Source organism: Toxorhynchites rutilus, chromosome 2 (assembly GCF_029784135.1).
Source record: "Toxorhynchites rutilus septentrionalis strain SRP chromosome 2, ASM2978413v1, whole genome shotgun sequence".
Lineage (NCBI taxonomy): Eukaryota > Metazoa > Arthropoda > Insecta > Diptera > Culicidae > Toxorhynchites > Toxorhynchites rutilus.
The window spans coordinates 252,477,407-252,549,495 of record NC_073745.1 but is presented as its reverse complement, the minus strand read 5'-3'; the positions used below and the strand labels follow the sequence as shown (position 1 = coordinate 252,549,495).

Below are 72,089 nucleotides of genomic sequence, written 5' to 3'. Positions count from 1 at the left end.
ATATTTTAAATATATTGTTTTATTTTCTTCTCCTACGTGAATACCTACCTATCTGCCTGAAAAATGGATTAGTTTACTGTTTACTCTTTATGAATATGTTGATGGTTCTGAAAAGAACCTTTGGTGTTGTGTTTTGTTATCACTCGATATTCCCATCTTGTTCGGTTAAACCTTCCTGTTTAGCTATTGCGTTTGACACTCGCCACAGCTTTCACAGTTGGAAAATTTCTTCCCATCCAGCTTGTGACATATTGTACAGTAAATTACTTTCAATGGCACGTCGCATTACCACCACTCAGTGTCGGTAATTTTGGAGGTAATTTTAACCTGTAATTGAACATTTGCGATGACAGTGGTACAGTGTCGACTTTCAATGTGGGGTCATAATTTGGAACCCGGAACTCTATGTTTACAAAAATGTCTAACTAAATATATCGCATTACAGGTCCGTCCAATTAGCTAAATGTCGAGATAAGTGTAAATTACTGTACTTTCAATCTAGAAGCCATTTAAGAATTGGTGAAAATCAATAAGCTCAGAACAACTGCCAAATTCACATACTCATCATATCCTGGCAAACAAATTGTGAAAAAATCAATTTGTGTTTTATTATTATTTTGGATATTGTTTTAGAAAGCATTGAACTGTATTTCCTAAACTTTTTTTGGGAGGTTTAATGGCCCTGAAAAGCGCCTTGTTTTATGGAATGGTTCCAATTTAGAAAACTTAGTACTCGTGGTTTTGAAAAAAAAAAACCATTTCGAACGCCCTCGATGCCGCCTTGTTCTGGAACTTTTTCTTCTGCTACCAGCTGCCGTTTTGCGATTGCGTTTGCCACTCGCCACTCGCTGTAACTGCCTGTTGTCTTGATGTCCACCGAATGTGTTCTGATCCGAATGCAGTTTTTCTTATCGTCTCGAGCAGCTTTGCCAGCTAACTCGATCACTTCGGCGGCCGAAACTAAACACGGCTCGAGCGGGATTTTGCCTTTCCCTTCACTTTTCCTCCTTTACCATGTCCAGACATGGCTGCTTGGGTTGGTTTGTTGATGTGTTGTGATGCGAACTGATGTGGTGTACGGTTTGAATGAGAATGATCGTTACGGCAGCGGAGCGGGGATTTTTAAGCTGACTGGCTGGCTCGAGAATTACGCATGTGTGAGACTGCGACCAATGTTTCGTTCATATTTTTTCCTTTTTCCTTTCCAATCGTGCTTCATTCTCTTTCGCTGCTGCTCTGGTTGCCCGTTTTGGTCGGTACGATTTGAGGAGCACAAAATGGACCAATCAAAAATGGGCACATAGTGCATTTGGACAATACTTGATATTTTACAATTATTCAATTATTTATCTCAAGAAAAATGAAATGTTATTCGTTATGATAGATGCGTAGATATATTTCCTATCAATTGATGCAAAAACCTTTGCGATCTATTGAGAAATGCTCGAGTTATAAGCGTTCCAAATCTTGCATTTTTTCCTACTTGTTCAGTGCCTGGATTTCCATGTCACCCCCTATATCTTCCGGTTAGACGTAGTCCTACGTCAAAAATCAAGAATCAAGTTTGTAAAAAAACGCAAAAACACAACACCAAAGGTTCTTTTCAGAACCCCCAACATGTTCATAAAGAGTAAACAGTAAACTAATCCATTTTTCAGATAGATAGGTAGGAATTCACGTAGGAGAAGAAAATAAAACAATATATTTAAAATATATATTTAGCAAAAGCTGTCCCCTTTGTCCTACGTCACTCCGGTTATGTCACCGACATTACCCACCCGTCTTTTTTCAAAACCCAATCAATATGGATATCAAATGAAAAGGTCTGATTAGTAGAACATATTAGATCAAGAAAAACCCATGTTCAAAATGGCCAATTGCTATTATTTATACAACTACCGTATAGAGCGATTCCACCCCAAATCAGCCGGTTGCTGACCCGACCCTCTACGATTTTTTTAAAACATGGTACAAATGATGGAAACTATGTGAGATTACATTTTTTTTTATATGACCAATTTAAATTACGACTGATTTTTTAAAAGGGCTTAATACAAATGATTGATCTTTCTTTTAAATAATTGTAACTCAGAAACCAAATGTCTGATTAAAATATTAGGTTGACAAACTTATTGGAAAATCTATAGACCGTTTGAGAAAAAATCACTCAAAATCAAAATCAAAATCAAAAAATCACAAAATCAATTAATTTTAAATCTTTTCTTCCAGAGCTTCGCATTATTTCGTCGTCACTACTTCCCTCGCTTTCAGATTTACTATTACGCCGTCCGGTGAACATTTTGAGGAAGAGAAAAACACATGTGCGTCTAAGAAAAACAAAAATTGGGATAAACAGAGGCCTATCCGAGTTGCGCAATTATTATTCTCATTCTCAGAAAAAAAACTTGCAGCTTGCCTCTTCTTTTTGCTTTTTATCTACCAAGCGTAAAGAACAATGAAAACGAAACACGTAGAAAGTCGAAGTTGCCAAATGCTTATTTTCACACAAAAGTGACATATGTTATTGGTATATGTTATCGCAATCGATTGAACAGAACACTCGACAGTCTCGAATAAAAGTTTAATTATTCATCGTCATTGGCAACACTGTATAATTTGCTGAGAAATTATTTTCATAAGTTTTCTAATCAACAGTCAGTTGATTTCATTCGGATTCAACAGAAAAGTAGTCCTGAATCAAACCCGAACTTATTATTATCGTTGCCCGCTTATTCCTCTAGTGCACTGACAGTTGAATTTGGGCCCCTCAAGAAACTCGACCAATCTTGACCAAATAGACCCCTTTTCCAGAATTAAGTGATACCTCAGACCCCTAAAGCCAAATTTTTTAAACACAAATCTATTCCTAGTTATTGTTTTATACATACAAAATTCTTGCTAATTCAAAGATTTTGCGGTTGGTTAACCTGTTATAACGCTGAATCAACTGTATTGCCACCCACAGAAAATATTGTTTTTGCTTTATTGCTTGTTTGCTTTTTTCAATATTTTGCTTAACCAAAGACTTCTAAAAGTATCTGGCAATATTTCAATTTTTTAGGGCTGCTATAAAAGTACGATATTAATTTGGGAGTCATTTTTATGTAAAAAAAACGCGATTTCAGAACGCCGACAAAAAATTCGGTTTAAATTCGTTCAACATGCAACAAGTTGATAAGTTTTTTACTGTAAGCGTTCTATTTAGTTCATACACTTTCTGTAAATAAAAAATATGTATATGATGAAAAAATCAAGTTTGATATTTTTTCTTTGTAATTCTATACAAAAAAAAATTCGTTGCACTAGAAATATTGTATCAATTTTTGTATAACAAAAAGCATAATAAAATGAACTTACAAGGCAGCGGCCACCAATTTTTGACGTGAAACTACGTCTTTTAGAGAGGGTGCCAAATCAGAAAACAGGTCACGTTTTTATGAAATAGAGTTAACGTTAATAACTATTTTTACTCTGAACGAATTCTCATGATTTTCATACCAATCGAATCGGAAATTCTCTAAGATTTGTTTGATATGCTATATATTACAATTCGCTAATCTCTAAACGATTTAAATTAATGAAAACTGGTAGAATTTCCTTTTTCCTATACATTTGTTTCGCCGATTTGTGTGCTAACCCTACCCGTATTTCGAATGCTTATAACTCGAACACTTCTCAATAGATCGGAAAGATGTTTGAATCAATTAATAGAAAATATTTCTACGCGTCTATCACAATTAATAAAATGTTATTTTTCATTAGATGAACAATTAAATAACTGTAAAATGTCAAGCGTTATCCAAACGCCCTAACTGCCAAGTTTATTTGGACCGATTTACGTTTTCCCCAACACAGACTTCAAAATCAATGTACCTATGGAAATCCGCTTTGCAAATATACATGTAAGTCGGTGGTATTTCTGTTCCCCGAGCTGTGTTTCCCTAACACGGACTTCAAAACAATGTGCCTGGGAAATCCGCTTTGCAAAAACATGCAAGTCGGGGGCATTTTTTGGTGTTGAGTACTTTTGTAATCGCTTGTCGTTGTGCAGACCGGAATATGTTTCCCTAAAATGTACTTTTAAACTGAGAAGCCTTGGAAAATCGTCATTTCAGATACTGGAGGTGAATGAACTTTTGCGGTTCAAGAATTGCATAAACATGAGATGTGCAATGATTCCAAGGAGAAATGTAATGGTATCGTTTGATAATTCTTTCTTTCACATATTTTGGTAGGCATCATATCAAACGTAAAAGGACGATCATCAAATTTACTTGTAACGAAGAACATAATCTATTACAATGCATGAATTTTCGCTTAGTAAGCGATCGATCGTGAGTTCAAAACTCAGGGCCCTCATTGACCATCTTTGTGTTGTTACAGAATAGCTACGTCCATGCAACAATCATCAGCGATGGAGATCGATCCACGGTCGAAATAAGATCGATTCATCCATACAACTGCTCTGCCCTGCAGACACATCGGGCTACTGTTCTATAAATAACTCAACAATGATCAATCAACTGTCTCCGCTGTCCGGTCTAACTGGATAATGGAAGAACAGATAGAAAACTCTTACGCCTAAATGGCTATTGTGTGAATGTACCATATGTAATGGTATAGAAGGAATACTGGCGAATGGCAACTGTGTAATGTGCTAATTATAGATATGATAACCATGTGACATGTACACGATTAAAATTCGGCTCTGTTACAGCTAAAATGCTAATGAGCCTTAAATAAATAAATGGGATAAAAAAAAAAATGCATGAATTGATTTTACATGACAACTGCTCCAACTTTTTACTTCAAATCAAATATGTTGAATTCAATTGAATTCGAAAATTGTTTCATTCAATCGATAATTTATTCAATACTATACAAATATAAGAGATAAGGGTAGTCCCACGTCACCCTGCATTTATATCCCATCCATTTTTTTACAAGGGCGGGAATGAAACCACAGTTGCGAGTGAGCAGATCTCATTTATGCCTAATGCTGATTTCAATTACATATACACACACAGCTCGATATAAGAAGAGGAAGCCCTCTGTATCAAAGTGTGCTACAACAAAAAATGCATAGGGGAAATTTTTGTGCTAGTGCGGATATGGAAGAGTATCCAGAATTTTGAATAGTGGTAAACAAGAGGATTGCATAATATAATTGCGTAGTACTACGTCGGAAATGCGGTCGTGTTCTAGATACAACCCCTTACAATTTTTCAACTGTATCAATAGTTTTTTTTATCGAAGACAACGTGTTCTTCCTCATGTAAGAATTATGTTCTCTGAAGTTTGAGTTGATTTCTTGCCTAGTTTCCACGGCCTTATAAAGGGTTAAGCCAGGGTTACCAGGTGTATTGAACAGAAATCTGGATGTTGGAAAATCAAAAGTCTGGATTTGTATGGATTTTTTGCCACTTTGAGAAGCCCTGATCTAAGAGATAGTCTCCCTCATCATCAACGGATGGAGGCTAGCTTTTAACTTAACAGTTCTGAATTCGTACCACCTACGATATTGTGCAACTTGCTCAATGCTAATGCTAAATTATTTTGATAAAAATGGCGTTTATGGGGATTCTCGAACAAACGATTCATTTATTCCTCACACGAGCGATAAACTCCTACGCTCCATATACCTGTCGATATCCCCTCCACTATGTGTCCGTATCGAAAAACATGTCATACTTTTTTTATTTCAAAAAACATTGAAAATACTTTATTTTTTGTAAAACAAAGCCGATTATTTAGAAAAAAACAGTATATTGAATTGCAAAAATCTGATTCTAGTTCTGGGGAACAGGAGTTTCCAAAGATACAGGAAAACCTGTTTTTGTGCGCTTTTTTTGTGCGGCTTTCTGTTCTTGTGCGGTTTTTTGTGCGATTTTTTGTGCGGTATGTGAAATGAAGCATATTTCGTTCATTTAGTTTTTTTCAATCGTTTATATGCATTTCAGTGCGAAAAAAGTATATTTTCGTCTAAATTATCCACTTCTCAAATCATTCCCATCGCTCCATCAAATGCTCTAAGTTGCGCATGACATGATTTCTAAAGGCGGCATTCCATCTATTCAACATGCTACATGGTACAAGTCAATGGTAAACAACAATGGATATGATACTTGCGCAATTTTTTTATTTTGTTTCCACCTCAGCCACTACACAGCAGTATGCGAACGCTCACTGCTCCAACATATATGTTCTGATGTTTTTGTTTTTATTATTAAATATTCTGTTGTTCCATTATTGTGGTGAATAATGATAATCGTCAATAAATGACGTCGTTGGTCCAATATTGTCGTGTTACACACGGCGCACCGATCCGCAGGCCATTGGATAAGGCCAACTTTGCTCGACAAGATCAATTATGTCGTAAAAAGAGACTCTCCAATAAGCAAGAACTATTGACTTGTAGCATGTAACATGTTGAATAGATGAAATTCCGCCTTAACAGCAACAAGTTTCGACATGCAACTAAAAGCACAACCAGCCACACGTAACCGAAAAGGAAAACTGTCCCATCGCAAAGCAGGGACACAAACGGAAATGGAACGGTGAACGGCGTGGATTTGAGTTATTTTCTTGGGGAAACTTTTTTTAGTGACGAACACGATTTTTAACGCTACTGGTGAAGTTTCGCACGATTTTTTTATGCGGTCCCTATCCCCCGCACAAAAAAAGGTTTGCCTGTGCAATTGAAGAAGCCTAATAAATAGAACATTTTTGATGAAAAAACATGGTTCATTTCATTTCGATTTACATAGTACAAGCAGAAAACCTGCCCAACTATTTCCAAGTGTTAACAATTTTTTCCTACTATTTCCAACAAAACATAGTGGAAGGAGTTGTCCTTGAACTAGAAATCAGTTGTTATTCAATGAACTTCAATTGTATATGACAATCGTAAACTCGGACTGATGTTTACAAACGATTTTACCGCTGTTTATAATCCGGATAATACAAACTACTAGACGCATGTTTGTTCGAAAACAAAACAAACTTCTCGGTGGCAAACCAATTGCAAGTGGTGGCACGCGTTAGAGTATTTGTGTGAAATAGTCAAGAGCTCAGAATATGTATTTTGTATACATGCTCACGGTACAAGCAGCTGGTATGTATATTGTGTATAAAATCGGGATAAACAATTTATATTTTGTTATAAATTATAAAGCTGTTTATCAAATAGCTTGGGAAAGCCCTCGGAAGAGCACCGAGAGCAGCATCCCTCCGTCCGTCAGATCCGCACTTGGTTGGCTGGCTATCATAAACATTTACAATATAAGTGGTATTGCATATTATCATCTAAGAGAATGGGTGTGTACCCTGTAGTCGAGATTTGGATCCGATGTTCTGGAATATCCGACGAGAGTGAGGGTCGACGAGACTGATTCATGTTTGCTTATTCTGATATTCAACCGTGTTTTGTATATAACCCTGAGATAAACTATGGCAAATCCGTCGTCGGCGGTCAGTAGCCATACCACAACAAGTTTACGTTCGATGAAACACTGTTTACTAACAAATATTGAATGATTTTCATTCAATAAAACATTGATTTTGCAGTATTCCGTAAACGAGTTTTGTTGTGTCCAAACATTAACCACTGGAGAAATTGAGGTAGGTCGTGTTGTTTTGGAAAGTATAGCAATCATTGTTATGATTGTGGGTTGTTTGTAATGGATAGTGTCAGAAAAATTACACTCAATCTCTCTATTTATTCGAACTTCGTTCATCAAAACGAAGAGATTGAATGTGCCTTTTATATTTGAATTTAGCATTTGAATTTGCATGATTAGGTACAACAAACATATCAGTTATAAAAAAAAAACTATGAAAGAGAAAACATACATTCACATTAAAAAAAATTGGAAGATATTCTTAATACCTTTTTTTCTTTATTTCCAATATAATAATTCAACACTTGCCGTCACCATCCTATTTTCAGCTTGCTTAAACTCATTACAAATTAAACCAGAACCAGCGGCAAATGATATATGGACGGCCATAAATACTGAAATTCGAACAATGCGTTGATAGGTTTTTATTTCGGTTCCAGCAGGAATTACTCAGCCCGAGACTTCGTAACCATAACCACGTTGCCGACACATTTTCCCGACACCGTTCGAACCGTATCGATTCCCGGAACCAGCGCACACGCCCAGCATGCGCTTTATCGAAGTGTAAAAATAGTGCTAATCTGGTCTGGGTTTTCTCAGCCAACAAACGATTAACCAGAGGCCTCTACAAAGTGATAATCGGAGATGGTGTGTTTTGCGTTTTTTGAATATGGTTAAGTCTAAATTACCCGAAGCACATTGGAAGCAACGAGCAGAATGATATCATTACCAGAGACTCCCACGACCGTGTATGCGTATTCAACTCATCTGTTCACCACACCACGAGGATTGGGTGGATATTATTTACCCTGGAAGCCGCAGCCGCAGCTTCACTTGTGTGATCGAAAAAGCATTTTTTTCCGATTGGTGTCATGAGGGAGGAAATTTGAGCGAAAGATCAAAGCGCCAGAAACGATTTATTTTCGTTCTCACCAACGAGGTGTTGGAATCCGTGATCCGTGATCTTTGTGCGGCCTGGGTGATTGGGTGCGGAAAACCTCACACATTAGGATGAGTGTAAACATGGAAATTTTTTGTTCGGTTTTTTGCGATATATTTTCACCCTAAATAATTTCAATGATTTTGCGTCAGCTGGTTCCCGTTTTCCCGATTACCAATATCAATGACACATTTCAATATGAAACTATGTCAATTGTTGATTTGACTGTTGGAAACAATTGAATCGTTTGTTTGAGAGACCCCATGAACACCATTTTTATCAAAAAAAGGTTTTGAGTCTTTGAGGGTACCTACATCGACTATCAAAATTTCAGAACAAGTCAGTTCTACGAACCCCCTCAAATTGGGGTTGCAAATATTCGTTTGTTTGAGAAACCCCATAAGTCTATGTTTCCTATTATCACCTTGGGTAACACTGCGATAGATATACAATTTCGTTCATTGTTTACATCCGAGTCGTAAGAAGCATGCACAACTCAATATAATCGGAATGCCTTCTTGATTTGGATTGTGACCCAGACCTGACTGCGAAATGTGAGCGTGGTGTTCGGCGGACAACAAAAAACAAAGGAGCAGTCTTATGAAGGGTCAATGGAAAGTCTTATGAAGAGTCAATGGAAAGGCACACAAATATAGGAAGCGAAAGGATGTTTCAGCTGTGACATTACTCAAACGATTTGAGAGGCAAATCATCTCTCGGAAACCCCAAGCTGAAAACAGGAATTTACATTGTAAAACAACACGTTTGGTCGTCTCCTGTAAAAGTATCCCACCATATCATTGTCGAGAAAACTACTAAAAACTACGCGAGAAAACATCTATTTCGTTCGAAAGCAGTGGCCGGAGAACCTCAAATGACCGAAAAATCCACTTCTTCGTGGATTTATCCAGTTTTCTTACTCGAAAAACTTCAAGGACTTGGTGGTGGAATAGTCACGTGACGACAATAAATCCTATATCTTCCTTCACAACGTATTTTTGTATTCCTTATGCATTAAGAGTAAAACAAATAATACTTATCCGACCACCCTACCCTTTTTAATGCAGAACATAACTTAAAAACAGCCCCATTCTTACATGGTATGAGCATTATGATCATTAAAGTACATAAAATAAGTAAAAAAAAAATTTGTGAGTTTAACGGTTTAATTGTGATTAAACATAACAATGTACTAAAAGCTAGAAAATAATTAGGCAAGTAGCAGTTAGCAGTTATCACACCTCTCCTTCATTAGTCTAGGGCATTGATAAGACTAAAATAAAATCGTGGGACATATGATGAAGTCGCTAGTTGTGGATGATGGAAATCCAAGGTGCCCCACGATTTTATTTTAGTCTTATCAATGCCCCTAGACTAATGAAGGAGAGGTGTGATAACTGCTAACTGCTTCTTGCCTAATTATTTTCTAGCTTTTAGTACATTGTTATGTTTAATCACAATTAAACCGTTTAACTGAAAAAGTTTTTTTTTTCACTTATTTTATTTTCTAGTTTTTAGTATATTATTTGTTTCATTAGAATATTTCTCTACAATAAAATCATTGTACTGTATTCTATCAGTCAAATAATTTCATTTGATACCGATATTGAGTGGATTGCAGAAAATACATAGCGTGTTCTCCAAGTCAAATTCGTTTGATACACATCTCAATCATCCTTTTTTTTTGAGATGAAATTGGATTTTTCAAGATAAGCAGTTTTAAAATGACAGCAGAGATAAAGGTGTTTTATAAATTCGGTCAGTTCTTATTGGTCAAATTTCTAATAATTTGGGACAACCCTACACAGACATATAAACAGTTCAAGCTAAATAAAATCGTTTAATAAAGTAATTTGCTATTTTGTGATTGCGGCCATCTTGGATTTTGATTTTAAATGATCTGCTGTGATCTACTATTCAAGCCCTTTCATTTGATACCCATAATAATAGGGTTTTGAGAAAATATGTAGTCCGCCATTCTGTAGTTGAAGCCATTTTGGATTTGCATTTTTCATAAATTACTGTCAAGCCCTCTCATTTGATACCCATAATAAAAGGGTTTTGAGAAAATATGTAGTCCGCCATTTTGTAGTGGCAATCATTTTGGATTTGCATTTTTCATGAATAACTGTGTTCTACTAGTCAAGCCCTTTCATTTGATACCCATATTAACGTGGTTTTGACATAATATATAGTCCGCCATTTTGTAGTAGCAGCCATTTTGGATTTGCATTTTTCATGAATAACCGTGTTCTACTAGTCAAGCCCTTTCATTTGATACCCATATTAATGAGGTTTTGAGAAAATATGTAGTCCGCCATTTTGTAGTGGCAGCCATCTTGGATTTACATTTTTCCTAAATAACCGTTTTCTACTAGTCAAGCCCTTTCATTTGATACCCATATTAACGGGGTTTTGACATAATATGTAGTCCGTCATTTGGTAGTGGCAACAATCTTGGATTTGCATTTTCCATAAATAGCCGTAGTCTACTAGTCAAGCCCTTTCATTTGATACCCATATTAATGAGGTTTTGAGAAAATATAGAGTCCGTCATTTTGTAGTGGCAGCCATCTTGGATTTGTATTTTTCATAAATAACAGCCATCTTGGATTTGCATGTTTCATAAATAACCGTGTTCTACTAGTGAAGCCCTTTCATTTTATACCCATATTAACGGGGTTTTGACATAATATGTAGTCCGCCATTTGGTAGTGGCAGCCATCTTGGATTTGCATTTTTCATAAATAACAGTCATCTTGGATTTGCATTTTTCATAAATAACAGCCATCTTGGATTTGCATTTTTCATAAATAACCGTGTTCTACTAGTGAAGCCCTTTCATTTGATACCCATATTAATGAGGTTTTGAGAAAATATGTAGTCCGCCATTTGGTAGTGGCAGCCATCTTGGATTTGCATTTTTCATAAATAACAGCCATCTTGGATTTGCATTTATCATAAATAACTGTGTTCTACTAGTCAAGCACTTTCATTTCATACCCATATTGATAGGGTTTTGGAAAACCCATATCGATGAGGTTTTGAGAAAATATGTGATCCGCCATTTTGTAGCGGCCGCCATCTTGAATTTTCAAGATCATGATATACGCAGTTTTATAATGACTACAGAGATAAAGGTGTGTTCCAAATTTTAGATCAATCGGTCAACAGGAAGGGGGTCAAATTTCTATTAATGTTGGACAGCACTACAGACAAACACGTTACAAACATACAAACATACAAACATACAAACAGATTACAGGGCAAGTTTGTTTGATAATTAGGGCGTCCACCAACTTTGAAGCGTTATATTGTGAGCTTAACCTGTTATATTGTTGAAGTAGTGGTCCCAAATAATATGTTTTGGGTCTGATAATCTAACCTCATACCAACAATTTGGAGGACCAGGTAAAACATTTTGAAAAAAACATTTTTTTCTCGTTTTCTCGCAAGTTCGTGAAATGGACTTATGGGGTTTCTCAAATAAATTCAAACAAGTGATATTGTGCTTTCAGCAGTATAAACAGACAGACCCCCAAATATTTTGGTTTTGGTTCCAGTTAGCTTCTAGACAGTCTACTTTCGGCGATTTGATTTCCGTAGTCTGTAGGAAAAGAATAAACAGATTTTTCACAAATGAATTCACTTTTCCGTACATATTTAATATCGCTTCTCTGTTAACTCACAAACCGAAATATTTCCGGTTTTTGTTTCCCTTTTCCACTTTTCATCAGTATTCATTGCCATAGGGTGGTTTAAATATTAGAGAATAGCATGTAGAAGTGGTTCTCATTAACATAAATTTGAAATTCATAATGTAGCTGTACTAATCAACCACCTGTCCATCATTGCCACTGTCCGTCTTACCCGCATCTCCCCCACATGTACTCATGAGCACAAAACAAATGATTGCTCCCGGTTTACTCGAGGTTGGTATTACAGGTTGGACTCGATTATATACAGACTCGATTATATATGATTCGAATATATATGATTCGAATATATATGATTCGATTATATACAATTTTAAACTCGATTATATGGATTATTCTGCCAAAACGAATCAAGCGCCAAAAACATTATTTTGAGATATTTCAATTTGAAGTTTGGACTCCCACTAATTGACTGTGTCGGATCAAATCTATCATTTTACCGCTCACGTGCTATAAACAGGATGTCAAACATACTACTTTTCATGCTGTAAGCACACATCGTCGTCAATTTTTTATTCAGAACCTTTAGAAATATAAAAAAAACAAAATTATATTTCTGCTTGACACGTAAAACTTCGTTCTCTTTGCAGCCAGAGAGAACCAAGTACATGTCAGTTATTAACATAATATCATTACATAACACATTAGTATTTTGCAACGGCTCTTGACTAATTTCATGAATGGTATATATTTTGACTGATATTTGCTGTTTTATACAAAATAATATCTTAATGAATGAAAACAAAATGATTAAGGAATGCATTACACTTGGTTCGCTGAGGTTGGACACAATTTCGAAAAATGCAGATCAGCGCTTTTACGCTTCATGGCAGCCCTTAGGCTGTCTTACTTACCAGATACCGACGACATTTGATTCTAGGAGCTTTCCGAAATAAAAAGCTGTTGCAGATTCGGTTCTACCTTCTTGGAGAAAACGATCACTATCGTCCGATGCCATATTGTGGATTTATGGTTCGAATGCAATTCCGTTTTTTTTACATTTTGAATATGACTTATTTAAAGCGAAAATGGAACGTGTCAACGTTAAAGTGAAAGCCAATTGGCTATTGCGAGTACAGTGAAGTAACAATCGTGTTTTTGGTAGATTTTAGTTGAAGATTCACCAGGAGTTATTTGTAATGACATGCAAAGAAATTAAAAAAGATAGAAGTTGGGTGTCAAAGAACAAATTGTAGAGCGGTTAGAGAGCTTCAATTTAGTTGATGGAAACGTTCAAGTTTATTACGTATTTTTTGGAAAAAATAAGCGTAATACCTTAAAAATATCAAACTTTGAAGTTTTTTACTTCTAAAAGTTTACTTAAATTCACTAATTTGGAAGTTTCACACCTGTATCCTGTATAATATTTTATTATCTTTCAAATGGAAGCAACAGAATTGTCCTACGTAGCGTAGTTTTTGAATTAGAGCCAGTTTAGGCAAACAGAGCCCGAAACAGAGAAAAAGTTCAATAACTCTGTCATTGTTGGAATTCGAACATATGCATAGAAAGATCTTTATCATCAAATATAATCCTCTATCACCTCCTGATAGAATAAGACCACTAAGTTTACAACCAATTACAGTGTCGGGCAAGACATTAAGACCACTGCTCAAGCAAAAAAAGAAAGTGACAAAACATTGAGAAAAAATAATCCAATTCAGTGCTTCAATCAATTTATAATAACTTGTTAGCATTGTTCGAAGAAATTTATAACATCTGTAGTAAAAACAATAGACATTTATTTAAAAAAATGCGTTTTAAGCATAGAGTAATGCGGGGCAAAGGTGCGCATTGGCCATTTTGAAGCAAACGAGCATAAAATTTCGACAATAGTGTAGTCGTTTGATACGTTATTATACCAGTAGCTCACACATATGAAAAAAAAGATACACTTCATGAAAGTGGCAAAAAGTTATGAGGTAAAAAGAGTTTTGCGATGTTTTGATCTAATTTTTCCAGTTTCGGAGATGACGATTTACTTACCTAAAATAACTGGAAAGTTCGAAACTACACTGTCAACGAAACCTTCATTCTATAGTAGATGATAGTACGTATTCGTTTTTGTGAAAAAGTTCAAGAGTTTTTTTTTTAAATTCGATTAGTTCGAAAATTGCTTGTGGGGCAAAGGTGTGCCGTGGCTGTGGGGTAAAAGCTCGCACTAGCGTTTTGCTCTGAAAAAAAAATTTAAAATGTATTCAACAAAATTTTTAACGGGACCCACAAGAAGAAAACTGATTTGAAGAAATGCACTCCCGAAATACTCAAATGGCCCGACAGAGGCTTCGGGAGGGAGTCTCGAAGTGTCGGATTGCGGCAGACCTCGGTATTTCAGAATCAGGTCTGAGGAAGAGGCTCATATCAAAAAGTGATTTATGATTTGAATCTTATTTTATTGAGATTTATACTTCTGCAGGAATGTGTCAGCGAGCACCTAGTGCGGTTCAGATAGGTATTTATGAGTGAGCAGTATGAGGATCTGCAGGCCACTAGACAAAGTTTTCTATGGTATGACTCTCAAAGATTTACGGCGCATGGCGTTCGATTTCTCGGAAGCCAACAACCTCCAGCATGAATTCAACGAAGTTGCAAAGCTAGCAGGAAGAGATTGGGCTTCTAGTTTCATGTGGAACTATCGTCTGTCTTTTCGAACCCCACAACAGCGCAACGAAGCAACAGCGCTCCAAGGTAAAGCCGCGGAATCCTCAGAACCTAAATTCAAGATGAGGAATAAAAATAAACAATTGCTTGAAAATAATTCAAAATGAATTTGAAATGAAAAATGTTATTATTTTCACCATGCATTCAATTCAATAACGGTTATGTTTCGTTTATGTTTATATTTCCACAATGAACTTCAAATCAAGATTGTTTTTTTTTCAACAATGAGTTTCAAATCAATCAAGTGAAAGTAACTATGTATTTATGAACTTGATCTATATAAATAAAAATGATTTGGTGTCCGTTCCTCCCGATTTAACTCAAGAACGGAGTCACGGATTTAAACAGTCAGTATCAGGATTGATGCGTCTTAGTCCGCATCAGGTTTATATGTCAAAAAAGAAATTATATACCGCGAGTATAGATTACGGACATAAAAATAATTTCTGTGGGAACTTGAGTGTTCGAAATGATTTATATCAAAATATCAATTGTGGATGGGACGAAGTTCGCTGGGTCAGCTAGTTTGTTAATAAAAACGAATTCTGTCTCAAATGTTGGACATTTTCGGACATCTTATATTGTCAGTCTCCTTCCTCCCAAAAATTTCCACTTGGTGTTATTTACGCCACGTCGGAAAGTGCTCCGGCTGCACCCTACGCCAATCTACACTATCGACCGCTGAACGTACCACACCTATTCACACGCGAGGGATCTCACGCGACTATTGTGCAATGAAGCCCGATTTACAAACACATATAAAAACACAAAGAAAGTCAAAAGTAAACATCAGGAAACAATCGAAATAGCTAACTCCTTAAAACTACATTGAAACTACTTCTTAAAATTAGTGAATTTATATACAATTTATCTTATTATCTATCTTATTTGCTATACTAAGACTAGAATGGTGAGAAATACGTGAAATAGTAAATAAGTTTGATTATTAACCTATGAATGAACTTAAACTTCAAAATAGCAATGTAAAATCTATAAACTCTAGTGTTGATACTAGCATACCGCCATCTTTTCTGCATTTCGGAAAAATAGGTGAGAAAATAACTTAAAAGTAAAGCATAATCCTAAACGTAATTTATGATATATTCCTACAACTATATATATAGACAAACAAGTTCTTTTGTACCGAAACCGCTCACAAAATCACAAAACGCACATTTATATACAAGGTTAATCCAGCGAAAAACACTAAAAGTAAATTTGAAATTATAATTAATTAGCCTAGCTTAACTATCTAACTATCTTAACTAATTTATACACAGGAATTTTATAACTTCTGTTCATTGAAATAAACCACCTAGAGATAGAAGTTCATCGAATTTTGTTTCATTGTCGCTGTGATCAACATCTTATAAAATTCTTTTACATCAACCCCGAGATGTCGAAGAAATCAACCAACTCTGGACGGGTAAGCGTCGCATTACCTACGACGGATGACGTAGCCTCAGGTAACGCAGGTGTCGTTGAAACGTTAGCAACCAAAAACTCCGTCAGCATAGTTCCCCCTCCTAGCGGAACGCAGGTAAATTCTAAAGTAATTAAGGCTCAATTGGTACCTCCAGGCCAGAATACCGGAACCAAACCGAAAGTGCTAAGTTCCATTGTTATTGGTTGAAGCTCAAAGTCAGCTCCGTCAGTGTCCGACACGAGGCGAAACCCCATACGCGTTGTCCGAAAGAAACAAGATTTTCATTGTCGATTATGTAATGAGCGGGATAACGATAAGATGGTACAGTGTGATGGTTGTGAACAGTGGTTCCACTACGAATGTGTGGAAGTTACAGATGATGTTGCGAACGTTACCTGGATCTGTCCCATCTGCAATACAGCGAAGGATTCAGGGCCAGTAGTGACTAATCCCCCCACTAGTATCAACACAGAGCAGAGCATTCATAACACTCCAGAAGAGCAGCTGCAAGGACAAACCGAGCCGGCTAAAAAGGATGTGCCCTTGGAATGTCCAAAAAGTAAGGCATGTTCAGGCAGGAGTGAAGCAAAGAGATTGAGAGAGTTGGAGCTTCAAAAACTCAATGACGAGTTTCAATTGGAGAAAAAGTATGTGATCCTGAAGGATTGCGTTAACGATACGTCAACTGTCGTCAGTGATTTGGAAAAAATGTCTAAGATTCAGCAATGGGTCGAAGAAACCGAACGCCATGGTGAAGAGGACGATTCCGGTTTAGTGGAAGAGGAGACGAATGGACATGCATCGAACAACGCGAAGCAGTCACAGGAGCACCCCGCTCCAAATCTCACTCAGCCCAATATCCGATCATCGATTCCTCTGGGTCAACAGGATCAACCGTCGCAGCGTACACACACGCACCACCTTAGTACCACTGGAAATCGACCATCGATCACTCCTTCGATGAATCCAGGCACATTGGTAGATGGCAACGATTTCATTCCCGCACAGCGTTCAACTCCAGTTCATCGATCATCTCTGGCTGCACCACCCGCAGCGACAGTTAATGACGAAACGGTGTGTGTATTGAATCGAAGTCAGCTTGCCGCACGCCAAGCTGTTTCCAAGGACTTACCAGAGTTCAGTGGGAATCCAGAAGACTGGCCACTGTTCTTTTCGATGTTTAACTCATCAACCCAAATGTGTGGGTTCTCGAACGAAGAGAACATGCTACGCCTGCGGAAATGCTTGAAGGGAAAGGCGCTGGAGGCAGTGAGGTGTCGACTACTCCATCCAACTAACGTAGCCGGGGTGATGTCGACGCTGAAGATGCTCTACGGGAGACCGGAGGCTATTGTTCAAGCAATAATTCGAAAGGTTCGCTCACTACCTCCACCGAACATGGAGAAACTGGAAACAGTTGTGAATTTCGCGCTCACGGTAGAAAATCTCGTTGCTACGATTCAGGCATGTGAAGTTGGCGACTTTGTGTACAATTCATCACTCAGGTACGAGCTGGTAGAACGGCTCCCATCGTCACTCAAAATGGACTGGGCAAGATATTCTCGTGGGAAACAGAGTCCAACGCTCATCGATTTCAGCGCGTGGCTATATACAACCTCGGAAGATGCCAGCGCCGTCATGATCAGTAGCAGTAGCGAGCAGCGTGTTCGGGGAGGCAAGAAGGATGGCTTTCTGAATTTTCATTCTGAGGAGGGATCCCCCAGTACAAGATCTACCGAAGCTTCGTTCAAAACGAAATCATCCGGTGTAGTCATTAGGGATCAATGTACAGTTTGCAAAGGTACTTGCCCCTCTGTAGCAAAGTGCAAGAGATTCCAGGAATTTTGCTACGATTCCAAGTGGGCAACCATCAAGGAGTGCAAGTTGTGCCGGAAATGCTTGCGAAAACATAATTGGTCTTGTAAACAGTCCAAACCGTGTGGAATGAACGGATGCGAATTCCTGCATCATCCGCTGCTTCATAACACGCAAAATCATGAAATCTCATGAAGTATAGCGTCGAAGCCAACACCTCCTAGTACCGCACAAACAGAAACGAGGAAAACCGATCAAAGTTGCAATGTTCACCAAGGTCAGTCGGACATACTATTCAGAATTGTTCCTGTCATGCTGTATGGACCAAAGAAGACGATACGCACATACGCGTTCGTTGATGATGGGTCCGAGCTCACGCTAATAGAGCAGAGTCTGTCCGATGAGTTGGGTGTGCAAGGACCGACAAAATCGTTATGCTTGAAGTGGACCGGCGGTACGTAGAAAATGGAGAAAGAGTCGCAGAAGATAAACCTGCAGATATCAGGCGTGCATAGTTCGAAAAAATATGATCTGTCTGGTGTCGACACTATGTCCTCTTTGCAAATTCGTCCTCAAACATTACTGCTTGCGGAGATCCAGATAAAGTACCCATATCTGGCAAAATTACCTCTCGAGTCGTACTACGATGTCAGTCCTCGTATCCTTATCGGTCTGGACCATGCTAGACTGGGACATGCCATCAAAAGTCGAGAAGGAGGCGACAACGAGCCAATCGCTGTCAAAACAAGGTTAGGGTGGATGCTCTTTGGTAATTGTACCGCCAAAGAAAAGGCTGAGCAGTACGTGAACTACCACAGCGTACAAACGTGCGAGTGCAACCGGCATCCAGACGATGACCTACATAAGATGGTGAAAACGTACTTCTCACTCGACAGTCTTGGACTCATAAAACCAGACAAATTGCTGGTGTCACATCAAGACCAACGAGCACAAATGCTCCTGGATACGCTTACTCGACGTATAGCTGACCGATATGAATCCGGGCTCCTCTGGAAGTATGATGACGTCCGACTTCCGGATAGTGAATCGATGGCGCTGAAGCGGTGGAGGTGTCTAGACAATCGTATGAGGAAGGATCCTGTTCTAGCCGAGATGGTAAGGGCAAAAATTGATGACCACGTTAGCAAAGGCTACGTAAGGAAGTTAACCGTTGAAGAGTTGCAATCGCCAAGCCCTCGTGTGTGGTACCTTCCGATTTTCCCGGTCGTCAACCCAAACAAACCGGGTAAGATTAGGCTCGTTTGGGACGCAGCAGCCACCGTCCACGGATTGTCCCTCAATAGTTTCTTGCTGAAAGGTCCTGACCAGCTGACATCTCTTTTATCCGTGTTGGTGCAGTTCCGAGAGTTTCGGATAGCAGTGTGTGGTGACATCCGCGAGATGTTTCACCAGGTGATGATGAGAATTGAGAACCAGCACTGCTTACGCTTCTTCTGGAAAGACAATGATCATGCTACGGAGCCGAACATCTACGTAGTACAGGTGATGACCTTCGGTGCCTGCTGCTCGCCGAGTACCGCACAATACGTAAAGAACAGAAATGCCAAGAGCTTCGAACGAGATCATCCCGAAGCTGTCGACGCTATAGTCAACCGACATTATGTGGACGATATGCTTGTGAGCGTGGAGTCTGTGGAGAAAGGAATCCAGCTTGTACAGGACGTCAAAAAGATCCACGCAGCAGCTGGGTTCGAAATGCGGAACTGGATATCTAATTCTAGTAGCGTTCTGGCAGCGGTTAGTGAGGAAATAACGAATGAGAAGAACCTTGATATCGGAGACGAATGCGTAACCGAAAAAGTCCTTGGTATGTGGTGGGATACTTCGAAAGACTGCTTCACCTATAAGGTATCCGCACGATATGATAGAGAACTCATCTCAGGACACCGTCGACCAACGAAAAGAGAAGTGTTACGCACCCTAATGATGGTTTTCGATCCATTGGGACTCATTGCACACGTTATGATGTTCCTGAAAGTTTTACTGCAGGCGATCTGGAGAACGTCTGTTGGGATGATCCGATCGAGGACTTGCAGTACGACAAGTGGCTGTCTTGGTTGGCAATTTTTCCGCAGATAACAACCGTTGAAATACCACGCTGCTACCGAGTGCTAACACCCGCAGAAGCCGGTACCGATGTACAATTGCATACATTCGTTTATGCAAGTGAGAACGGCTTTGCTGCGGCGGTATATTTACGATTCGAGAATGGCGATACTGTTGAATGTTCGCTAGTAAGTGCCAAAACAAGAGTTTCTCCACTCAAATTTTTATCGATTCCTCGATCCGAATTGCAAGCGGCAGTTATAGGCGTGCGGCTTGCAGATACTATTTCAAAATCGCTCTCAATCCACGTTACGCAGCGGACGTTCTGGACAGATTCCAAAGACGTACTCTGTTGGCTCCGTTCGGATCACAGACGATACACTCAGTTCGTTGCATTTCGGGTCAGCGAGATACTCGAAACGACAGAGATATTCGAGTGGCGATGGGTTCCGACAAAACACAACGTAGCTGATAAAGGAACGAAGTGGAAGCGAGCGCCTAACTTGGCTAGAAACAGTCGCTGGTTCCGTGGACCGGAGTTCCTTTTGCTCAAAAAAGAAAACTGGCCTGAGAATCCATTTCCTGGAAGAACCACCAATGAGGAGCTTCGACCGCATCTCCTCGTTCATACTCGACCCAGGGGTTCGCCAATTTGTCCCCAGAATTATTCCAAATGGATCATTCTTCTACGCGTAACGGCCTATGTGATGCGCTACATTCGCAACCTAAAACTTAGTTGCTACGGAAAACAACGAGTACTCGGGCCACTGCAACGACAAGACTTTATAGACGCGGAAAACCATCTGTTTCGCTGTGCTCAGTCCGCCGTTTTCGCAGAGGAAATAGCTATCTTCGAGAAGAACCGTTTGCTGAAGAGTTCAGCTAAAAGCATTCCCAGATCTAGTCTGCTCTACCAGTGGTGTGCCTTTCTGGATGAGAATGAAGTTCTTAGAGTTAAAGGCCGAACGATGGCCTGTGCGTTCGTCGATCGAGATGCATTTGAACCGGTGATACTTCCCCGCGACCATCCTGTAACCCGCCTCGTCATCTCCGCCATACATGAGCGATTCAACCATCAGAATCACGAGACAGCGATGAACGAAATACTCCAACGCTACCGTATTCCTCATCTGAAGACAACATACCGAAAAATGCGGAAAGACTGCCAACAGTGTAAGATCCTTCTCGCAAAACCACAACCTCCAGAAATGGGCAATCTTCCTCCTGCTCGTCTAGCTGCCTTCGCTCGTCCATTCACTCACACGGGTGTGGACTATTTCGGTCCAATATTGGTGTCGATTGGAAGACGAACCGAGAAACGGTGGGGGGTTCTCGCCACCTGCTTAACCACTCGTGCCATTCACCTGCAGATCGCTCATACACTGACCACTGATTCCTGCATAATTGCCATTCGCAACATCATGGCTAGGAGGGGTATTCCGGCGGCGATCTACAGCGACCGTGGAACTAATTTCCGAGCTGCAAGCAAAGAGTTGCAGAGTGCAATAGAAAACCTTGATCACGATGCACTATTGAAGGAGTTCACCTCGAGTCACACCGAGTGGTTTTTCAACCCTCCTGTCACGCCCCACATGGGTGGAGCGTGGGAGCGTCTGATCCGGAGTGTCAAGCAGAACCTTGGTCGATTAAAGTCTAGCAGGCTGTTGACACACGAAGTACTGGAAAACGCATTGCTGGAAATCGAAAATATTATCAATTCTCGTCCTCTGACCAACATTCCAATTGATGGCGACGATTCGCCGGTGTTGACGCCCAACCACTTCCTAGTGGGGTCAGCTAATGGCCTGAGATCTTGGGTTCCTCTGAATGACAGCCCTGTCTTGCTTAGGAACAGCTGGAAGCAATCACAATTTCTAGCGGACTTATTCTGGAAGCAGTGGGTTCGCGACTATCTGCCTACGATAACTCGTAGGACCAAATGGCTCACACCAGTAAAACCGATTACAGTTGGAGATGTGGTAATCATCGTTGATCCAAAGTTTCCTCGAAATTGCTGGCCGAAAGGCCGAGTGATTGCTATGTGTCAGGCCCCAGACGGTCAGGTAAGATGGGCCACTGTGCAGACTGCTTCAGGTGGCATCTACGAGCGGCCTGCGGTGTCCTTAGCAGTAGTCGACGTAGGCGCTGAGACGAACACGCTTCAGAAGTAGTCTTCGCGTATTCCGGGGGGGAGTGTTATTTACGCCACGTCGGAAAGTGCTCCGGCTGCACCCTACGCCAATCTACACTATCGACCGCTGAACGTACCACACCTATTCACACGCGAGGGATCTCACGCGACTATTGTGCAATGAAGCCCGATTTACAAACACATATAAAAACACAAAGAAAGTCAAAAGTAAACATCAGGAGACAATCGAAATAGCTAACTCCTTAAAACTACATTGAAACTACTTCTTAAAATTAGTGAATTTATATACAATTTATCTTATTATCTATCTTATTTGCTATACTAAGACTAGAATGGTGAGAAATACGTGAAATAGTAAATAAGTTTGATTATTAACCTATGAATGAACTTAAACTTCAAAATAGCAATGTAAAATCTATAAACTCTAGTGTTGATACTAGCATACCGCCATCTTTTCTGCATTTCGGAAAAATAGGTGAGAAAATAACTTAAAAGTAAAGCATAATCCTAAACGTAATTTATGATATATTCCTACAACTATATATATAGACAAACAAGTTCTTTTGTACCGAAACCGCTCACAAAATCACAAAACGCACATTTATATACAAGGTTAATCCAGCGAAAAACACTAAAAGTAAATTTGAAATTATAATTAATTAGCCTAGCTTAACTATCTAACTATCTTAACTAATTTATACACAGGAATTTTATAACTTCTGTTCATTGAAATAAACCACCTAGAGATAGAAGTTCATCGAATTTTGTTTCATTGTCGCTGTGATCAACACGTGGTATGTTCGACTATAACACCTACTCTTCTCCACCCATAAAAAACACAGAACACCCCCCTCCTGCCTACTGGACGGTGCCTACACTCTCTAGTAATGATGCTTCTCCCGCTTCTGATGATAAAGTATTTATTTTTGGTATAAGTTATCTCAGAAGTTCAATTCAATAACTTCTATTCAATAACTTCTAATTCAATTCATTTGTCTTTTTGTATTAAAATAGGTATTTGTCCAATTACAAACACAGCTCGAAAAATGCTTGTACTACGTTTCGAAGATAATATATATAGTTACAATTTGGTAAGCAAACGGAATTTTTTTTGCTTTCATTTCAAGAGTTATTGGACGACAAACAACACTTAGGTGCGCACCTTTGCCCCGCATTACTCTACTTAAGAACTAAAATTCAAATCTTCGCTCTGCGACAAACATTTTGAAAGAAGGCCCGTTCGATAGTTCGAATTGACTATTTACAAACATCCAGGATAAAAAAACACACCTAACACTCGAACCTTATGATTTAATTCGTTGAGATTTTAAGTAAGAAAGTGTAATATGTGAATGTCCTTATCAGATGCAATATTTCAACTATATTTCACTATTGGAGACAAATTGGATGTATCAGAGAATTCCGAAGAGAGAATTGTCGAAGTTTGCCAAGATAATCATAATGTGGTAGCACATTACTCACGTGGACGACGAAATACACTTTTAGTGATAACCTTACCATGAATAGGTAGATTGAGAGAATGTTTTCAAAATCATCTTTTCCTACTTTTGAAGTAACATAACGGTATTACGATTTTCTTTCTGGGCGTATTTGGACTCATACCATTACAAAAACTACGTACTGAAGCAGTGTAGTATGATTGTTGGAAACGCTGAGATAAAGGAAGGTAAAAGGACGCCACATCTGATGGAAAGCCGAAAAAAATCAAAGTCTCTTTGTTCAACTGATTCTCCGAAAACTCGTGAAAAAAATCCTTGTTACTAAGAAGGTGATTCATCTACATATCAACTAGTGACAACAAATATCTATGTTAGCAGTAAGTCGTGATTCTTGATACTAAATCGGATCTCGTTCAATTTATATTATACGAAATTTGTCGATATAGAAAAAGGACATTATTAGCTGGGATAGGAATCCCGAATTACTGTGCAACATAATCAACAAATTTTTATTAGTTATTTTTGTAAATTTAGAAAAAAATGTTATGTTAGTTATAATTTTTACAATGAATTTTTCGTTTGAGTTTTTCTATACCTTCCTCTAACCTCTAAGGAACTCATACTCGAGCTTCCTAGATGTAATCACCTTTTTTTCAACAGATCAGTACAACACACAAAGGTAAGAAGACAAACCATAACAATCGATACTATTGGATCCCAGTGAAATGATATTCTTTTTAGAGATCCAAAAAAAGTGCAGAGATTATCAACAACATTATATACAAATCATTATTGTGAAAAAGGAGAGATAAGACTACTGTTTACATATCAGCGAATGATCTGTAAGGTTAAAGCCGACTGAAATAAATCAAATAATAATAATAATTACTACTGTTTACATTTTTATGTTGAAACATTTATTTTAGATTTGATATGTACTGTGTACTCATGAACAACAAAAGTTGATAGCGTATTCGTACTTTATATAAATAATTGCGCGCTACTTTTGATGCGAATCAGTTCTGTTAATTATAGGTATTTATGCTATAAGGTTAGCAGGCACATTTTAACAAGACGAATAGTACAGCAGGTTTAAGTTAATATTGAAGCGAAGAACGAAATATAAAATGGAAGTGATCAATCTGGCAAGGAGACTACAGAGGAATTAGAATCATCCCAACCGCAACCAAACCCACAACCCACATGTAAGTGGTACGAACCGCAAGCGAACGACGACAGATCGACCAATCGTTGTCATCATTTGTCTTTTTCAGTCTAGCGGGGGGTTTCGCTGATTGATCTTCCCTATAACGTTCGTTCTGCCCTCTGCGAAATACGACTGTCGAGCATTTGGTAGTCATCACCTTACCTCACATCACACCACACTTTTGAAACTCCGCCCATTTTCCAACACATTTTTGCTTCCATACGAACACACAACGCTTCTTGATGGCGCATGCGTTCACATTGTGCTTGGGATGAGAGATATTCCGCTGCTGTTGCCTTTTCCTCCCTCGTGTTGTGCTCTTGGGATCACGCTGAGCGCATATTGGGACTGGGTCGTGTTCTGGAAGCTGAGCATGTGATTTACATGACTCTCATATAAATGAGAATTGTTATAGCTTTGATAGTTTCAGATTGAATCAATACGATTTAGCATTTATAATTTCTCAGCATGGATGTGATAGTTACAGTGAAGAAATAATAAATACTAGCGATATATTTATTATTTCTTCAAGTCACTTTTCCATACCGTTCTGAATCATATTTCGGACGCTCAAGGCATATGATGCAGAAAACAGGTCTAAACTTTATGCAGAGATATTATTTGGTTGATATTTTTAATAAATTAGTTCAATATGCTTTTAAGCTTTCTACTTTGGTACCTATTTGATTGAAAACAAAAACATCGAATACAATGCTTTTCAAATGAAGCGAATAAAAATCAAACTTCGGACACTAAATCAAATTCCGGACAGACTGAGTTTAAATTTCGGACACTTTATTTTGTAATTTTTTGAACGAAAATTACATTACACTTAATTATATTTTATAATCAACTGCGAAACACTTACCAAGCCATCACAGTAAACTGTTAACGATGATGAGAACTGATGGAACACGGGAGAAATTTAAATATAGGGCCTGATCACGAACGTTACTTCACGGTGAAAACGATATGAAGTCCATACAAATTGCATACAATTCATTTCGTTTTCACCGTGAAGTGACGTTCGTGATCAGGACCATTGATGAACGGGTAAATTCTACGTGCTCACGCTAAGCAAACGTCAAACACAAACGATAGTGAGTAGTGTTGTTAGATTTTTGCCGATTGTGTTATAATTCAAATGTAATTCTCATATGAAATGATAGTGAAACCAAGGGATTACTCTAAAGAAGCAATTGTGATATTAATTTTATAGTTATATCATCAGTGCACTAAGCATTTCAAGATATTAGAACAAAGTGTCCGAAAAATGATATTAACGAAATATGATTCAGAGCGGTATTCGCTTGCTAGTTTTATATGCTGGATGTTGTGATAATACCTTTTAACCGATTTGGTTTTTTTATATCACTGATTGGAAGTATTATTTACCGGTTTCTTCATTATCCAAAGAGTATTATAAAAAAGTAAGTTAATATCAAGTCATGTACACTACAGAGCCGATACGGCTCGACAAGGCCCACCAATTGGATCATCACAGCGGGACCAGCATAAATCTAACTGCCAGCCTAGTTTGGAATTGATCCTTGATAAGCCATGCTAGAGAAAACGAAAAAAATCCCTAGGAAAACTTTTGCTGTATATCCTCTATATCTGTGTCCGATGTGCGAGGTCCAAATTTTAGTAAAGTACCTTTTTTAACAACAGACCCCGTTCGATTTTGGCATTTTGGTTTCGTTTTGGGACGATTCGATTTTGGCACATGGCACATTTTGGTGGTCAACTGATTGCGGAGTATTACTGGAACATGTTCCGGTAATATAATGGGCATGATCAAAGTAGTACTTAGAACCGTACTATGCCCCCCATGTGATTCCTTTAATTACTCGGGATTCAAAAATTAGCCCATTGGTGGTCATAGCTTGTGTCTAGGTCGTCATAGGCCAGATGCGGACCTGTTGCCGGTTTCGTTACGAATACTCCTGGGTGGCTGTTCTATTATTGAACCTCTGACAACTTGGAATCCAACAAGTAGTGACTACTTAGTAGTCAATTGGTGAACATAATGGTGCAAACGACATTTCTGGCCTCATCTGCATGTGTTCCCAACCGCTTAGCAATCCGTTGTTTTCCCCCTTTGTATCATTGGAATGTTACTTTCTAAAGGTGAAACTCCATCGAGCACGTTGTTTGGTCGTGCGAGCTGTATCTTGTCGCCAGATCGAATTTAGTAGTCACCCTTCGGGCCCGAGGAAGGCAGCCCATGGTGCCGGTGAGAGACGTGTTGGCTCGGTTAGACCTAGATTACATGTCCCAAATATATGTATTCCTTAAAGCTATCGATCTTCGTGTGTGATTGTCCTTATACCCTTAGTTTTTCCTTTTCCTTTGTGAGAGATCGGATCCCTTCTTAAGAATAAGATGAAATGTAAATACATATTAGATATAAGATAGGTTTAAGAATTGAGTGTGATGAGTGTGATTGAGAGTGTGAGTGTGATCATTGTCAACATATCCTTATATCCCCTCCTTTTCCTGAAGAAAATATGTCACCCTTCTAAACTCGAGTCGACCGCGAGTAATCGGTTTCCTATATTATTAACATTAGAATTAAGGAAAAATGTATATAAGTTAAACACGGAACCACCCTAGCGGACCCAACCACTATCGGAACCACTCCAACATCTAACAGCGGAACAACGTGGTCAGCGATATCGGACACGCGTGTACTGCCAGCGCGATTTACTGGAACCAGCAAAAATACAGCCGCGGTATTTGACACCGCCAACGTGCCATCGTTGTCTGGTGCTAAGTAATCAGTTTTGGCAGGGCAGTTAGGTTTCGAAAATAATAAAGATGATTATTACAGTTTAGACCTTCAATCAGTGCGGTTTGAATTGATCCGTTCTCCATCCTTAGTATTTAGTTAGTTTTTTTAAAAATCCTTCCAAACATATGTAAAACTTAAGTGGCGCAGTCGGCGCGGATTCGAGAAAGTGCTTTCTATCGTTGTTAAACTTCCGCGAACGAATATCGTGCGAATAGTGTAGAGAACCTTTCAAAAATCCGCTGAACCAACGTTTGATAATCACGCGTTTATTTAGTGATAGTTAATAAATTAAAAATAAATATCGAATCAAAAATATCAATCAAGTGAAATAATTAACAAAAAATAAAATAACCTAAAGAAATTAATCAAGTGAAGATAAGAAAAAAGAAGATATCGTGACGTCCGAGGAAAAACAAAACGGTAAGTCATATAGATTTAAGATAAACCAAAGTGAACAAGAAAGTGAAAATTCAATTACTTGAAATAAAAAGTTCTATTATTTTCTGCTGAAATTTTGTCCGACATGGAAAATTTACAGCATCAAGTTGCTAGTCTCCAACTAGTGTTAGCCGAGCGAGACGAGCAAATTGCTCAGTTACAAGTCGAAGCTCAAGGTGCAGCACAAGCTGTACAATCTGCCCAGGCTGAGTCAGCAGCCCTTAGGCAAAACGCGCAGCAGCGCGCTGAACAATGTGTTTCTTTAGAAAATCAAATGAGAGGCACTCGTGATAGAGTGAGAACCCCAGCAGAAAGTGTGTTAGAGAAACTTAAAACACCAAACATCTTGAGAGATCTTCCTCATTTTGACGGAAATCCAATTAAGCTACATCAGTTCCTCAGAGCCATTGATAATATTATTCCGGTTATTGAAGAGGCTAGAGGGTCACCTATGTATCAAGTTTGGATACAATGCATTAGGTCTAAAATCACAGGAGATGCAGACACCATACTAGAGTTGTATGGAACTGAACTCTCTTGGCAGGAAATTAAGAGCAACCTAATAACCCACTACAATGACAAAAGGGACGAAGTCTCTTTAACCCGCGATTTATTTAAGCTCACACAAGTGGGAACAGTGGAGGAATTCTACGGGAAAGTTTCCCATATAATATCTCTCCTACTAAACCACTTAGGATTAAGTGAAACGAATGTACACGTAAGAAATGCGAAGAAAAAATTCTATCAGGAGATAGGTTTGAAAGTCTTCCTGGCAGGGTTAAAAGAGCCCCTAGGCCCAATTATTCGGGCTCAAGCTCCAGAAACGATGAAGGAGGCTTTAAGACTTTGCACAGAAGAAAGTAACTATAGCTATGTTAGAAATCCCTTCAAGTCACATGCTCCTACCATTCCACCCAAACCACAACATAATTTCCCTCAACAACATAAACCACAATTCCCACCTACATTCAGATATCCACCTCCAAGACCAACACAAAATTATTACCCCACAGCAAAACCACCACCATTCCCTAATCGATACCAACATACATTCAAACCTCAACCTTTCAGAGCGCAACCGAACCCAATCAAACCATCACCACATCCAAATCAATTCAATCCCCACAAAAATCAATCATCCCAAAACCTAAATGCATTTGCACCAAGGTACACTCCCCAACCTAAACCTGAGCCTATGGAGGTTGACCCATCCATAAGGTCAAGAAGAATTAACTACATGAATAGGCCAAATTTCCACATGGGAAATGATCAATTCGAGTACGATCGTTATTCCTCATATGACGATAGCAACTACTATTATCCAGAGAACTGCTATCAAAATTATGAAGAGCAATGGAATGCTACCTCAGCAGAAAACGACACGGAAACACACGAACCAACAGCTCAATGCGAGCCCGAAACAAATCGTACAGATCCACAAGCTACTGATGATTTAAATTTTCAGATAGCGAGCGTCCCAGCGGACAAAACATAAATAATTTTATCCCGTACATTACATTAAATACGAATAAAGGAAAATTGAAATTTTTGATTGACTCCGGCAGCAACCGCAATTATCTCTCTGACAAACATGTAAATTTACCAAATTGTAGATTCACAACCCCCACAACTGTACGAAACGTGAATGGTTTACACTCCATCAATAGATTCGTAGAGTTCAATCCTTTCCCACAAATTCCTAAAACCTCTAATCAAATTTTCTTAATCTTCGATTTTCATCCCTTTTTTGACGGCCTTATAGGCTACGAGACATTGAAAAATCTCCAAGCCAACATAATCACGTCAAAAAATGAACTAGCCTTCCCAAATGGAACTATTCTAATGAAACGAAAATATCCCGACGTCAAGTCACTGTGTTTAAACGCAAACGAGACGCAACAATTAAATTTCCCCACAAGAGCGCAAGGTGAATTTTTCATAGAAAACGACATAACTATTGGCTCAAATATTTTCATCCTCTCTGGGTTATACTCAGCACAGGACGGATACACACAAGTAATGGTTTCAAATTTTTCCGATGAACCCCAAAAAGTTAATCTGACTTCTGATATTCTGGAACCTGAAATTAACAATTTCGAAACTGGAACATTCGAGACTCCAGATAGTGATTTATGCTTGCAAAATAAGCTATTTGACCAGCTCAGAATTGATCATCTCAATGCTGACGAAAGGTCAAAACTTCTAAACATAATCTCCCAAAACAGCGACATATTCTTCATAGAGGGTAATAAGCTTTCGTTTACAAATGCAATCAAGCATACAATTAAAACAAAGGACGAAATGCCAATCCATACAAAGTCTTACCGATATCCTTATTGCCATAGGGAGGAGGTAAAACGTCAAATTTCTAAACTTTTAGACCAAGGAATTATTCGCCATTCGAATAGTCCCTGGGTATCTCCTGTTTGGATCGTACCCAAGAAATTGGATGCGTCCGGCAAAAAGAAATGGCGACTAGTCATTGACTATCGCAAATTAAACGAGGTAACGATAGATGATCGTTATCCAATTCCAAACATTACGGATATCCTAGATAAACTAGGAAGATGTATGTATTTCACCACTTTAGATCTCGCATCTGGATTTCACCAGGTCGAGGTAGATGAGAAAGACATTCCTAAAACAGCGTTTAGTGTTGAGAATGGACACTACGAATTTTTACGAATGCCTTTCGGCCTAAAGAACGCCCCATCAACCTTTCAACGTGTGATGGACAATGTTCTTCGTGAGCATATCGGTAACATCTGTTTAGTGTATATGGACGATATTATTGTATTTTCCACGAGCCTAACAGAACATATCGATAATCTTTCTAAAATTTTCAGGACCTTGAAAAAACACAATCTTAAGGTACAATTGGATAAGAGCGAGTTCCTACAAAAGGAAGTTGCCTTCTTAGGCCATATTGTCACTCCAGATGGTGTGAAACCGAATCCTGATAAAATAAAAATTATTCAAGAGTGGCCTTTACCGTCTAACGAAAAGGAGCTGCGTGGTTTTCTAGGAATTCTAGGATACTATCGCAAATTTATAAGGGACTTTGCGAAAATCGCTAAACCCCTGACTTATGCTCTAAGGAAAGGTGAAGGAATCACCCATTCCAAAGATTTTGTAGAAGCATTCGAGAAATGCAAAATTATTCTAACAGGGAGCAACATTCTTCAATATCCCGATTTTTCCAAACAATTTATTTTGACCACAGACGCCTCAAATTTTGCAATTGGCGCTGTGCTTTCACAAGGCACTGTCGGAAGCGATAAGCCAATAGCATTCGCTTCCCGTACTCTTAACAAGTCAGAAGAGAAATACTCAGCTATCGAAAAGGAATTATTAGCTGTAGTATGGGCTTGCAAATACTTCCGCCCCTATTTATATGGGAGAAAGTTCATTCTATACACTGATCACAAGCCACTGACTTATGGATTAAATCTGAAAGATACCAATAATCGTCTTGTTCATTGGCGTCTTTCTTTGAGCGAATTCGATTACGAAATACGTTACCGCCCCGGTAAACAAAACGTAGTCGCCGATAGCTTATCAAGAGTTCGAAATGAACTCAATCTTCAGGAAAGCGAATCGTCTGATGATATGACTGTCCATTCGGCAGACACAGATGATTCTGAATTTATAAAAAGCACTGAGCTACCGTTGAATACATTCGCAAATCAAATTATTTTAAAAATTGGTTCAGACGAAGCAGATAACTACGAACAAATATTCCCCCGGGTATTTCGAAGAACAATTACTAAAGTTGCCTTCGGAGTCCCCGTAATCTACAATATGTTTAAAAATTATATGGACTTGAAAAGAGTGAATTGCATCCACTGCCCTGAAAATCTGATGAATTTAATCCAAACAGTTTACAAAAATTATTTTAATAGAGCCAAGGCATTTAAAGTATACTTTTCACAAAAATTATTAATAGACCTTAAAACTCGAGAAGAGCAGAACCTCATAATAGAACAAACACACAACTGCTCACACAGAGGCATCTGGGAGAACCACAACCAAATTTCAAACAGATTTTACTTTCCGAAAATGAAATCTAAAATCAGAGATCACATTAAACTCTGCGAAATCTGCCATAAGAACAAATATGACCGTCATCCTTACAAAATATCAATAGGCTCCACCCCTAATCCCGAAAGACCCTTGGATATAGTACACATAGACATCTTCACCGCTAACAAAATATATTTTCTCTCCGCTATTGATAAATTTTCCCGCTTTGGATCATTGACGCATATTAAATCTAGGAGTATAGTAGACATTAGAAAAGGTTTAACAAAATTCTTCAAAACCTATGGAACCCCGAAGAAAATAATATGCGACAACGAACCGTCCCTGCGATCGGTAGAAGTTCGAGGACTCCTACACGATTTAAACATTGAAATACATTTCACACCACCAAACCATAGCGAAAGTAATGGTACAGTTGAAAGATTTCACTCAACTATAGCAGAGATCTTTCGCTGCATAAAATCCAATTACGAAGACTTAAGTTTGAAGGAAATCTTTTATATTTCTTGCACACAATACAACAATACTATACATTCAGCCATAAAAATGAAACCTAGAGCAGCCTTTTTCGGATTGAAAGACGATCAGGAAAGACCTCTAGATATAGAAACAATGGTTGCAAATAGGAACAAAGTATACGATGAGATAATTTTGACACATGATAAATCAAAACAACAAAATCTCACGTACCACAATAAAAATAGAGAAGCCGAACCTAATTTCAAACCAAACCAAACCGCGTACAATAAAGTGCAAGGAATAAAAAAGAAAACCAACCCAAAGTATTCACCAGTCATAGTCGTAGAAAACAAAGGAAGGACACTTGTTGACGACTCTGGCCGGGAAATACACAAACAAAATCTGAAAAGAATCTAATGAGCTCTTTATTTTCAGCAAGATGATCAATCAGCCAACAAGGACATCTCTATTATTCCTCATCCTCACGTTTACATCCTTATCCCAACCACAATCCATTCAGATCCACGATATCACAAACAACGCAGGAGCGTTGATCCTTAAAAGGGGGGAGGGAAAGATAGTTGCCGGATATGATAGATTATTACATGTCATAGATTTTTCTCAATTTGAAATTTCGATCTCCATCATAGAAAATTTAATCAGTCAAATGCCAAACTCAACAAACGAATTAGCACAAATAATTAAGATGAAATTTAGAGAAATAAAAGTTATTTTTAACACACTACATCCACTACACTACATCAGAAATAGAAGATCTATCGATATATTAGGAACTACGATTAAGTATATTACAGGAAACCTAGATGCAGAAGACTTAAGAGTAATCAATAACAATCTAAACGAAATTAGAGAAACAGGAAATACCTTTGTAAAACAAAACAACCGGCAAATCAAAATCAATTCAAAATTCGAAAACAGGTTGAATCTAATAAACAAGGAGATCAGAAACCACCAGAATATTATGAACACAATATTAAAAAACGACAACTATTTGTTATCTGAAAACCAAAAAATATCCATAGCATTCCAGTTAGATACATTTTTAGAAAGTATGAAATCAATCGAATACGCTATAATGTTGTCAAAAATAAATATCATCAGTAAATTCATACTCACACCCAAAGAAATGAAAATTATAATACAAGAGATGAAAGATCAGGGACTCAAAATTCAGCACCTGGACGACACCAGCGCATTCTTGACGACATCCACAATCTACAAAGGCCCATCAATCATCATTTGCGTAAACATCCCACGGTTCCAACCCACAACTTACGAGAAAGTCATCATCGAACCATTACCATTATTCAACCATACAGTAAAGCTAACATACAACCGAGTTTTCATCAACAAAGAACAGATCTTTGCCATCACTTCCGAATGCAAAGAGAACAACCAAATTACAATATGCGAGAGGAAACAATTAGTCGAAATCAGCGATAACCCCTGCGAAGTTCCACTCCTAAAAGAACGACAAGGACAATGTCCTTCATCAGAAACTCCACCATCAGCAGAAATAAGAACAATCGCTCCAGGAACCTTATTGGTGTTAACCGTTCATCAAAACGTAACTATCAATGGCACCTGTAGCTCAGAACCCGGAACTTTGGCCGGAATTCATCTCGTAACTTTTCAAAATTGTTCGTTGTACATTAAAAACGAACTTTACGAGAATTATGAGTTCAAATTTGAACACCCATCAATAATACCAATGCAACTCACAAACATAAAAACATTGCATGTGGAACGACACGTGAACCTTTCAGAGTTACACGACCTCAATTTGAAAAACAGACAACACTTGGAAACAGTGGACTTTAAGTACCAGCTTGGATTTGGATCGCTCAGCACAATTATAATTCTCATGTTTGTAATGCTAACCATCAGTATCATCAAATATTGGAAGGAACTACAAAGAGGAAATTGTTCGGGACGAACAACACTTAAGGGGGGAGAAGTTAAACACGGAACCACCCTAGCGGACCCAACCACTATCGGAACCACTCCAACATCTAACAGCGGAACAACGTGGTCAGCGATATCGGACACGCGTGTACTGCCAGCGCGATTTACTGGAACCAGCAAAAATGCAGCCGCGGTATTTGACACCGCCAACGTGCCATCGTTGTCTGGTGCTAAGTAATCAGTTTTGGCAGGGCAGTTAGGTTTCGAAAATAATAAAGATGATTATTACAGTTTAGACCTTCAATCAGTGCGGTTTGAATTGATCCGTTCTCCATCCTTAGTATTTAGTTAGTTTTTTTAAAAATCCTTCCAAACATATGTAAAACTTAAGTTATATACTAGTAACAATACAGAAAGAGTTCGGCTCCTTTAAACCTATGTAACTGAGCCTGTAAAAATAAACGATTTAAATTTAAAAAAAAAGGTGAAACTCGATGCAAAGACGTCGTACACAAATAACGTAACGCTACAAATCCGTACCGTAACTCGTAAATTTTTAACGAGAGAAAAATGGCGAAACTAGAGGATATTCGTTGTTCTGTAGTCCATTTTCTTCGTGCCGGATTGGGTGCAAAGAAGGCCTGGGAAATGAATAAAATAGCACATACTCTTAATCTAATGCTAAAAAACGCAGAAGTGACTGGCGGAAAATATTCCAGAATTCTGGGAGAAGGAAGTTTTGCCGCCTAGCAGTTCCGATAGGGACACTAATGAAGCCCCTCACACAAGATTTAGATAGCTAAAGTTAAAAATCATGGAGGTAATGACGCCACTAAATCACGACATGGTAAAACAAGCTTGCAGTAGCTTCCGGAAGCGTTTTATAACGGCCGGCGACTATGAAGGTGACTTTTTCTAATCAAATGATTCAAAAATGTTTAATTGTTTGAAAGAAAATGAATAAAGTAAATTCCAATTCATATATGATTTTCAAATATTTATTTGATAACATACATCACTTTGTGCAAAATTACCGCAGACACCCTGTAGATCATAGCTTTAGGTTTAGCCATCTTACAATAAACTTGAGCATCTGTAGAATAGTTATTGGATTTTAATCTGCATCATAATGTGGCTTAGGATGAACAAAATTGGGAGTTTATGGTTTATGGAGAAATCCACTGATGAAGTTCTTCGAATGTTCCAAGACTGTTTATGTGGCGTATGGTGAGTAATTACAAAGCTTAAAAAACGTTTATTTCAACTCCGAAGATTAAAAGTGATGAATAAAAGAGGTCTTAAGATAATTCAGAAATAGGGATATTAAATGATCAAGACTCGTATCAAATTCAACAAGAATTTGCAAGGTCATTTAAAGTGGTTCCACAAACCGTAACAAAATGCCTTAAAACCATGGGAATAATTCAAGAGTACGGAAATTGGATGATGATCGAGTATGGGGCACCTAGATCCTCGAGGTCTGCTCTTGCTGAAACTTCTATGGGGATTTTCGTACAATGCCTGCTTACAGATTTTCATTCCTATCCTTCCCACCGTCACTTATACCCTTAAATAGTTCTTGTCATTTTTGAATCTAAAAAATCATGAATTAGATGTTCCTTTCACTTCTGCCAGTAACGTTTTCGATTGTTTCATTGCAGTGTATCGGGGTGAATTATAATTGGTATATTCTTTAAAAAAAATACCTTGGCATACTGAAACATTTATTCTTCTGTTTCGTTCATTCCCTTTCAATTTAAAAAGAAGAAGCTTTAATTGACGAGTCGTCAATGACGACTGAAACTCCCCGAATAGACTATACTCAGTATAGTCGTCAAAGTGTTTCATATCATATGCGAAAGGACGCTCGCAGTTATTCAATTGAAAGTTTAATCCATTTAATTGCACAAAAATGAATTGCCCCGAACTGTTTTCCAAGCACGGTGCATGCTAGCGGAAATAACTGGTAAGTTTATTTAACGTAGAAGCGACTGGTTGTCGTATTCTTGCAATAAAAAAATTCAGCAGACATTTTTCAAACCGTTGCGAAAACAGAGATCGGTTTCTGGAGCAAAATTTGTGTGAGAAAAAGTCAGGGGCGAAGCAAAACATCACGCGGTGAATGACCAGCAGTATCTGGCAGAGTGCAAGCACAGATTCTCCTCACATAGTAACCACCCCCTATATTGTTTCGAATGAGAGGGCAGAGCAGTCGCGCTTACCACTACTACCACCGCATACAAAAATTTCATTTGTATATAATGAATTTGTATTGCAGGTTTGCTAGCATGAGTAAGGCGTAACTTGGAATACATTAGGTTCATCAATGAATGATGATTTGTCAATGATAGCGACTTTTTAAAATCCTAGTTCTTGAAACGTTCGTTGGATCCGGTATTCAGGATTCATTTTATGTATCGCTTGTCGAAGACCTGAGCCTTTTGCGGGTTCGCTTATCATGCGCCCACGCCTTAATTGTGTGAACAGCATATATTTAAAGTTTGATTTTAGTGCGGTGATTAATCTGGTTTGATTTCCACGTCTTTCTTGAAATCGAAAGGCATCCCTTTATTCTCGCGCTTATCAGGTAAAATATTGAGAACTTTCAACTCCATCCACTGATTGTCCACCTATATTACTGATGAATGGAATGACCGTGTTAACATTTAGATCTTCTGTCTTGCTGAAATTCATCTTAGGACGGCTACAGGGCAGCACGTGGCTAAGTCACCAAGCTTGCTCTGAATGTCAGAGCGCCATGTTGATAATTGCCGCCAGCGAAAGCAAAATCATCGAGGAGCTCTATCCTTAGGAGTCCCCATAATACTGCACGATTTGGTTCACGGTCGATCGCGCCAACTATAATCTCGTCTATGACGCCACACCAGCTGGGATTCAGATTGCGTCAATTGAGACTTGTCGAATTTGTCGTGGTTCCGGTGGTCAGGCGGTTCCTTATGGATTTTTTACACCATAAATAATATGGTAATATGGATAATATCGAAATATTACTCGAGAATCAAAAAAACACAACTGGCAGTGTTGCGCCGATTCTAGAACGTCCGAGCTTCAGCGATGAAGAACAGACAGCGATCAAGGAATTGATTGATGACCTCGAACCAGCTCTCGTCGCTGTTGAACTGCTATGGCGAAAGAACTGCACCCTTTATGAAGCTGATGTCGGATTGCAATTTATGTGAGAACAATTATCGGAAAACCATCAGAAATCTCGAAGCAGCTACTTGAAGCCCTGATTGAAAGGATAAAGGAAAGGATAAACGTTTTGTATAGGCAGATTTGTTCGCGTATATGAATAATCATTCTGCTCGTGGTCGTGACACAATTAATGATGACTTCGGCGTCTTCTATCAACCGTCACGGATTGCATTGATCAAGCAGGCGTTTGAAATCGTTCGTGACTTCAGACTTCAGTAGCAGGATAACAGGAGGGAAAAAATCCACTGGACGATGCAGAACCTGCAGAATAGTTGGGCATCAAGAGCAAACTTGAACGACCATTGCATCAATCAAAGGTATTAACAGGGGGTATCAGAGGCAAATACATGACAATAGTATTTGATGCTTTTCGTACTGTACGCCCAACATCAGTGAACTATGAACTTGTGTTTTTCTCTTCTGGAAATTTCGTTCATGAAATCCAATTAAGACCAGAAGACGACGAAGTCAATATTATTTGTGTCCCTAAGCAACAAACTAAGTAGCAAAAACATTTTCTTGCAAACTAATTATTATCAATAACAGCCGTTTCCTCAAGAAAATGGTTTATTTCAAGGTATTTTCTTACTGGTAATTTACCGGTTTTACCGGTAAAGAAATTGCTTCTTTTTTTTCTGTGGATCGGTAGCCTTGTTTGGCGCGTAGCTTCAGATTATTATCTGTGTCCTACATCCGGCCACGATCACCCCAGTGATTATAGGTTCCCCTTTCAGCAAGATCGTGTGGGCCTGCACGTTCATCAGGAACTCAACGTCATGGTGATGTGGTACCTATCCCTAGGGTAGCCGGGGTTCTCCGAAAATATGACCAACGAACTTGACTGATCCTCAGGATTTTGAGCTTCATCCATCGCGCCTCGCTAGGCAGTCGGGCTAGCTTAAACTGCTCCGCCAGGGTCAAACATTTCAAATTTTAGTTTGTCTATTGAGTTTTTGAGTTGCCGTCAAATCAGTCCGTTTACTTCTTTTTTCTTTCGGTTTCGGTGATAAATTGAATATCAGGCCAATGAGCCCTATCTTCCGCGCCGGCCAGTTGAACTTCTCTCGGATTCCTACACAATTGGAATCGCATGAATACAACATCAACGTGCGCGTGTGATGCAAAAATACAAAAGCACTCTCCACCAGACGGTATGAAAATCGATGCGGTGCCTCGATCGAACGAAATTGCATTACTGTGTGTTTTATAGAACGCACGAAAGTGGAGGCGATCTGGCGTGGTAACATCCATGCCTCTCATGCTAAAGGTCACGAGTTCAATTCTCACTCCCGACATTCTTCCAAAAATGGAAGTAAAAAGTGACGAACCAGCCAAATGAGTTGAAAATCACTATAATACAGATAATAAAAAAAAGAACGCACGAAAACGGTTCTCCGGTGGAAATGTGCCTCTAGACGCTTTAATTTGTAAGTTCACAGAAGAAACTTTTTTTGAAAAACTAGTTTTGGAAAGAACACGTTCCGCAGGAGTGTAGCATAAACACAGGATAATTAAACTCGTTTACTACTGATCGTGCTGCTGACGATGTTGTTGCTGCCGCAGATGTTGTTTCTGTTGATGTTGCTGCTTTGGTACCGCTCCTGTTGCTGATGTTGAATTTGATTGGTGTTCGGGTGAATTATTTATTTTGCAGCATACTTTTGGAGCAGCTCAAAAACTGGAATATTGATTGTTTATAGGTTCAGGTTAAAAGATTTCCATACTCACTCGTCCTCCTTCCTAACGATATTAATCTTTTTTGGTCCTTTCCTAATTTCTATTCTTTTCCTACTGTATTTTCCTGCATCCAATTGTTTTTATTAATTTTTTAATGAATTATTTCTTTTCAGGTACTTACAGGATACTAAATTGCTTAAGGAGGGACCCCTGTCTGGAAGGTCGAAAAATAATGAATTTTCATGATTTTTTTCGGATGTTCGGAATAAAGTGAAGTGTTCGGGTATTTTGGTTATTGTTTAAGGTATGTTTGAAGATATATTTTCCCATTTTTTGAGTGCACGAATAATGATGTTGGATACGCAGATACTTTCCGAAAATTGGTACCTTGCTGGTGGTATCGGTTCTGAGGCAACCGGGTGTCGCAAAACGAATTCCAATGAATGTTTTGAAACTTTAGGACAATACCTAAAGTGTTACATAGGATTTTTTGAACACACGTTTTTGTTAAAAATGAGTTATTTTTCATGAAAAATGAATGTTTAAAAGGTCACAAAAAAAACGAAAAAAATAGATATCAAAAAACGGCTATGTAACGCTTTAGATAATTCATTTTACATGCTGATAAAAAAATTTCAGCCGAATCGGTCGAGATATCGATACCACTAGTTGAAAAACACATGATTTCGAGAAAAACGCGTTTGAAAAATCGTACAGCAATACTATATTCTTTAGGTGACTTCATACTTTCGACTGTATCTTTCGGACGAAATCGAATATCGAACAATCCCTTTAGGACTACATTTATGAGAGTATAAGGTTCCCAAAAATGCAAAAAACAAAAATTCGATTTTTTCGATTTCCCAGATCGGCGTCCCCTCTCAATAGCCAACTACTTTTCTTTTTCTGATTCGGTTTAATATTTTTGTGCCTACTGTCACTTTAATCGGTTCTCGCCCATTACACCGACATTGTGAATTTAATGCTCAGCGGTGTGAACTATTGGTGTGCTTCTTTTTCGGCGTTTCTTCTTGGTTGTTGGTTGTAACTTCTTTCCGGTTAGAAAATGATTGATCGCTTCGTAGCGAAACAGCTGAGAATCACAGAATCACATGGCTAGCAGAAGAATCACATAGGGTTGAAACTTGCGATGCATTGTTTCGCTTCTCTTCAGAACCCGAACAGTGTGCGATATCTTCCATCGATCAAGCAAAAGCGTTGTATGTGAAAAGATTGTTGTCTGCTCGCTAGCTTGTGCGAGTCTGAGATTGACTAGAGTGAGGGTAATATTTATATTCTGTTAGACTGTTAAGACTGTTTTTCGGTTTCCAATTCCATTCAGACGTTTGATTAGAAGCCGCCGTCAATATGTTCTAATATTACACGCCTTTCGCTATGATAAATTCAGCATTTTAGTAAGCGTAGGAATTGAGTTTTCCATGTTACTGTGAACATTTCTTTCCCCATTATTCTTATATGATGATTGCTTTCGTTACACGATCGATCTGCGGATTGATAACAATGAATTGTTATCGGAATTTCCCATTCATGATTAGTGGAAACTTTCAAACTATCCACTTGGAGCATTGTGAATATTTAGTTGCATCTCGTGTACACCTACATTTTACAGGAGCAAGAAAGGATGATAGTCTCAGAATTCACGGTTAATATAGAATTATATTTAGTATTATCGCTGTAAAAAGTGATGTACAAAAAAAAGAATTCATGGATTCGGGAGATTACCTAAAATCATAATCGTTAGTGGGCAGAGAATTTGAACAATCAATCAATCAATAATTGGGGACTATTGATTCCATAGGAATCCAGTAGAATGAAATTTGTAGGGGTTGTAGTTATTATAATTTTCATTGAATCAATTCCTCTTCAATCAATTACAATCCTTATCCAAGTGTTTCACACTCTCTTAATATATCTGGTCGAGACTCATTGATAATTTGCGTAATTCCCTAACTCAATCGAATCTGGCTACCCACAATACTTCTCATGATTTTCTTCAACACAGTGATGATCATACCATCCACGATCATAAAATCTGTTACGATCATCTGGGGAAGTTAAAAATTCACCCTCATAAAATCTACCATGGTAGCCATCCTGAGTTCTGGCATAATCCAGACATCGAAAGCCACACACACGCATTTTCACGATTTTCAACGAAACAAAAAAAAACAAATGCTCCGAACCCGTTTGCGGCAGACGGTTGGCGGGCAGTCATTTTGAAACGATACTTCATTTCCTCCGTTCGGATCTTTGGAACGTATTTCTAAAAATAACAAACTCATACACTATTACAAATAAACACTGCGAAAGGGTGATTGGAATCATTTCCTAGAGGTTTTTTTTTCCTGGAGGTTCAACCAACGAAAATTCCGCGGCAAGTGCACGATGCGAGCCTGCAATGTCTTCGCGAACGACGTACGGCAATTGAGCCAAAGAACAAGTGCGTGGGTGCAAAGAAGGAGGAAAACTTTGCCTGACAAGGCGAAAAACAACGAGAAGACAGAGAGAGACAGGCCGGGAAATTTCTTGTTTGGTTTTGGTTTTAGGAAGGATTTTTCAAATTAGTTCATCGTTACGCTTCGTCGCGTCCAGTCGTGTGCGCGCTGAGACTCGTGACGCTGTGTGGTCCTGTGTGGCTGAACAAGTGACCTCTTCAAGCTACTTGAGATATATTGATTGTGTGGTGAATTTTAATAATCTATTAAAGAGGCAAATATTTGTTTTTCGCCTGACCGGAGGAGTCTAAATATTTACTTAAATAATTGTTGGTTATTGATACTAATGTTATGTGGAAGCAAGTGTTTATAGACATTATCCGTTGTCTTTGTGAATAGTGTTTAAATCGGTGGATTACTGCAAACTTTTAGTGACTAGTCGAAATGATTAAGACGGAAGAACATGCAGATTCCAGCGCGATTAGTGCTCCCGGAGGTTATCATTACCGGAATATTTCCTCCAATATTGTGGTAGCCACTCCGCATATCATCGAGAATCCAGCGCTGCAAGTTATGGACGACAAAATGTCCATGAACCATTATCATTATCATGGAGCGGTTCACTCATCTCAGATCGATATAAAAAATGAAATGGATGAGCGGAATTCTCCAGCCTATCATATCGCGGATATGAAAATGGATTCGGATAAAATCCCTTCGATGTATCATCACTTTGATAAGATCTCCACATACTACATCAATCGATCGCCTTACCTCATATCACAGATCAATGAAGACACGGATTACACCGAGCCTCGCACATCCTATCTGTCCCAGCTGGATAGTTCGATAAACACTATGAAATTGACTGAAAACGTATCCGTGCCACCAATAATAAACTACCAGTCCCTAGCACACACGGATTTATCATCGCTTCAGCGCTGTCGTAGTAATGGAAGCAGTGGGGGACACATTTCTCCGACATCATCAATCAACTCGACGCCCACTATTACCACTGCTCAATCGATCATCCACGCGAACAGCACCAGTGGGGGTCACATTACCGTAAACCAGAATCCAGCGATGCCGAACTCACCTTCGGCTTCTCCGATCACACCGGCAGCTTCACCTCCCTTGCCAAGCTCAACCCAAACAGCGATAGTTAGCATGGACAGCAATGGTTCCAATGGACAGAAGAAAATGTCGGGCGTGTCTGGGAGCGGGGAACAGCAGTTGACCAGTACAACGGGATCTGGAGAAAGTAGCACCAAAAAGACTAGCGGAGGTCGACGACAGGAGAAGCCGCAACTGAGCTATATCAATATGATTGTAATGGCTATCAAGGATTCACCACACCGGAGGAGAACCCTCAGCGAAATCTATAAATATTTGCAATCGAAGTGAGTATGTGTTTTTTATGTTTACTTCACTAGTAAGTTAGCGGATTTAACAGGTCAAGTCCTGAAGCTTTACAATTTCACTGAGGTTCAACTCTACTCACCGTTGCACATATTTGTAATAAAGCAAGTGAACGTCAAACTAGCGTGTTTATTAGCTTGTTCAATATCACCAAAATTACGACGGATTTTTCGTTTTTTATTTTTCAGTTTATCATGAGTCGATAGGCGAAAGCCGATTAATAGACTAGCGGTCGATAAAGTGTTAAGAACGTTCATACTTCAAAACACCTCCACTTTGGATTTTTTTAAATATATTTTTATTAGAATACTGTCTGAATTATATAAAACATTGCCATCGCAATATTGCAAATCATTCTGGCAGAGCTTGAATACCGTTACGATGAAAGTCTTCATCCACTGAACACATACCATGAATCGGATGGTACAATATCTGGGGAGTATGGCGGATGGGGTATGACTTCCCATCCTAGTTTTATTTTTTAATATGTTTCACCGGCTTTGGCAACCTTAGGCCGAGCGTTACCATGCTGTAGAATCACTTTTTAGTGCTTCTGTTCATATTGCGTTTGTTGTTCGTGCTTGGCTCAATCGCACCAATTGAGTTTGATACTATTTTCCAGCGATGGATTCTTTCGGTTTCAATAGCGCATAATGAGTAACACCGACCAGATTCCGCCAAACACACAGCGTAACCTTCGCATCGTGAATATTTTCCGTTAGAATCAATCCTTCTGAATTTCTTTTCTTTGGGTTGCTGTAATGAATCCATTTTTTTCATTATCCGTCACTTTTGTCGCCGGAACAGTCGTTCACAGACCAAAAACGATGCTCAACGTTCCTAGGTATTATATCATAGTGAACCTAAGTTCCTTGCTTCTGAATAATTTTCAACGCATACAACTGTTTGTAAATGACTTGGTGGGTAAATCCAAATGCTGAAGCAAACTCTTCTTGGGATTGGTGTATTGTATATGTTATTATTCAAAGAAAGCTATATTATTGTTTATTGGGCCGGAGACTGTTATTCCTCTACTCTTTGTAAACATAGATATTATATAGATAACATAGATATTAGCGAATCCGTATCGCCACTGTTACCGGTGGATCTGCACCATCCACCATTAGAACTGTCGTTATCAGCCACAGGTGGAGTAGTGTCGGCTGCTGAGGATCGTAACGAAGCTGAAAAACCGTTGAATTACTCTAAAATTGATTTCGCTGCATTCAATGAGTTTCGCTTTTGCGAAATTGTCTGTAGCTGGCTAGTAACAAATACTCCATGAAAAAAAAACCTCAGATGTCTCCAGCATGGAGTACTCCACTCCTACGCGTTCTAAGGCGCGATAATAATTCCTGCCAACACAGGTTGCGCCGTCGACGAACTTTTGAAACAAAACACAACTTTCACCTCGCTAGCAAAGCATACCGCAGTCTTAACGCAACTCTCTACAAACCATACGTACTTCGTGTTTAGCCGAACTTGCGCAGGAATCCAAGAAGTTTCTGGAAATTTGTAAACTCCAAGCGGAGAACTGCAGATATCCCGTCTAAGGTGTTCTTGGGAGATCGAGAGTTGTCCTCTGTTCCTGAAACGTGTGATTTGTTCTCAAAACACTTTGCTTCAGATGCAGCCACCCCGTCCGAAGCCGAATGTGCTGCAGCTTATGTTCCGGATGCTTTAATAGACTTGCGGTCATTCACTGTTACCCCACAGATGATTGAGAGGAGCGTAAAAAAGTTGAAACGGTCAACAGTTCCTGACCCAGATGGCATTCCAGCAATAATTTTCTGTCGCTGTGCTTCAGCTTTGGCTTTACTACTCTCCCGTATCTACACAGCTTCACTGGATCAAGGAATCTTTCCAGATGTGTGGAAGAACTCCTATATGTTTCTGGTCTTCAAAAAAGGAGATAAGTGCAACGTGACCAACTATCGCGGGATAACCAGCCTTTCTGCCGCATCTAAGCTATTTGAGATGATCGTGAACGATGTTGTTTTCTTCGAAATGAAGAGCTATATCTCACTAGTACAACATGGTTTTATGCCAGGACGCTCGGTTAGCACAAATCTTCTAGAGTTCTCATCGTTTTCTGTCAACCGCCTAGAAGAACGAGCTCAAGTTGATGCTGTTTATACCGACATAAAAGCCGCTTTCGACCGAATTCATCACCACATCCTGTTGAGTAAACTATCCCGTCTTGGTGCTTCTGAGGGATTCATCTACTGGCTGAGGTCATACCTTTCTGGAAGGACGCTCCGGGTTAAGCTCCAGGCTAACGCTTCATATCCGTTTGCTGTTTGTTCGGGAGTTCCACAAGACAGCAATCTAGGGTCACTGCTGTTCGCGATATTTTACAACGACGTGTCGCTTATTCTCGCATCCGGCGGTGTATCGATCTACGCAGACGATTTGAAGAGCTATCTGGCTTTCAAAACTCTCGAGGAACTTTCGTCAGCTTGGGTTCATTTCAAGAATATCTAGGGACTTCACCGATCCTTACTACCTGAAGTCACTCTACTGTTCTCTTGTAATGCCAGTTCTTGAAACCGCATCGGTAGTTTGGAACCAGTGTCTTAGAATATCAACAAATATTCACGAGTAACGAATATGATTTTATTTCAGTGTAAATGACTTTTTTTTCAGTCCGAAACACACTGCCCTCATTATATTGATGACAATAACAAACGAGTTAACCTAACCTAGCAACCTAGCCCGAAAATATATGCTTTTGAGCTAAACGAAGATGATTTTTTTCAACACTGTTTGGAACCCTTGTTAACACATGTGGAGCATCAGGATTGAATGAATTCAGAAACGCTTCATCCGTAAAGCGCTCAGGCATCTATTTTGGCGTGATCCACGGAATCTGCCGCCATATATAGCTAGATGTCGATTACTGACTCTGGATACGCTTGAACGTCGTATGCGTATTCAACAAGCCACTTTCGTTGCCAAACTAATTTGTGATGAATTATATGCACCTAACTTGCTAGAAATGGTTAACTATCGCGCTCCCAGCCGAATCCTACGATGCTACGATACGATCCTCGTATGCAAACCGTTCCCGCATCGTTCAACGTTTGGTCATCATGAACCGATAACGGGAATGATAAGGACATTTTCATTAGTAAAACATTTTTTTGATTTCCGTGAACCGTCACAACGCTTCAGAAACAGGATCGAGAATTCTAATGTGCTTAATGTCATGTATCAATGTGTTTTTAACTATTTATAAGTATTTTATTTCATTAAGACGATGTTGTTAGATGAATTTTAACTCAAACAAATAAACAAATAAACAAATTTGAAACTTTATACATTTAGTCGGCCTCTTAAACAAAATCTTTGCCCTATTGACTTATTCAATTTTTTTTGCTGGCGTCTCGTTTGTTAAATTAAACGTAATTAAACATATGACATTGTAAGTTCAAACATTCCATTCCATATTCAAAAGTTATCGACTGAACCCCCTGGTATAGGAACGGATGTAATGGAGTATTTGCTCTCAGTCCGTTGTTCTTGACGAATCTTCCAAAACTGATATCGAATCCTGCTGAAGTAGATGGTAATATTTTATATATATGAATATATGAGTACTGTTAGTCGGGAATTATGGAATTTATCCATAACCAAAGAACATAGATGTGTTATGCACTTTCAACCCTCCTATACTCGCGCATACGGTCTCACAGACCGAGAATCAATAATTTTGTTTTGAGGAGGCTATTAAAACTGAACGAAGTTGAAGAAAAACAAATTTTTTGGAGTTTTTTTTCATTCAACTATATATTTTTCTGAAATATATACCAATAATGCCTAAAATACATAATAGCAATATTACAGAGACACACACACAGCCTGTGATACCGTGTGCGAGTATACGAATCATGATTTTGCGCGCGAGTACAGGAGTTCTCACCTAAAAATACATTTATCCAAAATCTCTGGAGGATCATATTTGATGAAAACGCAGTTATAAGACTTTTTTTTATTTCGGGCAAAAATACCTCCAACTGACCCTATATCAAAAAGTACGCTACGTAAGACGATTCTATTGTTTCCGTTTGAAAGATGAGAAAATTTCATACCGGATACAGTTGTGAAACATCTAAATTGGTGGGTTTTAGTAACATTTTGGAAGAGAAAAACTTATTAGATGTGTTTTTAAGGTTAATTTTGTTTAATTAATCTCACAAATGTATAATAACATGATTGTTTCTATCAGTTATATTAAAGTCTTCTAGCCGCTCTACAATTTGTTCTTTGACACTCAACTCTCATCTTTTTTTAACCCTCTACCGCCCAAGTTTTTTATTTATCTAAAAAACCTCCTCCACTTTTATCTCGAATTTCCGACTTTCAACATAAAATACTTCTAGGAGAAAGCTGCCAGCATAAAAACAATGTGTATGTGTGATAGATGAAAATATTCTAAAGATGTTCTAGTGGGGGTGAACATCGTAAATAATGTCTGAATAATTTGAAAAGAGATTCCGGCGAAGCCCGTCTAAAGGCGGGCTTGGGCTGTAGAGGGTTAATAACGCTGCAATATAATTCTACACAATTATAGGTGAAAAGATACCTGAAAAATCACGATGTTTACTCCATTGTACCTGAAATAACCAATTAACCTTCACCTTAACGTCGAAATATTTAATTTTTATTAAAATAAGTCGTATTTGAAAAAAAAAATAACATAAACTGTATATTATCGAGTCAAAAATTATATATAATCGAGTCCTACCTATACTACCATCATTATTTTAACAGAAAATGAAACGGTCATTACGTTATTTGTGATGAAAATCGATCACAACGTTGTTTGAAAATCGAAAAAATCAAATATACGTGGCGGTAGAGGACGCACTTGGATAACCTCAAAAAGCAATCTCCTCTTTTTTAAATTATTTTCGTTTTCTAAAAAACAGGAATCTTCGTACGTCGCATTCCCTTCAATCATTCACAAATTTGAACATGCGGTGGGTTTTTGGGTAACCTTTAAAGACAGCAAAGAGAACAATTTTACAACAAACTGACTACCCTTTATATTTCGTGATTCATCATGCGTTTAATCTATCGATATATCAATAAGCGGCGGCGGAGAACTGAGAGAACTGCTTCTAACGAATCGGACTAGCTATATATTTTGTGAATAAATCTAAGTAATATTATTTGAGCTGAAAACATTTTTGATAATTAAATTTGATTTACAAACAACTTTTTTGAAGATTACATTCCAATCAGTTAAACTGGTTTTCAAATTGTGTTGAACGTTCCTTGAACATCACTTCCGCCGGGTAGAGCTGTTATGTTTGAAATAGTTCGGTAAGAGACCTAATAAGGTTGTCCACAAGTCTCAAACACATTCTTCCATGCGTTTGCCATTCTCTGAAAAAAATCTCTCTCTAACCTATTTCAAGAGATATTCTATCTCTTCCCCAATTTTTTTCATGATTTTTCCCAACGGTTTCCAGTTTTGAAAAAAAAACCCCTCAATCTAGAAACATTGTACTTTCTACAAAGTTGGCCTTATGATCCCTGGCCATAACGGGTTGACAATAGCTTAGTTCAAAAAATCACCTTAAGAAGAGCGCTGATGTACATGTTCTGAAAAATTTAAGAAAAAAATTTATGCGGAATATTTTTTTCTATAAATAAAAATACAGCTTAAAATCCATAATTTGGCTCAATTTTTTTACATTTAAACTGTGTTAAAAAAGAAAAATATTAGGTAGGGGGAAAAGTTTTCCATTATTTTCTCGGTAGCTGGCTTTAGTGTTCAATATCTCGCGTAATATCGATCATACAATTTTATGATTAGGCTCGTTGTAAAGGTGACATTTCAAACTAAAACAAATTTTTTTGCTGTTTTTTGTTTGATCCATTCAGTTGTGAGTTACAGGGTGTTAACAATAAAGCTCAACAAAGAGAAAATTCGGTACATTTTACACTTTTTCTTTCATAAATGTGAAAATGCAAGCCAGGCATCTGAAATTGGGAATGGTGTTCATGGTACCGATAAAGCAACAGAAAAATACGTTCAATTTAATAATTTTTTTTGAAAAATTTAATTTTTTTTATTTTTTAAATTTTTTTTCTAATTTTATTTTAGTGCAATACATTTAATTAGGATCTTTATTGCCAATAAATAGACCATTTGAAGCTAGCAATTAACCAGAAACGTCCTGAATTGGTCAACAGAAGAGGTGTTGTGTTCCATCAGGACAACGCAAGGCCACCCAGATCAGAGTGCTTGATGAGGATGTTTGAATGCATCCATCATGTAGTCCGGACCTGGCACCAAGCAATTACTGCGAGGAATATGTTTTAAGTAATTTATTTTTATTTACTGATAAAACGAATATAAAAATCAACAAAATATTGTATTACTGCTAAAGCTTCAAAACCACCACCTCAACGTTGAAATATTACATTTTTCTTGATTTTAATATATTTAATATATTAATATATTTAATATATAAAAAAAATCAAACTGTATATAATCGAGTCCGCCCGATACACCTGTTTGACTTGAGTCTGGCGCATCGGTGTACGCGATGCTTTGACTTGAACGGATGTGATGCAATAAAATGGCCGGTGCGGTTAAGCGTCACAGCATTTTTTTCTTCTTTTTATCGTATCATCGTTTAGGCGGAAATTTGCTCGTATTTGATTCTTCTATTGAAAATAACATGTCCGCTTATTTAACATAATGCCTTTTACCTCTCCCTATTTCAATGTATTTAACCTTAAAGGTGTAATCAATCTATAAAAGTGGTGCGTACCACAACACTTGAGAAAACGTTGTTATTAATGCAACTATTTTTCAATACATCAAGCTAACGTTTTAAATAACAAATTTAATATGAAAATATTCGTAATTTTAACTTTACGATGCATTTTTATGATGATAAGATACCATAAAATCAGTTTCTAGGGATAGCTGGATAGTACCACTACATTTAGAAAAGGACTTTTTCCGACTTTTTTCTGTTCGTACCACTGTGCATGGGTTTCGATAATTTCAAAAGTTTTGTTAACTCTCGAGCGGATAGACCGAGATTTTCGTTTCTAGCGTGCGAATCGATTTTGGCAGTCTTTTATCAATAAGTTGATTTAGATTTGAATTTCAGGTGCTCAAGAGTCTCTTGAAATATATACTCCTAATATATACTCCTGAAATACACAATAGCAATATCACAGAAACATATAAGGTCTGTGATATCGTGCGCGAGTATACGAGTCGAGATTTTGCGCGCGATTGCATGCGTTCTCACATAAAAAAATACATTTATCCAGAATCTGTGGAGATGATATAGGATTATACTACATGGGCTGAAAAGTCCCGGGATTTTTAATGGAAACAATAGTTTTTTGGGTAAAGCTGTATTTATTTCTCAACATAGTTTCGAGGTCTATACACTTGGTATAGCGAGTTTTCAACATTTCGATTCCTGATTTCGTAGTACGAAACGTCTAAATCTTTGAAATATGCCTCAGTACAACTCTGCAGACTGCATATTGGACATAGGAGTGTGGTAAAGGATCCACGATTAATCCATTGTCACAAAACGTCGGTAGAAGTTCAGTTATGGCAGTATCACATTCATGAGTTGATTTTAATTTCACTTTCAATGTTCTTAAGAGTTCACGTAAACGAGCTCTTCGGTATAATCCCTAAAAAAGTCTAGTAACGTCAAATCTCTTTATCACAAATCAGTGGAAGCTTCGTCTTATTCCATTTTTTAAAGCATTTTAATTTTCGTTTTTATATTCGAACCGTCAGAATTGAATATCATTGCGTGTTAGTGATAATCAAAACATAAAAATTCAACGTCAACCAATCGAGAGTGTTATCGACTAGGGAGTAATCCTAGTGTGGATGCTTGATTTTGAAATATACAGTAAAACCTGTTTTTGTGCGATTTTTTTTGTGCGGTATGCGAAATGAAGCATATTTGACGAAGTTATCGTCCATTCAGTTTTCTTTCGATGGTTTATATGCATTTTAGTGCGAAAAAGCATATTTGCGTCAATATTATCCACTTCTCAAATCATTCCCATCCTTCCATGAAATGGTCTAAGTTGCGCATGACTGGTTGCTGTTAGAAACAAGTTTCGACATGCAACTAAAAACACAACACAGCCACGCGCAACCGAAAAGGCAAACTGTCCCATCGCAAAAAAGGGAAACAAAAGAAAATCGAACGGTGAAGGACGGTTTGAGATATTTTCTTGGAAGAAGCTTTTTTTATGAGGTCCCTATCTACCGCACAAAAAAGGTTTTTTTCAAATTGTGTACCGAACACGACTTTTTAGAGTTTTTCACGATTTTTTATGCGATTGTTTTTTGTGCGGTCCCTATCTCCCGTACAAAAAAGGTTTGCCTGTATATTGACGAAACAAATAGATATTTCACTAGCTGACCCGGCAAACTTCGTCCCGCCCAAAATTTGTTTTTGTTGTCAATACCTTCAGACATTCACGCGCAAGTTTATGAGTCCAATCACAGAGCTGTTCATTGATTGATCTTCTAAACGACCTCGTTGAATTTACCTTTTACTAAAAAAATCCTAGTACTTCTACCAAAACTCATCATTATAATATGAGATTATTTTCAGACACAATTCTCGTTCAAGATTTTTCAACCACTTGCAAATCACATGTTTCTCCGTTACATGGAATAAATGTTTGATACAGAAAATATGATAGAATAAAGACAAACCCCTCCCATCTCTCCCCTTAGAGAGGGGGAGGAGTGTCCATTCACCATAGAAACGTTTCGTGCCCCCTAAAGTCTTTGTCAGTCATGCCAAATTTGGCCCCTTTTGCTTGATTAGTTTTCGAGTTATGCGGAAATTGTTTTCATTTGTATGACAGCCTTAGAGAGGGGGAGGAGTGTCGAACCACCTTAGAAATGTTTCTTCCCCATAAAACCTCCACATGCCAAATTTAGTTCCGTTTGCTTGATTAGTTCTTTAATTATGCGGAAATGTATGCTTCATTTGTATGGCAGCCCCCTCCCCCCTCAGAGAGACGGGAGGAGTGTTTATTAGCCATAGAAACGTCCCCTAAAACCTTCGCATGCCAAATTTGGTATTTTCTTGATTAGTTTTCGAGTCAAGTAGAAATTTGTGTTTCATTTGTATGGCAGCTCCCCCTTAGAGAGGAGGGTGGAGTTTCTAAAACACCGAAAAAACGTTTATTGCACCCTAAAATCTTCACATGCCGTATTTGGTTTCGTTTGCTTGAATAATTCTCGAGTAATGCAGAAATTTGTGTTTCATTTGTATGGCAGCCTTCCCCTAGAGAGAGGGGAGGGGTTTCGAACTATCATAAGAACCTTCCCCGACCCCAAAAACCCCTACATACCAATTTTCATGTTGATCGGTTCAGTAGTTTCCGAGTCCATAAGAATCAGACAGATAGACAGACAGACAGACAGAACTCCATTTTTTATATATACAGTGGCTCATATCCGTAATCGTACCCCACCATGCAGATCTCTTTTCCCTTCTTTTGAAAATCGAAAACAAACTTTCGGAACATTCTGTTTAGATAAAATCATAGTGTCATATGAGAGTTAAAAGGTTTGCTATCTGTTTTCATAATAATGGTTTTTATTTCTCTAAAAATGGCGAATGTCTGTGCTAATGTATGAAAATTGACTCAAACTCATAATCGTACGCTGGTTGAAATCTCAAATCGATTTCGAAAGGGTTGGCCAATTTCCGAATTCCATCATTAGCGTGGTATTCCTTGTTCATTGCAACTATTTTTAGCTGTCTTTAGCCGAATCTACGAGTTTTTTTTTGTGTATTTGGAAGGAATATTCATCAATTTTGCATCAAGCGGTTTTTAAAAACGTTACTTTTAGAAATTTAATGGTTTCTAAATTTCCTACACAGATAACTTCCTCAGTTTTTCACTGAGATTGATGTCGGAAGATTGTGGAGGATTATCAATAACTTTTGAGCAATTGTAATGTAACCATGTACGAACTTTATATGTCTTGAACTCTGGGTCATTGTCTTGGAATAACTTGAATCCACGATTCCATCACATTTTGTTGACACTTTGCTTCATATTTTCCTTCAGGATGGTCAAGTAAACATTTTGATCCATTACACCATCGATAAAAACCAAATTGAGCAAACAAAAAGTTTGTAATGTACCTAGGAAGAGCAGCTTGAATGCCCGAGCACAGAGGGACAAACCGTTTCTCAGCAAAACAAAATCAGTAACTCCAATTTGATTATTCTAAACAGCATGGAACACATCAATGTCTTACTGGTAAGATGTTATTTCCATAGATGGGTCCTAATTTGATATTTTTGGCTCCGATGGTTATCGTTTCGTATGAAGGAGGCCAACGATGAATTAAACGTGAATAAATCTGAAAGCAACATTTAAACATGGTAGTGGTGGAGGGATGGTATGAGGGTGTATGTATGAGCAATTTGATTATCATCAATGGTGTATTGGATCAGAATGTTTACGTGAACATCTTGAAGGAAAATAAGAATCAAATTGTCAACAAAATGTGATGGAATCGAGGATTCAAGTTTTGCCAAGACAATGACCCAGAGCTCAAGACATATGAAGTTCGCATATTACATTACAATTGCTCAAAAGTTATTGATATTCCTCCACAATCTTCCGAAATCAATCCCAGTAAAAAACTAAAGAAGTTATCTGTGTAGGAAATTCAGAAACCATTAAATTTCTGGAAATTATTGTTTTTAAAAACACTTAATGAAAAAAATTATAAATATTCCTTCCGAATACACCAGAAAACTCGTAGATAAGGCTAAAAACAGCTAAAGATAGTTGCAATGAATAAGGGATAGCATACTAATGATGGAATTAGGAAGTTGGCCAACGCCTTCGAAATCGAGTTGAGATTTCAACCAGCGTACGATTATGAGTTTGAGTCAATTTTCATACATTAGCACACACATTCGCCATTTTTAGAGAAATAAAAACTATTATTCTGAAAACAGATAGCAAACCTTTTAATTCTCATATGACACTATGATTTTATCAAAATAGAATGTTCCGAAAGCTTGTTTGCGATTTTCAACAGAAGGGAAAATAAATCTGCATGGTGGGGTACGATTACGGATTTGAGTCACTGTAGATATCCATTATTAAAAATTTAATAAGAAGTGTACCAAATAGTATAAAATGGGTATTGGTTCATGCGATGGACGTCTACTGAATTGGTTCTGGAAACACAACCGGTAAAAGCTCGGTAAACAAGGTTGATGATGCTAGAAGTGCCTTAACCTATGCCAAACCTATCATGCGGCCGCCCAGCATTGGTAGTTCTGCGCTGTCCGGCAGATACCCCTAACCCCGCCTCGTTGGAGGAAAGACAACGCAATTGCATCATTGACATGATTAGAATAAACTCTGACGTTAAAATCATTATGAGAGATATGATGTTGTGTTTCAACAGAAGTTAATTCATCAGACACTGGGAAAAAGTCAATGCCTGCTGTCGTGAATAAATTTTGATAATTTATGGCACTGGTTTTCATTGATCGTTCAAAACAATTTCGATAAGTTTTTCATGTTGTACGCTTGATTTTCCAAATCTAATAGGTGGGAAATGTAGTTTACAAAAAGTTTAATGTAATGCAATTAATAACTCGAAATTTTCAATTTTGTGACTTGATCCCCATTGACTTAACACCGACCATATGAAAATGGAACAGATTCGAATGATTGTACTTTGTAAAGGGTGTCCCACATCAAATTGCATTACGGAAAAAATGCTGTAGAAAATTACCTTGTTGACCGGTCTTTTTCAAACTTTTAGACAATACAATATAATCCATTAGTAAGCTTTTGGCATATTTATTTCATCCAACTTGAGTTTTCGTCAGCATCTGGGTGTGCAGCTTCCGGGCCCGTGACCTTCCCACCTTATTTTGCCGTTCGTCACGATTTGAAGCCCTCTGGACTTTGTACGTGTGCAGCCCCTCCCGGTTATTGGCTCTCTGAATGAAAGACTTGGACAGATTCAATTTTTTAGGCACATCCCTGACTGAAGCATTGGGATTCCGCTTAAAGGCTTCCACGACACGCTCGTAATCCAGTTCACTAATGAAACATCCATTTTGACCACATTTCTCCTTCTGTCCGATGCTCAGAGTTTCGTAGTAGCGATAATCACACCGTTGAATACGAAATTTCGAGTTGTTTTCCGATGTCCCGATTAGAAAGTTTGTATGACCGCCTTTTTTTTAAATTTTCTAAAATTAGACAGCGATAAAATACAGTGTAAACACCACACTCTGAACTACTTCTACCCAAAGGTTCAAAAGACCCAATGGGTAACGGGTAACTTTCAACAATGTTTTTTCCGTGATACAATTTGATTTGGAACCCCGTCCCTATACAGTTCACGAAAAACGATAAAAATGATTTGGTGTCCGTTCCTCACGATTTAACTCGATAACGGAGCAGCGGATTTGAATGTTAGTATCGTATTTTATGCCTTAGGCCTTGTCAGGTTTATATGCAAAAAAAGAAATTATATACCGTGAATATAGATCGCGCAATTTCTGGGGGAACGTGAGTGTTCGAAATTATTTTAATCAAAATATCAATTGAGGGTGAGACGAAGTTTGTCGGGTCAACTAGTTGGGAACGTAAAGTTCATATTAACTCACCACTTGTATAACATATTTTTATCAAATAGTACTCAAGAATAACAAATTGTAAATTATGGTGAAAACATAAATATTTTTTAACATCGTTTTTTGTGATTCCGCATGGTTTGTAAATCAGATCTGCTTCAGATAACAGTCCTTTGCTGTAAATACTACTGCAAGGAGCTGGAAAAAACTCTCTGATGAGAACTTGCCAATGAAAAGTAAAATAATCTTGGAATCGTTGCATTTATTCATCTTTTTCCATTTACAGACGCCATATTTTCCACATTCTCATATGGTTATAATTTTATTAAATTTTCCAGGTACGACTTTTTCAACGGCGAGTATAACGGCTGGAAGAATTCGGTTCGACACAACTTAAGCTTGAACGAGTGCTTCAAGAAACTCCCCAAAGAATGTGGTAAGCCAGGCAAGGGCCACTACTGGACGATAGACGCTTCGGCAGAGTACATGTTCGAAGACGAGGGCAGTCTGAGGCGGAGACCACGCGGTTTCCGGCGAAAGCAACAGCTGAAGGCATTCACCGGTGGCAGTGCTTTCTATCCGGCGGGCAGCACTGGGTACGAAATTACCGTTCCCGAAATGCCGAACAGCTACTTATCTCAGCCCTACGCCTCATACGATTATCCCAACGCGAATGGGCAATCATTTTCCGACTCGTGGCACTATCCGGCGGAGGGATTGACTCAATACTCGAAGATCACCCACACCTCTTTGCACGATCCGCAACCACCGAGTTCCCCCGGACAGCAGAATCAAACCTCAAGTGGGCTTGACTACGGCAATTATTCGTTCGCTGCCAGCCCATACAATATCGATAATGGTGAGTATTTTTTTTTCTCTTAAAAGATAGAATAGCTTTCTTTGTATTATCGAGAGTTGAATTTACGTCGTTCAAGTGTAAAGGCTACCAAGAATCTTAATCGATGTCAAATGTGCTTTGTTGACAGTTTCACTCATTGTGTTCCTCGGTTGGACCATATATCATGCGGTTAACACAAGACGAAGGAAGCATAATCTACAAGCGTGCTCAACAAGTTGTTCATTCTAGAGAACGAGATTTTTTGGTGTTCTAATTTAAGAATAACGACGTCAATTGGGGGCTCTCCGTTAGATTGTAACTACATCGAATGAATCAATTTTTAAGTAAAACAGTAATTGAAAAACTGATTGAGGCTTTATAGAAAAGCATATTTCAATTTAATAATTTTATTAAAATCGAACATCAACAGACCCCTCGTTGCCACAACACGAAAGATGGAAACTGGATTCCTGCCTTCTAATACGTTCTTTCGACGGGTTCCGTTAATTGCCCACTTAAGATCACATTGATGCAGACAAATTTTACGTCGCCCTTCCGAGTGGAGCGGCACAAGTGCGAAGTTAACAAAAATCTGTTGAAACATCGTTTTCGCATCGATCAGAGCCGTATGATTCATGGGGTGTTGCTCACCCAAGCAAAGTTGAAGCGACGTTTAAAAATCTATAAATGTTGCATTGCAACTTGTTCATTGGTTTAGAACTTGGAATGTGATTTAATTTTATCGTTTCCTCTGCTCAACAGGTATCAAGATGGCCTCCCTTCCACCAATGGCACAGTCTGCGTCATCGACGGTGGGATCAGTGTCCGTGTCGCCATCGTTACCACCCGCTGGAAGTAGCATAATAGGATCGGTGTCAATGGCAACAAATGGCGGAGCACAGTCTTCTTCCATGGAAGCAGTCACCGGCATGGATTGCGGCAAGGTGATAACCGGTTACTCTGGTTCCCTGGGAAACCATTCGTCCATGCTGGCATCGCAACATCTGCACCATCATCATCATCACCACCATCATCCCCAGCATGGTGGATGTGGATCTAATGCTGGCGTAAACACAGTGCTAACGTCGAATATGTCCTATGACCATGGAAAATATGTGAATTAATGGAAAGAGGGGTGACAAGTAGTTATAGACTTGACGAAAAGGCGTGATAGGAACATTAAAATACTAATTGTTGGATGAGTATATTATAATTGTGCGTTTCGGTAGAAGTGAATTAGTTTTCACGATTGCAGCAAACCTTGTAAGATGTAAATAAATGACATACCTCCAAATTTTGTTTAGTAAAGTTCTAAATATTTGGTATAATCCAACTACAAAACTTGATGCGAATTATTTTAGCAACTCGATACTCTTAAAAAAACGTACAGTAAAATACACACCAAAATGGTATATTTTCAGCGTACAGACTTTTTAAACCCTGTATTCATTTTTATAAATTGCAGTGAGAAGGTATGGAATCATCAGTGATAGCGCTTGTTAAAAAAAACTGAGAGGAATGTAAGAGAAAAAGTAAAGTTTACTGTCCCAAAAGAATATATGTCTGCGACTGAGTTAGCTTTGGTGATACATTCGCTCCAAAACTTTGAAAGTATTCGCTGACACCACTTTCTTCGATTTCAAAGCTCTCTGTCCGAGAGCTAAAAGTGTCCATAACTATGTAATATTGTTCAACAGACCGATAGCGATGTTGCACTATTTCATCAATATCACCGACAACTGACGTGCAACGTAAGGGGCTGTCCACATACCACGTGAACATAAAAGAAACGATTTTAGACTCCCCCATCCCCCTCCGTGGACAAGGGTGGACATTTGCATACCCCTCCACATTTTTTCTTATTTTATTAGAATAATTGAGGAAATAACTGAATTGTGCATAAATTAAATTGTATTTCCATTTAAGTTTATTTTGTTTCAAATTATACTAGTTGTACCCTGCCTGCCACGCTTTGCTGTGCACATTGAGATTTTATGGCAGAGAAATGAGTAGTAAAACAAAGCAAATGTTTCATAAGAGTTTAAACCTTTGCGGTCGTTTGTCTGCTCTCAGCCACCAAAGCAAGGTATCATACTAAATACTTTATTAATCGATGTAGTAGTTTACATTTGTTCTAAACGAATTTTAATGTCTAGTTTTCACGAATGTACACGGAGTTTTCACGAATATCAGGCAACGATACTCGGTATAAACAACATAATCGTGGAAACATAAGAGTATATACTTATAATACCCCGCTTTTCTTTTATCTGCGAAGATATAAAGGCTATCTGGATTGCCTACACAAAAACGCGCAATAAACAGTTGAACTATCCACATCCGAATATAAACTGCACAATTCCAAAGATTGATCTTGTGCAACACCAATCGAACAAAAATAGATAGATTTAAAATCATTTTCAGATACAATTTTAATTCTTGTTTTTTTAAACACTTGCAAGGAAATGTGTTGCTATCACATAGAATACATATGCAATACTAAAAACAAGAAGTGGGTTATATCTGTGATATAACCGCAAGGTAGACGTAGGACTTCCGTTGGCTCGGTAATCATTTATTAGAAATTGCATCTGAATCAATTCTAAATGAATGAATGAATGAATATGTTGAAAGATTGCTGAAAGTTTTTCTTGTTAGGGTGTGGTTTTATGTGATAAGTATGGAATTGTTATTAACATAAAATTCAACACTTTCGAACTTGTTAGTGGTCCCGAAATGAACCGATGGAATTTGAGTGGCCTTGTAAAAGCAACTGAAGATGTTTGATACATGATTCATTTTTGTTTTCGTGAGAATAACACGAGATTTTTCATGATCACTCCATGCGCAGAATAGAAGCTGAGGGCGCCACTTCACGGTGAAAACGAGATAAGGTCTATATTACCTTGCATAAAATTCATTTCGTTTTTAACGTGATGTGGCAATTTTTCATGATTGTTCCATGCAAAATCAGAGCAGAAACTGATGCTATTGACGAATTTACGTTAAATTTGCAGCCAGATGGAGCAGCGAGTGAAATGAAGATGTTTTGTTTTTTTGGTCGTTCAATTTTTTTAGAAAAATCAGAAATTATCTACAAATTTCCCGGTTTCACGTATTCTTTCTACACAAAAAAGATTAGAAAATCGCCATTTTACAATGTGGTATGTATATTTTGAAGAATGGCTTGATATAAGTGTCGTAATTTTATTTATTTTTTTCAACTAGATAAACGATGAGTAGCTTGTGTTGCGCTAGAATTACTGCAAATCCTTCTTGTATCGGCCCTTACATTATCAATAATATAATCCAACTTAATATGATATCGATTTCATCACCATTATCCACAGTATTCATAACCTGTATGCATTATCAAACTCAAAATTTTCGAAGATTATCAATGAGTTTGGTCCAATCGCGTGTTGAAATCATCGTAAATATACAAAGCCCTAACTTTCTTATCATATACTGAAGTCATTCGGACATTTGGTTGAAATAAATCTAAATAGAAATAAAATGAATAATCACGATCGAATCTTGCTTTTCAGTGCGTAGAATAAACAAACACCATCACTTTTGTGGTTCTGACTAATGTAGGTGTCACATGAGCTGATTCAGCTTTACGTAAATTCGTCAACTGGATTGCATCACGGGAACACCAAGTCGATGCGAATATTCCTTCGCTTGGACGCATTCACACGCAAACAATTTTTCATGACTGTTCCATGCGAAAGCAGAACAGAAACTGATGCGAGTAAAAGTACTCACGCTTTGCATGTGTCCGCTATGGTTTCCCAAACACTAATGCAAGCGATCAAAAGAAGTCAGAGCTTGCATGCATTCGCTATGATGGTTTCTCCAGGTGCCTAGATTTTGCGTCCGTGTTCGGGAACACATTGCGATCACCAATCATCATCAATGAGCAATAATGATTTCAACAGCTTGCTTTCAAAGCAATTTTCAGGCTATTGAAACGATTTTTTGGACCAATAAGTAACAATCATATAACTCGTTGACATTTTATCTTTCGGATGAAGTGATTATTATACCGCTCCATTCAGCCGGTAAAGAGGTATTAACGTGCAAAACCTTGCACTCCAGCGTCACTCTCTCGTTTTCGAAACTTTGAACTTACACCCCGGTGCAGAAATTAAAGACGTAGTCCTACGTCAAAAGTTAATTTATGTTCACAGCTTTATTTCAAAAGTGTGATTATTCCATCTGGAAATCTTAAAGGTCCTGAGGTGTTGGCAGTAGCAACAACTATCCTTGAAGTGGATGATATATTGTGTCATAATGTGAGCTCCATCAGTGCCGAACTTTTCGATATTTCAAAAAGGCACAAAAACGAACAGAACTATTTTATATGCAAATATTATTTTTTATGAATTAAAAAGAATTTCAGAAAGACAAAGTGGGAAGCATGCAGTGATATCTATAGATCTTCACTTGACATAGGAATGAGGAGTAAAAGGTCGAAATTTTTGAGCGATTTCGGATTTTTTAAGCTTTGATATAAATGATGACATGAAGATAAAAATACATCATTTTCAAACTACAAATTTCTAGTTTAGGAATATCATACGTACATATTTTCAGTTTAATGTGTATATGCGTTGTAGACAAAAGACATTGCTAGAAACGATAAATCGTTTTTGGTTTGCTTTTAAAGTCTCTATAGATTTTAAACATATATTCCCAATAACAATCCAATCAACTTGATTATTTCGCTTCCATTTGATTCATAGAAAGTTTCAGTAGAACTATTTACTACAGAGGTATTCTCTATCGAATGAAAAATTATTCTTTAATTTTCGATTAAGAATATTTCATGAAGCAATGAACGCACAGCAAATCGATGGTCAAAACTGCCCACTGCAAACTTGAAAATATTCTTCACAAGGTCTAGTTGTTGCTTTGACGAATGCGTTATTTTATAACAGAGTTACAGTGTTTCAAAAATCATTCAAAATTTTTGATGTCGCATTTAGTTCCTCTATTTTTTTGTCGAGTGTAGTTCTTTGCCCACTCCGGAATTCGATCGGTCATAGGAAATGTCGGTTCATTTATATACTCGTTTCATTTTTAGTCGTCAACGCAATATGAAACCTTTTCCACAAAAGTTCGGGAAATTTTCAGATGGTAGCAAACAATGCTACGTTGAGAAGGCAAAAAGTTCCACTGGAAAGATAGTGCCATCCAAGAGAAGAGCATTGGACATTGAAACAACATAAAATTCCTTGCAGATATTAGTGAGAATGATCAAATAAAAATCCTTCAGCTCTTCATGTAGCATCGTGAATTCAGGTTTATCAGCCTGGAACAAACGATTCAATCTGTTGATCTGGGGCAAAACATACATCGCACCGTCTGGCGCAAATTTTTTCAGACGATCCTTGTAATGAATTTCGTCCTTATGAAACTGATCAATCATTGCATTGTAAATGCTTTTATGATCAGCAGCATCAAGGGATACTGCTGCGTAAAAGTTGTCATGTGCCTCAATGTTGTTTTGTTCAAATGTAAGAAATTTCACAAATGGAAAAAATCTGTACCAATTTGTACCTTTTGACGAAAACCTGTACTTTGTACCGTACAGAATCTGTACCAAAAATAACGAAAAAATCTGTACCATTCCAGATAAATCTGTACGCGTGGCCCGTAACTATAAAAGTTCGATCATAGGGAATAGCTTGGTCCTTCACAGTTTACGTGAGATATATTTATAATACAGATTTCACTGTAGAAGATCAATGATTTTAGAAAAATATATGAACGTTTGACTGTGCAGGGCTCTCAGGCGGTTTATTAATAAATACGGAGAGTTTTGAAATTCTTGAATATGAGTTATAAATCTAATTTTGAATGTATAGGTGATTGAATTAAAAAAAATTCTTCCGGTCCACGTGGACTCAGTCTATACCACCTCCCTCCTCTCCGTGGACAAGCGTGAAAATTTTATTACCCCCTACTCCCCTAAAGTTGTCCACGTGGTATGTGGACAGCACCTTAGTCGCTTCTCTTTGGGGAAAATATTGCTCAAATGACGACTGACGAAGTACGATGTTACTTCTTCGTCAACACGCTTTGACCGATGAAGTAGGTCGAGCGAAGCTTCGATTCTCGCTTCGGTTATTGTTTATTGTATTCATCGAAGTAAATACTATGGCGAACGGTGAAAACTGTGGTTTCGAATGTCACTCTTCGCAGAGAAAAAGTGTGCTCACGACAGGGAAAGCTTTACCAACACTCCGAAAGGGTGTTGCAAATTCAAAGGCACTAAACGAAGGACTACGTCTTTGATTTCTGATTTCTATATATTACGAAAAATGTAACGTTTATTAAAATGCATATTACGCAGAATCGTTCTTACGATATATGTTATCAGACGGCAAATTTATCCAGCATTTTTTCGTCTGAGACATCAATAGTGGAAATAATAAAACAAGGGAGAGATTTCACAAATAAAAGAGTATGTTTTGCGAGCGGATGCGAAGGTAAATCGTGTATTATGCATTCTTTCTTTCAACTTCGTTCCCATGAATCCATTTTGAAGTAATCAGATGCAAGACTTCATGCATCATTCAAATTTCATGCAAGATTTCATTATTCATAGAATATATGATACGAAAACATATGTTAGCGACGTGGAAAATAGTCTTCAGAAACTTTATCTTATTTGGAAATTTGACATCTTGAGTGGTTCGGCATCCCTGTTGCTCGCACTTAGTCGAAGAGTAAGAGTAAGAAGCCAGTTGTCATGTCTTGCCTTAGGAAGAAATATGATGAGATTTATAGAAATCGCATCAACCGTTTACACTAACGCGAACTTATATAATGAATCTATTTCCGGTGAATTTATTCACCTTCATATTCAATGTAAGCAATGACGATATATTTTTTTTTGTTCACCGATCCACATATACTTCATCTACCATTCCACCCTGTTATGTGTCACACTGATATTCATTGATCATGTTCAGTTAGACAGTTGAACTTTCTACTGGAAGCTAATTTATTTTTTCTGTTCATTACAAACCGTTTGACGGTTATGAGTACATATAAAAAAAGGCCCTTTTCAGGGCTACTATTTGGAGTTTAAAAAGAGTTAAACTAACAGATTTCTGAACAATGAAAAGAATTACATATAAAAAACAACTGTTCTGAACAATCACAGTCCTACGTTAAACTTCCGTCCGTGCCCCTAGGCTCAGACCCTTCTACTTTTTATATAAATCAGTTTTTTTTTGTGGATTCGAGAAATGTCAAGCTGTTGACGGTTTGACGATTTTCCGATGCTTCAAATGCTGCGATTATGGTCATAAAGTTGAAGATTGCGAAGCGAAACTCAGCATATGTCCAAAATGCGGAAATAATCATGAGTTTATATATTATTCAGAACCATTAGCAATGTACGAGAAAATGCAAGAAATAGTAGTCAAAGAACAACTCTTACAGCATATAACTAAAAACGGGATTTTTGATGATGAACATTCTGGATTCAGGAAACACCATTCGTGTGAAACTGCTCTGAATTTGTAGCTACTGAAATGGAAGCCAGCTATCGATAAAAAGAAAGTTGTTCTGACCGTATTTATTGATTTAAAAAGAGCCTTCGAAACAATTGATCGTCAAAAAATGATAGATTTGCTGGAGTAAGTTGGTCGAGAGTTAACTGTACGGGCGAACACAGATCACTAGATACAGAGACTCAAATCGTCTGATTGAATAATTCATAGTTTTTCTTCCCGTGAAAAAAAAAACAATTCTCTGAATAGAAAGAAGCTTTCTATGAGAAATATTTTTTTCCGTGCATGTTGTCAATTGAAATCTGGGGAGCCGACTGCACAGCGGGGCGATGTCATACAAATGCTGGCCAAATAAATAAATAAATACCCAAAAATTAGTTTTAGATGCATGTTTTCAGGAAAGTTTAAACATATTCTTGGTAATTTTATGAATGTTTAATTAGGGCGGTCCAAGTTAGGGCGTTCAAAAAATCAAATCCGAAAAATACATTTTGTAGAGAAATGTTTTGGTTAATTTTCTGCATCGGTTGATTGTCAGAAATCGGGAAACAGAACAGTTAACGGATGAAAGGAAAGATGGGGTTATTTGCCCTATCTTCAAGAAAGGCGACAAGCTAAACTGTAAAAACTTTCGTGCAATCACCGTCCTGAATGCCGCCTTCAAATAGCTTTTCCAAATCATCATCCGTCGTCTATCGCCACTTACAAACAAATTCGTGGGAGGGTATCAGGCCGGCTTCATCGAAGGTCGGTCTGCTTAATCCGCGCTGTGGATTATCCGCGAAAGGGAATCTCCTAGTAATTCTATAGACCTTCCTGAAATTTGTCAGTGAGTGATAGGGTCTTGCTCTTTTGTTTTAGTCATGATTTTCACATTATCTGCTTTCACATTAAAGTGCTAAAATATCTTTTTTTCGTGTATGCACCCCATTTTTAGTCCTTTATTGCGTTATCCGCGATTTTCGGTGACCTAGCTCGACTATTTCGCGGATAATCGGGGTTCTACTGTATCTGGCATCCTTGACAAATTGCAGTGTCCCATTCGTATGTCGATACTTAATCGATGGTGCTGCCTGTTCGGTGAAATCAGTGAAACTTCTGTGTCCCAACGCGCTTTTATGGTGCTTTGTTTTATCGAATTGGGAACAGGAAGCAACTGAACTTTATCGTGTGAGAAAAGTTTCTGCAGTTCGAAAAAGTTCATTTTTATAGCAAACTCCGAATCAAAGTTAGACAAAATAAGCGTTCGTGCCGTCAGATGGCAACATAGTGGATGTTGTGCTCATAGTAACGCTGTTACATTTTTATACATGTTATGTCCTTTCTACGAGCTATGTTGAGTTAAGAAATTACATAACGTGTGAGGGTTGTCGATGTTGTGTTACTTGCTATGTGTTGCGTTACGTAAGAGGATAGAAGTGTTCCCAAGTCTGTATTTTTTGTGTAACGTAATTTATATAGAAATGACCGATTGTTATTTGTGTCTTGGCTTATCTTATCGGTGTGAGCAAAGACACATTCCATATTTCCATATAACCGATGCACTATGGTCTAAAAACGATGAAAATGTTCAGTAACTGTGTTCAAAATCTCACACCCAGGCAAAGACATGATGTTACTTTAGGAGGAATGATTTTGATGCATGGTAATTGATGGCTCTGAGACGTGGAAAATGACGAGCTTTGTGAAGACAAAAAATGTCGAGAGTTCTTGAAGTATTCGGAAATAACTATTTGGTTATAAAACCCATGACAAAAAAAAATAGTTGTTCTTCCCAAAAATACTTTTTGACGTAGAACTACGTCTTTCAGGAAGGGTGCCAAATCAGAAAACAGGTCACGTTTTTATGAAATAAAGTTAACGTTAATAACTATTTTCACTGTGAACGAATTCTCATGATTTGAACACCAATCGAATCGGAAACTCTCTAAGATTTGTTTTATATGCTATACATTACAATTCGCTAATCTCTAAACGGTTTAAATTCATGAAAACCCTACCCGTATTTCGAATGCTTATAACTCGAACATTTCTTAACAGATCGGAAAGATGTTTGCATCAATTGATAGGGAATATTTCTACGCGCCTATCACAACTTATAAAATGTTATTTTTCATGAGATGAACAATTGAACAACTGTAAAATTCCAAGCGTTATCTAAACGCCCTAACTACCAAGGGTTGATTGGCCCGATTTACGGTTTCCCCAACACAGATCGATTTTAAAGATGTATCTATGGAAATCCGCTTTGCAAATATACATGCAAGTCGGGGGTATTTTTGTTCCCATCGAGCTGTGTTTCCCTAACACGGACTTCAAAATCAATGTGCCTGGGGGAATCCGCTTTATCAAAACATGCAAGTCGGGGGTATTTTTTTCCCACTGAGCTGTGTTTCCCTAACACGGACTTCAAAATTAATGCGCCAGCGGGAATCCGCTCTGCAAGTCGGGGGTATTTTTTTGTGTTGATTACTTTTGTACTCGCTTGTCGTTGTGCAGATCGGAATATGTTTCCCTAAAACGTACTTTTAAACTGAGAAGCCTGGGAAAATCGTCATTTCAGATACCAGAGGTGAATGAACTTTTGCGGTTCGAGAACTACGTAAACATGAGATGTGGAATAATTTCAGAGGGAAACGTAAAATACAATGATCGTTTGACAATTTTTCCGTTCACAGATTTTGGTAGTCCTAGACATCATATCAAACGTAAAATAACGTTCATCAAATTTATTTGTAACAAAGAACATCATCTATTACAAAAATTCCGATGCATTCTAAAATAATATTCAAAGTGGTAAACAAGTTTTTTTTTATCCCTTTTGTTTATTTTAGGCTCATTAGTATTTTAGCTGTAACAGAGCCGAATTTGAATCGTGTACATGTCACGAGTTTTTCTCTTCTATACCATTGCATATGGTACACATTCACACAGTAGCCATTTAGGCGTAAGAGTTTTCTATCTGTTCTACCATTATCCAGTTAGACCGGACAGCGGAGACAGTTGATTGATCATTGTTGAGTTATTTATAGAACAGCAGTCCGATCTTGCAAAGCAGAGCAGTTGTATGGATGAATCGATCTTATTTCGACTGTGGATCGATTTCCATCGCTGATGATTGTTGCGTGGACGTAGTTATTCTGTAACAACACAAAGATGGTCAATGAGGGCCCTGAGTTTTGAACTCATGATCGATCGTTTACTAAACGAACGCGCAACCAATGTGGCTACGGAGACCCCCCAAAGTGGTAAACAAGTGGATTGCAGAATATAATTGGGTAGTTCTACGTCGAAAATATGCGGTCGTGTCCTAGATACAACCCCTGACAATTTGTTCTTCCCAAAAATACTTTTTTGACGTAGGACTACGTCTTTCATTTCTATACCGGGGTGTAGAATCAAAGTTTCGAAAACGAAAGCGTTACGCCGGAGACCGAGATTTTGAGTGTTAATAGCTCCTAAACAACTGAACGAAATGGTATGATAAACACTTCATTCGAAAGATAAAATGTCTACGCGTTCTATACTTGTTACTTTCTGATTCAAAAACTTGTTTCAATAGTCTTAAATTTGCTTTCAAAATAGGCTATTGAAATCACCAATCGGTATATAAGCGAGCGCCGCTCGGAAATCCACTCAGTTCTAATTGAACAGCGATTGGAGCATGTTGTCGCTGTTGTGGTGAAGCTCTTCATTTATCATGAAAGCGCGGATGAACGGTGTCACCAAGAGCCTGTTTGTGCACCTTAGGCCAGAAGGGAATCCATCAGGAGGAGAGTGATGCTACAAACGGTTCCCCGGGAAGATCTCGAAGCAGCCGCTACACACACACACACATACACGCACGGAATTCTTTCCGTTTGGATCGAGAAAGATCCGGAAAATAATCTGCCAGTTCCTCTAGGAATTTAAAAATACATTCATGTGAAAGAGTTTATTTTAATGTTTTCTATCCATGTAACACTGTGACCAAATACATTAGGTTTTGTGATTTTTCAATCAATCGCAATCAACAGGATAGCTTCTGAAGATTATTCTTCCCCATCAGTAGGATATTTCCGTATCCAATATTGGATGCATAAAACCTTGAGCCTCCAACGTAACGCTCTCGTTTTCGAAGTTCTCCAAATATTCATTCATTCAGAATGAATTCAGATTCAACTTCATACAAATGATCTCTAAATCAACGATAGTCCTACGTCACCCTTGCGGTTATACCATAGATATAACCCACTTCCTGTTTTTTTATTGATAGTTTATACATTAGAAAGCAATCATTTTTGACTGTCGATTTAAAAATTTGTGTGAGATTAGCGAACCAGTTCCATTATTAGTTCTAGTATTGGGATACATCAGGTTGGGGAAAAAGTTATCCATTATTTTCTCGATAGCTGACTTTAGTGATCAATATCTCGCGTAATATCGATCATACAATTTAAAGTTTAGGCTAGCGATTGACCAGAAACGTTTAAAACTAGCTAAAACTAGCAAGGCCACACATTTCCGAGAGCTTGATTGGGATGTTTTAATGCATCCACCTTACAGCCCGAACTCGGCACCAAGCGATTACCATCTTTTCCTCACATTGCAAAATTTCCAGAGTGATAAAAAATGGGATGAAGAGAAGATTGAAAAATCCATTGCTAAAGTTTATCGCCAATAAGGACCAAAACTTCTATGATAAACACATTATGAAGATACCTTTAGAAAGACAACGAATTTTGCAACAAAACGGTGCATATTTGGACATATTTGGATAAATCGGACAATTCGAAGCATATTAAAAATAGTTTTGAATTTCACCCAAAAAAATGGATAACTGTTTGCCCAACCTAAAATTATATTTTCTTCAAAAGGTGGCTAGAGGAATAAATTTGATTCTTCGTATCATTCCAGTCATTCATTTATTATGAGTTGCTTCCATATCAGCAAACACTAAATTCGTATCCGTATTGTCATAAATAAGGACCATCCGAAGTCAGTGATTGATCAGAAACGACCAGAATTGGCCAACAGGAAAGCCGTGGCCCATTAGAACAGAACCCGGTCAGACACGTCCATAGTTACGCACCTAAAACGCCGGGAGCATTGTTGGGAATTGTTGATATATCCACAATACAGTCCGGATCTGGTAACGGGCGATTACCATGTTTTTTTGCATTGCAAAACATTCCTAATGATAAGGACTAGACATCCACAGAATATTACGAAAATCGATTACTAAAGTTTTTTTTCGTTAATAGGGCCCACGACTTCTATAAAATATGCATAAGCGCCTTTTGAACCGCACTTGTATCAATTTTTGGCAAGATTGCAGTGAAATAATATATAGCAAAAATAAATTGAACCAGAGTGGAGAAAATTTGATTTAATCGAATCGTTTTATGCTTTCAGATAGTTATCTCTCGAAAAAAGAAAAAAAAATCACCTTCCAATAACCAGACCTGAAACAATTTGGATGTTTGATTCGTGAGATTGATCATAACACTCATTTCAGGTGCCTCTATGTTCAGTTTCTTCGACTAAAAATCTCAATTGATATTTATACATGGATAGAGTCATATCGTGAAATAGTTTAAAACTATTTTGCCTAGTATAAAGAGTCCATAAAGAACAAAAGCCATAGAAAGAGGCAACATACGATCTTACAGGTAAAGCGCATCGGTTTTATAGCAATCCGCAAAGCGATAATCGTAAAGACATTTCCCGAATTCTCATGAATATTTGGCCGAAACTAAACCCTGGTGACAGACCGATTATCTAGCTCCTCTGGGAACGTGGGAAATTTGCACATAAATATGCAAATGACTGACCGCAAGTAATAAAAACCCACGTTCAGTTCCCGCCCAGAAGATAAGCATAATGAACCCCGAAAAAGAGTGGATTAATTAACTAGGTTTGTTGGTGAAACAAAGGGATTAACTTTTGTGCCGATCAGTGGGAATTCGATACAGACGTGCTGATGGGCAGTGTGGAGTGATGATTACTATCCCCATTTTTATACAATGTGCTTTGAAGCCTGCTGAAAAAGGACATTAGGTCAACGTGAATTTCTGAAGATTTTTTTCTGCAAGCAGGTAAAGGGTTTATATCTAAGGCCGCGTGGGACATCTTTCTCATACTTCGTGGAATGTGGTATATAAGATTCTTACGTCAATCCGTTCTTCAAACAATTTCTATTATTTTAATCGATTGACCAAGTGGAATGTCGACTTTTTAAAGCTGCCCATGAATGGAATATCATGTTTTGCTTATGTTCCATCTTCCACGGATAGGGGAACTGAGGGGAATGTGGTCACTCTAAGGAACACGCGCATTTCCTGTGTCCACATACCATAAAATTCCCGTTCTTCGAAGAATATATACGTTTACATTTTTCATTATTAGAAAATAACTTGAAAAATCGAACATTTTTTTGGTGAGGAGGTAAAGTGATCACCTGTGGGGAGCAAAGTGATCACTCGCACATATCACGCTAGAAGAGATAGATTTATGCGTGTTTTCTTTGCCAAATTTGTTTAAATCATTATTGAAATAGTAGGTACATGTATGAAATGAGCTAGGCCTATTCACCTAGAATCTTAATTGAAATTTTCTCATACGTAAAAAAACATAGTAGGAAGCACATAACGTTTTTCAAAATGAGGCTTGGTTTTGGTTGGAGTGGCATATTTTTACTGGGTCAAAACCACAAAAGGGACCCCTTTAGGAGCAGAAGGTGATAAGGTATATCAGCTTTTGAAAACAGAACATTGTCAGTAGTAATCCTCCACTGACCACTTTGCCCCCCCCAACCAGTGAAATACGAAATATGCAAAATAATCGCCGAAATTGAACACAATATCTGTTCACCTCCCCTGGAATATGTGAACAGTCGTCCAAACTGTTGATTTGTCGAAAATATCAGGTCGAATAAACTAAATTTCACTAGAAATTCCTTAAATTCGAAACGCACAAAACTACGGCCGAATGGCTACCTAGAGAGCGTTTTTTTTGTTTTTATTTATATCTTGACATGCAACAGCTCCACTGGGTAACTCAAAAGTCATAAAATTCTTCAAACATAAGATGACTATCAATACGGTGTCAATAGTCAATAGTTTCACAAGTCGGACTCGATTATCCGGAGTATTTTATTTTTGATTTTCGGATATTTTGAATAGCCAATATGGGTATCAAATGAAACGGCTTGACTAGTAGAACACAGTTATTTATGAAAAATGCAAAATGGCCGCCACTACTCAAAATGGCCGCCACTACAAGATGGCGCCATATATATTTTTTTCACAACCCCATTAATATGGGTATTAAATGGAAGGGCTTGACTAGTAGAACACAGTTATTTATGAAAAAATGCAAATCCAAAATGGCCACCACCACAGGATGGCGCCATATGTACTTTTTTCACAACCCCATCAATATGGGTATCACATGAAAGTATTTGGCTAGTAGAACACAGTTATTTATGAAACACTAGCTGACCTGGTAAACGTTGTTCTGCCATATAATGTATTTCTAGAGAATATTATGGTTGGTAAAAACAACGAATACACTTCAAGAGAGTTTGTATGTTATCGTTCAGA

General features: G+C 38.1%; 2 protein-coding genes across 2 annotated transcripts; both read left to right on the top strand.

The window, feature by feature from the left end:
- Positions 1-18,642: 18,642 nt before the first annotated feature.
- Positions 18,643-22,415, top strand: LOC129766818 (uncharacterized). Its single transcript, XM_055767414.1, has 2 exons — positions 18,643-20,005; positions 20,188-22,415. Exons 1-2 carry the CDS (start codon positions 18,643-18,645, stop codon positions 22,413-22,415), a joined length of 3,591 nt encoding a protein of 1,196 aa, XP_055623389.1.
- A 19,803-nt stretch (positions 22,416-42,218) lies between these two features.
- LOC129769168 (forkhead box protein F2) lies at positions 42,219-58,243 on the top strand. Its single transcript, XM_055771255.1, has 3 exons — positions 42,219-43,470; positions 56,478-56,998; positions 57,740-58,243. Exons 1-3 carry the CDS (start codon positions 42,515-42,517, stop codon positions 58,099-58,101), a joined length of 1,839 nt encoding a protein of 612 aa, XP_055627230.1. The 5' UTR covers positions 42,219-42,514; the 3' UTR covers positions 58,102-58,243.
- The last annotated feature ends 13,846 nt before the right edge of the window (positions 58,244-72,089 follow it).

Coding starts and splice junctions, on each gene's coding strand:
- LOC129769168 (XM_055771255.1), top strand. CDS start 42,515: ATGATTAAGACGGAAGAACATGCAGATTCCAGCGCGATTAGTGCTCCC. Junction 43,471..56,477: donor TATAAATATTTGCAATCGAA/GTGAGTATGTGT, acceptor TAAATTTTCCAG/GTACGACTTTTTCAACGGCG. Junction 56,999..57,739: donor CCCATACAATATCGATAATG/GTGAGTATTTTT, acceptor TCTGCTCAACAG/GTATCAAGATGGCCTCCCTT.
- LOC129766818 (XM_055767414.1), top strand. CDS start 18,643: ATGGAGAAAGAGTCGCAGAAGATAAACCTGCAGATATCAGGCGTGCAT. Junction 20,006..20,187: donor CGTAACCGAAAAAGTCCTTG/GTATGTGGTGGG, acceptor GTTTTACTGCAG/GCGATCTGGAGAACGTCTGT.